The following is a 72,089-nucleotide window of genomic DNA, read 5'->3' on the forward strand; positions in this document are numbered from 1 at the left end:
CTGTAAAAAAAACATCTGCTTTCTTGCTGTAGTCTCTGGGCCTGTGTGGGATTATCCAAGGATAGGTGTGTACTGACTTTTAAAATATTTGTTCCTAGAAATATTTCCTCTAGTTCCCACATTTTTAATGGATGGCCCAATAGGTTATTGATCTCTTTCCTGAGTTTAATTTTGTCTGCATCTTAGTCTGCTCCTGCAGGTGATGAATCCCTTTGTGTTCTTTTGAGAACTGCCAAGAGGCTGACTATAGACAGTTTATCATGAGACAGTGGGGAAGCGCCTAGGCAGAGGTAGCACAATGCCAAGGAGCAAGGATGCTGGGTGATGGAGATTCTGGGGAGATGGTGGCTGCACAGGTTTTCAATCTGACCAAACACCCATATAAAAAGGGAATAATTAAATAGCCAAAACCAAACATATGTGTACATCATTGACAACAAATTCACAGGACAAGTTATCCCCCAGATGCCCAAATTTAAGTGCACAGGGACAAACCACAGGCCCTTTAACCTCAATGAAAACCTTTATTAAAAGAATAAAGCCAACATTTTATTCTTCCAAGATTCATGGTATAAAAGGCAAATGAGCAAAGGGGGATCTCAACTCAGGGGCAAAGGCAGACCCTTTGGAGGGAGAAGAGGGCCTGGAAGCAAGGGCCAACAGCAGGTTAAGTGCTAGGTGGGGGCGTCCTGGGAAGAGGGGGCTTTCAAACTCATGACTTGGTTGGTGGCTCACAGAACTCTTGGAAACCTCACAGACACCCCCGAGCGAGCAGCAGCCCATCCCCCACAGTGGGTGGCTGTGCATTCCTCCTGGGTCTTATGAGGATGCCCATGGAGGGTCACAGATCAGGAGTGGCAGGGCGGGGAGGGGTGCTTTCTGCCTCAGCCTGCTCTCCTGGAGCGGCGGGGCTCCCAGGATCCACCCCCAGCAGCAAGGCCCGTCTCAGGCTAGCAGGGCTAGGAGTGGAGACGGGGCCCAGGCCAGGCAGATTATGGGCAGATGGAGGTGAGCTGAGGCCAGAAGAATCAGTTGGGGAAGAGGAGGGGCCCTGGCCAGGAAACCCAAGAGAGGCAGGGTAGGGGGCCCAGGCTGGGGTGGAGAGGGTGGAGTGAGAGGAGGAAGAAGAGGAGTGGTCATAGGCAGAGGAGGAAGTGGAGGGGGAGGAGGAGGAGGAAGAGGAGTCATAGTAGGAGGGATCCTCAGGAAACACCCATTGGCAAGATAAGGGCCTACGAGTAGGTGAGGGTGAGGAGGCGTGCATACGCATTGCCCGCCAACGTGGCTGGGAAGGACTGCGCGGGGCCTCAGGATCCCCAGAGCTTGAGCTGCTCTGGAAGACAAGCCCTGGGGAAGGAGACCTCTGCCCAGCAGGCCCAGGGAGCGAGAGGCAGCTGGTAGGGGTTGATCTTCTCTGGGTGGGGCGGCCCCTGGGGAGAAAACCTGGAGTGCTGCTGCTTCTTGGGCGGGCCTGGCCATGGATGGCTTGGCTCCGCCTGGATGAGGGGCTTGGGGGGGCACGGCCTGGCTGCCTGGTGTGGGTGCTATGGGCAGGGGCTGGCCCTGATGCAAGGCTCTGGGCAAAAGAGACTGGCTCACAAGCACTGCGTCTGAAAGCAGAGCCTGGCCTTCCAGCGTGGCGGCTGCGAGGACCTGCTGCGGGTCCAGCGCTACCAGGGGCAGCAGATGGTGGCGGCGCTGTTGCAGGGCGGCTGGATGCTGGGCCTGGCACAGATGCAGATGGAGATGCCTGCTGGAGCCGGGCTGAAGGGCCTGGCTCTGATGTAGATGCCCGCTGGCAGCGGCTGGGTGCCTGGCCTGGCACAGATGCAGGCTGGCGGCGGCTGGATGCTGGGCCTGGCACAGATGCAGATGGAGATGCCTGCTGGAGCTGGGCTGCAGGGCCTGGCTCTGATACCGATGCCTGTTGGCGGCGGCTGGGTGCCTGGCCTGGCACAGATGCCGATGCCCGCTGGAGACTGGCTGCAGGGCCTGGCACAGATGCCGATGCCCGCTGGAGACTGGCTGCAGGGCCTGGCACAGATGCCGATGCCCGCTGGCGGCTGTGTGGTGCAGGGCCTGGCACAGATGCCGATGCCGGCTGGTGGCTGTGGGGTGCAGGGCCTGCCGCAGTTGCAGACGGAGAAGCATGCCGCCTGCGGAGGGGTGCAGGGCCTGGTGCAGCTGCGCGGCCCCGGGCAGCAGGGCCTGGTGCAGCTGCGCGGCCCCGGGCAGCAGGGCCTGGTGCAGCTGCGCGGCCCTGGGAAGCAGTGCCTCGCAGGGTGGGGCGGCCTCGCAGGGCAGGGCCTGAGGCCGCTGGCAGGGCCTGGCTTCGCAGGACAGGGCCTGGCTGAGAAGCGGGACTGCCCGGAGAGGCGCGAGGGGCTCCGCGGCTGCTGCGGCGGCTGGGCGGATCCCTTGGAGGGGAGGGCGCCGAAGGCACGGACCTCGGAGGCGCGGGAGCCCCTGCAAAGAGACAGCGCCCTGGAAGCTTCCGGGGCTGGGCCGCCGCCCTCGGCTGCCACCCTTCTGCCCGCGGCCCGGAGCTGGGCCCGGGGTGCGGCCCGGACGCCCGCAGGCCTGGCCGGCGCCCCTCAGGGCCTGCCCCGTGGCGGCCGCGCTGCCCGCGGTTCGGTCTGCAGACCCAGGTGAGCCTCGGCCCGCACACAGCTCGGTTCTGAGTGGGGACTCGGGGCCCTGGCGCTCGGGACGCCGGCTTTCTGCCCACAGGCCTGGAGGGCAGCCCCGGCGCCCCCGGCTATGGAGGTGACGCCTCTGACCCCCGGGCACAGGAGGGGGCACCTGTGGTGCCGCCGCGCCGGGCGCCCCCCTCCCCCACGGAGGCCGGTCTCTCCAGACCAAGGACCCCGAGGCGCCGGGATTCCCCTGGTCTCCAGGGACCGGTCTCCTTCTGTCACTTTGTTCTTCAGCCCTGAGGGCACCTTACCTTCCTCTTCCTTCTGCTCCTTCTCCAAGCACGACTGGGTGGCCATGGCGACAAGTCCTCCGTCAGACAACGAGTTGTCGCTCCGTCAGGGCCCGAGTCCTCCTGTCAGAGACCGAGTCCCCTGAGAGCCCGAGTACTTATTCTCCGAGAGCCGACACTCCCTGCCGAGAGCTGGAGCTGGAGGTGGGCGTGTCCTGGGGAGTCCCTTCTGATTGGTCAGTCGCAGCCACGTGACCATCCACTTCTCAGAGAGCGGCAACCACCGCTAGGGGCAACTGCTGCTGGTGCCAAATTCAAACTCAAGGTGCTTCCCCGCCAGCCCCCGCCCCCCCCCACCCGCCAGCCAGCGGCCCCTCCCCCTCCCGCCTCCCCCTCCGCCCTGCTCCCCGCTCAGGACCGTGAATGCCCCGCCATCCCTGATCCCTAGTGGGTGTGTTTGGGGGTGGGGGCCGGGCGGAGAGGTGGCCACGTAAACAATTGGAGTCACCCCAAGTCAGCTTACCTTCTCGGCACCACCCTGGTGGCTCAACCTGGGGGGGGACGTGGGGGGTGGGGGAGGGCGGCTGGAGAGAAACACCACCCTGGCCGACAGCAGACCCCCCGCCAGCTGTGCCCCTGCAGCCTGGTCCGCACACCCGGTCCTGCCGACCCACAGGGCCGGTCCCAGCCCTCCCTGGCCTCGGGGTGACCCCACCCGGGGTCTGGGGGGACAAGAGCGCTGGGGCCCACGCTGCCTTGGCTGCGGAGGTCCCGCACCGCTGCCGGCACCGGGCCGGGCGGGGTGGGGTCCGCGGGGCTTTCCAGGGAGATGCCTCCCCTGCCTTCGGTCACATTGCCCGCCATTCCGGGCGATGCCGTCCTGCAATGGGCATCGTCATTGTCCGGGCTGCGTAGTAATCCGCTGATGAACGCTCCGCCGCGGATCGGCCTCCTCTCTTATTCCTGTTCACGGAAACATGCCGCCATGACGCTGTCCATGTCATAGGCTTCACGTTCAGTGTAGGCAGCCGACTTTAATCATTAGTCCCAGAGGCCGCCTGTTCAGCGCCCCAAGCAGAAGAGCAAGTGTAAGAGAGCCGGCACCTCAATTCTCACCCGCCCCTAAGCAAGACCTGGGACGCTACCTACATGCCGGTAGAAGAGCCATTCACACACATCTCAGCCTCTTTTATTTTGTGGCAGGGCGGACTTCTCCGTAGATGCTGTCTGGGCACCTGCTTCTGGAGTCCAGAAAAACACCCTTGCCGTATCAGTCAATAAATTCCCACGAGGCCATTTTTAAGTAGAAAACACTCCGGTTACAGAAGAAGCTTACATTTGCCAACCTCCAATATTCACATCGCTTCCACTTTTCACTCTTCTAACACATCACTGTGAGGCACACCCTTCTTAATAAAAATGGTTCATGTCCTCAATCGTGTCCTTGTTATGAATAAATTCCCAGAAAAGGAAATTCTTGATACAGGCCATGCACTCTTGAAATCCTTTCATCAGAATAGTAGCAAGATGTTCTCCCGGAAGTCACTGTCCAAGCCATTGCTCCCGAATGCAATGGCATGCTGACCGGACCGGAGGAGCAACGGGAGTGAAACACAGTGCAAGATGGACTGGGATGGTACTGGGAGCGTTGAATAATAAGCAATGGGAATGGATTTGGAATGAAATGCAGAAAGCGAGCTCATACGGACTCTGCCTGCAGTGGACACAGGCATGAAAGAGGAAAATGGAATCCAGACTTGAACCGGATGTGGAATGGAAAATTGAGTGGGATGGAAATGGAATGGAATAATGGGATTGAAAGGCGAGTGCAAAGAAATATCCACTGGCAGGTGGAATAAAAATGTACGTGCTGTTATGAGAAAGGGAATGGAATGTACAGTGAAGTAAAATAGTAAAGAAAATAAGAGAAAATCAAAATTAAGTAGGAAGGAATCAGAAGGATCAGAATATGTAATGTCATGTGATTTGCTGTCCTTCACTTTTAAAATTTTGAAAATACCCGAATTTCCAGCAGGATCCTGAATGTCTTTAGAATAAACTTATGCAAATTTTATAGGATATTTTTGAATAATGTTTAATGTTGTTGGAAAATGACTATGTTTGCAAGCAAAAACTTACTTACTGAGTATACGGGTGTGTATTTACACCCATCCATCTTTATATACACCTAGCATTCTATGAGTATTGGAATTTCATACACGGTATAGCAAGGATGTTCAGCCAGGGGCATTTTGCCCTCCAGGGGACACTTGGCAATGTCTGCAGACATTTTTCTTTGTCGCAACTGGGGAAAGGGAAGGCACTACTGGTATCGGGTAGATCAAAGCTAGGAATGCTGCCTAAACTCCCTGAATGCGCAAGGCAGCCTCTCACAACAAGAAGTTATCTGGTCCAAAAATGCCAGTAGTGTCCAGGTTGGCAAACCCTGGGGCAGGGCATTGAGACGATTTGGAAAAGTTTAAAACAGAATTTAAATCACAGGCAATCCTGCCAGTGATCAATAGCTATTGTTGACAGTTCGATATGTCTATGTGTTCACTTTCCTATGACTACTTGGTACAATCACCAGAAGGCTATGTGTGAATTAAATTACTTCATTTTGAGAGTTCATTCTTCCTCCGCAATCAGCAAATGGTTTTCACATATTAAACTTATTAGTCTTAAGAGATGATATACCTCAAGAATTGTAAAGTCAGCTCATTTTCATGGACGGATGTTCCAGCAATATCAACCCATCATCATCTTTCCCCCTGATTTTCACCCTTCGGATCAACGGTTTCATTTCCAAATTAAAATAGAGGAAAGCCGTGGCCCGTGATGCAGTGGATTTGATTATACAGGGCAGTGTGGTTGACTAGCCAGGTCAGAGTCATCTCATTCCCTTTCCAGTGACTGGTGTAGGGATGGGCATTCCCCAGTTGCAGTCGATGAGATGTTGATGCATAGCTGCTTGGAGTCTTTAGGCCAAGGTCTCTCGGCTCTTAAAGAAACAAAAGAGACACCAACAGATTGTGTACATTAAAAATCTAAAAAATTAATATATGTCGAATGTTATGATTAATAAATGAGTTAGCATGATTGATGTGTATATGGTTGATACTACAAAATTTGATTGGCTGCCTGTACGCTAGCATTGCAATTGTAAAAAGAAAAAATTTAAATGCCATTTCTCATGGCATCAGAAAACAGCAAACACCTAGGAACGAATCTAACAAAGGAGTGCCAAGAGCTCTTGCACACAAAAACACAACCTTTCTGGGAGACATTAAAGAAGACCTACATAAATCAGAGATATATGTCGTGTTCGTGTAGTAGAAGACAATAATACATAAGTGAGTTGAAGAGAGAATTCTTGTGGAAATGACCTATGGATTCAATGCAACACCAACCAAGTTCCCAGCAGTTGATTGATTGATTGCTTGATTGATTGATCGATTGATTTTTGAAACTGGAAATTGGCAAACTGCTTCTAAATAATATATGCATAATGAAGACCCAGTAACAGACAAGTCCACCTAAAGCAGGACTTTTGCAGCCAGATAGCAAGGCAAACTATGAGGCTATCGTAATGAAGGTAGTGCCCGATGAGCACAAGAACAGACAAGCAGACCAATGGAACAGAGAAGGGTCCGTGAACCCACTCACACAAGTCCAGTCACCTCAATTCTAACAATTGTGCCACTGCTGCACTCCGGGCCGTGTTTTGTTTTTGTTTGTTTTGTTTTGTTTTCTTAAATATATTTTATTGATATTTTACAGAGAGGAAGGGAGAGGGATAGAGAGCTAGAAACATAGATGAGAGAGAAACATCGATCAGCTGCCTCCTACACACCTCCCACTGGGGATGTGCCCGCAACCAAGGTACATGTCCCTGACCAGAATCGAACCCGGGACCCTTCAGTCCGCAGGCCGACGCTCTATGTATTGAGCCAAACCGGTCAGGGCCCGGGTCGTGTTTTAAATGAGACGAGCTGGGCCAATTGGGTCAACTTTTGATCCCTAATTTGTGCTGAAAACGAAACATAATCCCAGAAGTTGAAGCTTATACAAAATGACGAATGAACATAACTTCATGACCTTAGCATAAGCAATGATATTGGAAACAGGACACAGAACACCCCAAATGAGAGAGGAAAACACCTTTGTTTGGACTTTATGAGAATAAGGACTTCCAATCCTCCAAAGACACATGTGGAGAGGGAAGAGATAAACCTCAGAATGGGAAAAAGCTATCTGCAACACGTATATCCCACAAATGTCTTCTACCCAGAACAGGAACCTCAGCCACAAATAGGACATCCAAGTAAGTGACCAGTGAGCAAATAAAAAGCTGCCCAACCTCAGTCACCAGGGATATGCATGGTAAAACCGAAATGAGACATCACGAGACAGCCACCAGAATAGCCAAGACAACTAACAATAAGAAGGGTTGGCCAGGTAAGGGAGGAACCCTTCAACAGTGGCGGGGTGTAAATTGGTACCAGCACTTTGGAAAAGTGTTTGGCACTATCCGCTAAACTGAACATGTGCATTCTCGATAACCCAGCAGTGCTACCCGCAGTGTCTATTCCTGCATAAGAAGCTACCAAAAACTCCGGGACTTCAAACAATGCCTACTTATTAGCTCACAGTTCCGCAGGCCAGAAGTATGTGCGTGACAGGGCTTTGTTTGTTCTCTGCAGAATGTCTCACTGGGTGAAATCAGGCTGTGTTTCTTTGTGGAGACTCTGAGGAGGAATGCACTTCCAAGTTCCCTTGGGCAACCGGGCAAATTCAGTTCCACTCTCAGCTCCTAGAGGCCTCCCGCAGTTTGCTGCCACACGAACTCCTCCATAGGCCGTCTCCCGCTTGAGTGTCTCAGCAGGGGCATAGGCCATTTTAGGGGCTCGTGGGATTAGGCCCACGCAGGTTGGAAGATCCACTGACTTGGAACCTTAACACACCTGCAAAATCTCCTTTTCTTTCTTTTCACATTTCAGAGAGGAAGGGAGAGGGAGAGAGAGCTAGAAACATCAAGGATGAGAGAGAATCACTGATCGGCTGCCTCCTGTCTGCCCCACACCGGGGATCGAGCCCACAACCCGGTTATGTGCCCTGACCAGGAATTGAACTGTGACACCCTGGTTCATAGGTCGACACTCAACCACTGAGCCACACCAGCTGGGCTGCAAAATCTCTCCTCCAGACGATAGAACGTAATCCCAGAAATGATGTGTCATCATACTCACGGTCTCCTCTCACAGTCAACCGGAGGGGATTAACAAGGTCAAGGGTCATCAGGGGTGATCTTAGAATTCTGCCTAGCACAGTCACCCCTCTCACCCCCAGGGATCCAGGCTGCCCCACATCCAGTGCTCATTCGCTCCATTCCACAGTCTGGAAAATGTCATGGCATTATGGCATCAGCTCAGTTCCAGAAGCTCATCGATATTACTTTAGCTCATAGGCCCCAAATCTCACCACCTTGATCATCTAAATCAGGCATGGGTGAGATTCCTGAGTATAACCCACACAACCCAACTGCTGGCCCACAGACCCTCTCCAACCGGGGCCCGGTGACACTAAAGTGACAAGCTATTCTCTCTCACACACGATGGTGGGTCAGGCATAGGACAACAGCTATAGACCTTCTGGTTCAGTATGGGAGGGAAGGGAAGGCAGAAGGGAGTTAGAGTCCCAAGGCGCTTTGGGAATGCAGCCGAGAAGACACCAGCCAGAGTTCTTTGAGAAAATGTCAAAGCCTGGAAAAACCTTCCCCAGCGCTCCATTCTGACCTCCAGGCCCTTGCTTCCCCCCTCTGAGCCATCCTTTCTGTTTCGTGAAAGGTAGCAGGTGTCTGCTGCTGGGATCAGCCCGCCCTTGCCTCTTCCATTTTGCACCATCACTTTCCCTCTTAGTCCAAGCTCACAGTGTTCCTGCAGAGTCATGTTTCTCAAGAACCTTGTGAGACCTGTGTGGGTGTCACTGCATTCCCTCTATTACACAAAAGCACCGCCCATACATTTGTTCCAGGCAATCCCTCCTTCGGGGGTCCTGCTTGGATGGCTGAGGGACAGCTACCTTGAGATTCCCAGAGGCCCTCCAGTATAGTTAAGGAAATCTGTGAGGCCCACGTTCAGTCTCTTGAAAGGGCTTTTTCTGGGACTGAATCCTCTGAACTTTTGGGGTTTTTGAACTTTTAGCTAACAAAAGTTTGTACACCCGCACCCCGGGCTTTTTCCCTCTGCCACACTTTCAGAAGCACGCTCTTAATTTTAGATTTTTATCTCTTTCGGTCACCTGGCTACTTTGAGAGTTTTCCAAATCATCCAATCCCGGTTCCTTTTGTTTTGACACTTTCCTCCCAATTTATCTTTCTCTTCTCACATTTTACTATAAGCAGCAAGAAGAAACCGGGCCACACCCTTAAGGCTTTGCTTGGCAATCTCCTCAGATATATATTCACGTGAGTTTGTTTGTTTATTTATTTTTTAGTTCAACACTCCACCTGACTGCAGAGTGCAATTCTGAGAAGCGTTCTGCCACTCGAGAAACCCCAGGCTCTTCCTAGATTTTGTAGTTACACGTTCTTCGTCGGAGGGAGCCCCACGGTCAGGAACCTCCAAGTCCTGATTGTGGCTAGAAGACTGTTAGCAGTCCTTTTGGCTTTCCCTAGGGCAAATTTTCCCCTGGCTTCAGAGCGCCCACCAGCAGAGCTTCCCGACTCCAGATGTGTCCCAACACTGCCCAAAGCAATCTAGGTTCATTGTATTGTGCTCCCCACACTGGGCCACCTGTGCCCATCGGCCTCGGCCACGTGTCCCAAGTGTCTTTTACACTTCCTTCTGTGCACATGACTGGAGACAACAATCTCGGTAACACTTCTGCCATGACCTAGCGGGCATCCCCTTCTTCCAGGTCGCAAGAACACGCTCCTCGCTTCCTGCTGAGGCCCCGCCAGCCATGTCCACGAAGTGGACCAATCGGACCCGTGCAGCGCCCCTGTCGTGCTCGGCCCAGTCCTTTACCTCATGACAGAAGAGCCTTGAAGGAGCTCTCAGTAGCATTCCATTGCCAGGGTTTGAGTAGGAGAGGAGTGCGGAGGGCAAAAGGGGGAGGGAAGGAGATAGAGACCAAGATCGAGATGAGACAGAGATGGAGATACGGATAGGGGAGAGAGAAGTAGGCTGGATACTTGTTACTCTTCTGGCAACATCAGCACTTCTGATTTGGAAAACACTGCATGCAAAGCCTCCTTTCTTTCTGGGTGAGAACTGTACTTTTTCATAAAGAACTGCATAATAGTGAGGATTGTCAGGCAGTGGATGTGAAACACTTAGCACAGTAGTCTCTGGGAAATCTCAGGTGCTGAAAATCAGAGAGCCCTGGTTTGAATCTTAATGCCTTCCTTTTGAGCTGTGTATTTCTGGGTAAGTTCAGTAGCCCCTGAGTCTGAGGGGCTTTTTATTGACATGTAATTGACCTGTAATAACAGTAACTACCACCTAGTATTGTTCTGAGGATTAACATGGATGTTGGCATACAGTTTGCCCTTAAAAATGCAGCCCTTCACAATGAGTTTCCTGAGGCCAGCCAGACCACTTCCTGGTCAGATCCATATCTAATCTGTTCTCAGGATTGTCCCATCTCTGTGGATCAGGCAACACTGAATTATCCCCACTTCCATTTTCTGACCACAAAACTGTAGATTAATAATAATACCTAAGATATATTGGCAGACCTGAGCTAATCCCTGGTGGTCACACAAGGTCCAAGACGAATGCCACCTGCTTCTGCCATGTACATCAGTGACTTCTGTTCTTTCTGGTAACCCTGGGAGTTGGTGTTATTTCCTCCCATTTATGCATGATGTAAAAAGCTCAGAGGAGCTTAAGGTCCTGTCCACGGTCCCCAACCAATAAGTGTTGATCAAAGGCGTATTTTGGATCTAGACCTCCGTACCGTCACCTTATTCCAAACTGCCGTCAGTTTACCAGTGAAGGGGGTACTATGCACTTTCTTCCCAACTGGGCTATAGGGTCATTAAATGCAGAAAACCCGAGTTAGCATTCCCTTGTGCTGTGGTTCCTAATGTAATGTTAAGGTAGGTATGCACGAAATGCCCGTTGACTAGTTTATGAGAGCTCAGTTCATATTTTAAAATTTAACATAATTGGACAAGACTGAATCTGTAACGATATCACAGTCATATTTCTGAATCTTCCGCACCCACAGGGCTGCCTGGACCTATTCAGTGATTACTAAATCGCTGTTGCATGAGTACTGTGATCCGTCTTGGAACACAAGGTCCATCTGAAACGAAGCTCCTTTCTGAATTCTGAGTGGCGTGTAAGTGGCCAAGAGCAGCTGCAGGGACCCCCAGAGTCTGGTAGAGCCAGTACGAGCAGGACTGCGGGCTTCCTGATGACGGCCGGCCTGGGGTCGGGTTCTGCTTCTCCCACCTGCCGGGGTGTGACACCGGGATTGCTTTGGAATGACTCTTAGCCTGTTACCTCCTCAGCATTGTTGTAGGATACTCACAAAAACTCTCATTCATTCATCAGGGAAGTATTTATTGATGTCCTCTATGCGCCAGGCACTGTCATGGGTGCTGGGAAGAGAAAGAGGAACAAGCACACTTTGTGGGCCTCTGGGAGGTCACAATGGTCAGACAGGCACGTTGCAGCAGCAGGGGGTCAGGGCTCTGACAGGGATAGTGCAGATGTAGCAAGAGAAACTGTTGCCGCGCCCGGTCTTCCAATCTTTCTGGTAAACCCATACACCTCCAAAAGGCCCCCAGTCGCCTGTGTGTAAAATTTAACGTGGCGGAGAGAGTGAGGAAGTATTTCTGGCTCAGCTCTAGCCAGTGTAGCTGAAAACCTCGAGTGACAGAAGAGTCACAATGGAGCAAAATATCTTTCCACTGTGGCCGTCCCCACCAACGCCGGCCTGGGGGCAGTTTCTACAGCCTTCCGGAGTGCAAGAGAGGAGCGCCAAGACATGCCAGAAAGATCTCCAAGATAAGCACCGTGGCCTCGGAGCAGAAGCTGAAACCTGGTTCAGGAAAATGGCACAGGGGTTTGGACGGAGAGCCACTCTGGGCTGGACGTGGTTTGGTCGGGAGTTGTCAGGGCCCAGAGTGGACCCGGACAAGGCCCCTGCCTTCAGGGAGCTGCAGAGTTTAGTAAGGAGGACACACAAACAGATCGTCTCAATGAGCCCGTTTGTTTCTTTCCCAGCCACTCTGCGAGGTAGCCATCTCCTGTACCTGCCCCCTGCTTCTACAGAGGAGGGACGGCTGAGAGGTGTTCAGTAGTGTGGGCAGTGAGCGATGGAGCCGGTCTCACATCCAGGCCTGTCTCCAAAGCCAGACCTTTATCCCCTCGCTCTACAACACTGCACTTACATTCCAGTTTCCTGAGACGTACCTGTCCTTCCAGGTGAGACGTGCCTTACGCTTCCCATGGGGCCCCCACGAGGAAAATCCAGGCTGCCTTCAGGGAAGAGGAGCCCTGCAGTGTTTGGTCATATTTCAAAATTGCTGCTCTGAACACCACCGGCTTTGGGGTCAACTAGGGCAGGTTAGAGTGAGTCAGGAAGGAGGAGGCCGTGTGAAGAGCGATAGCCGCGCCAGGGCCAGTGAACGCTTCAGCTCTGAATGAAAACTGGTGGCGTTGCAGCAGGGGGAGCCTGGGCTAACGCAAGCTGCAGGGAGCACTGGGCTCAGACTGACCCAGCGATGAAAACGGATCACCGTTTAGCTCCATGTCTCACCCAAGGGAAGCCATTCTGCAGCCTGATTACACCTGCCCACGCCTCAGCCTGGAGTTTAGAGGCCGTACTCCAGGTTTCCATGCCTGTTTTTCTTACTCCTGTCAGAGCCCTTGTCACAGTGCTTGGTAATGGCATTTCTGTATACGTGTCGGTCCCCCCACCACCCCAGTGGGTTCCTGTCTGTGAGCAGAAAGCCCCGTGGGGGACCCACACGTGTCCATTGTGCACTTACTGTGTGATCGGTCGGTCTCTCAGTAAAGGACAGCTGTGATCCCACCACTGCACTCAGACTCCTTTCACTCAGAAGGAGATTTGTGATTTTCATCCCCTCTCCGCATTTTGAACCGGGCTGACCTTCCACTCCTGACTCACTTGCTGGGTCTTGGCCAATTTGTCACTATCCTATCCCCTGATCTCGCCTCAGGGTGAGAGCGCTGTGCATGACTCATGGAAACTTTCCCAAATTCCTTCTTGGGGGGAGGAATGGTTGTATTCACACAAGCCCGCCAATTGTGTTGTTGTATTTCGGAGTTTAAACTCACAGACATTGTTTTGACAGAATTAAGTCCTGGCGGAAGAGGATTTCTGAACCCAATGATTAGTGAAGCTGTCAACATAAGTAAAAATGTTTACACCCAGGACGAGGTGCCTCTCGTTTCCTCCTACTGCTTGGCCACTCATTTTCAGTCTATTCGGCTTAATCCTGTGCTTCTCTTTTTAAAATTAAACCTATCAAAGTAACATTGGTGTGCAAGATTATCGTTGAACATCTAGTCTCCTTTCATTACCATATATCGGACCCCCGTTACCCACTTGGCACTCCCCACCTTTCCCTGTTGCGACCACCATTCTACTGCCTGCATCATTAGTTTCTTTTCGTTTGTCTTATTACTTCATTTGTTACTTTTTGCTTTAAATCCCACAAATGAGTGAAATCATACATTTTTTTTGTTCTTTTCCTCCTGGCATTTCACTTGGCTTAATACTCTCAAGATCTACCCATGTTCTCACAAGTAGCAACAGTTCATGTTTTCATGGCTGACTAGTATTCCCCTGTAGTTATGCACGACATCTTCTTATCCAATCATCCATGGATGGACACAGGTTGTTTCTATGTTGTGGCCACTGTGAATAATAGTGCTATGAACATAAGGATATAGCCAGAAGAAGAATTGGCAGTTCGTATGGTAGTTCTATCCTTATGTTTTTGAGGAACCTGCATACCGATTTTCATAGTGGCTGCACTAATTTACGTTCCCACCGACAGTGTATGAAGTTCCCTTTTCTCCACATTCTCTCAGACACTTGGTATTTCTTATAGTAGCCATTCTAACAGGTGGTATCTCATTATGGTTTCGATTTGCATTTTCCTAACAACTAGTGATGCTGAACACCTTTTCCCTATCAGAATCACAATGGCATTTTTCACAGAAATAGAACAGAAAAGTCCTAAAATTTGTACGGAACCACACAAGATCCCAAATCAGCAGGGCAATCTTGAGGGCAAAAAAAGAAGAAAACTAGAGGTTTCACACTCCCCAACTTCAAACTATACTACAAATATACAGAAATCAAAATAGTATGATATTGGTAGAATAACAGAGACACACACACACACACACACCCCAATGGGGCAGGATGGAGAACCCAGAAATAAACCTACACAGACACCGGCAACTAATTTTCCACAACGGATTGAAGAAGATACAATGGAGAAAGGAAAGCCTCTTCAATAAGTGGTGCTGGGGAAGCTGGAAAGCCACAAGCAAAAGAATGAAACTAGACGGCTCTCTGACACCATACACCAAAATGAACTCAAATGGATTAAAGACTTGAGTGTAGGACCTGAAACAAAAAAATGCATAGAAGAAAACACAGGCAGGAAATATATACACCTTGGTCTCAGAGGGGGTTTTTGTGACCTTGACCCCAAAGGCAAGGAAAACAAAAGCAAAAATAAATGAATGGGAGTCTATAAAATGCTGTACAGCAAAAGAAACATCTACAATACAAAAGGCAACCAACAGAAAATGGGACTCATGTCAAAGAACCCATACAACTCAGCAACAGAGAAACACACCAAGCAATCCGATTAAAAACACGGTCAGAGGACCTGCATAGACACTTTTCCAAGGAAGACATACAGATGGCCAATAGACATATAAATCCTAGTGGAGTAGAAACCTCCAGTGGATATTGGAGGAAACTGTACAGCCTGAATAGGTTTCCTGGGAAGCCAGTATTTTGGCTGGCTCCTTTTCAGCATGTCTGGAATAATTTTCTGAAGTAGGCAGAGAATTGATGTCTCTCTTCAAAGGGTCCAATAGATTAGCCATTGACATCAAGAGATATTGCAGTTAGGATGCTATCCTTTGCTATAAGAGTTCAAGGCATCAAATCTGGACAGAACTTCATCCACTGAGTAGGGGGAAAGGCTGTGCTCACCAGTATGTGTCTTTTGAAGACCCCCACCCTCACCCCTTCCCAAATAATCTCACCCTTTTCAAAATTCTCCTGCCCAAAATCTCTTTCCAATTACATTTTTCCGAGTTTGAATAGGATCTTGGTCCATTTGGGATATTAGTGATGAGCTTCCATCATCTTCCAAACACTAGAGATTCAATTCCTTTATTTGTGCCCTTTCAAATAATCTGTGTTAGATGGTGAGGAAATTACAGAGACATAATTTTTGTGGGTTTTTTGAAAATATATTTTGTATTGATTTTGGAAAGGAATGGAGATAGAAACATCAATGATGAGAGAGAATCATCAATTTGCTGCCTCCTGCCTGCCCCACACTGGGGATGGAGCCCACAACCCGAGCATGTGCCCTGACCGGGAGTCAAACCTTAACCTCCTGGCTCATAGGTCGATGCTCAACCACTGAGCCACACAAACTGGGCTGTATTGGTTTTTGAGATCCATGTGAGATGGATTTTTCCCAAGCTTGCCTTTCCAGGCACCGGGTTAGATAGAGTCTGCGATGCTAAAATGAGCAAGCAGATAGGGTTCATGATTTCTGCTAAAAGAGACAGAAAACAAAAAGTTACTATAGCAAAGTGCATAAATGCTCTCTGAGACTCAAAACATTTGAGATACTTTGACACCATATATGATGGAAATCCATCATAATTTAGCATTGCTTCCTGGGACCTGAAGAGACAGTAACAGGTAGACAGAAAGGTGTGGGGATGGCAAGTTTTCCAGTAGCGGGAACAACATATCCAAGGCTCTGGAAGTCAGAGAGAGGCTGGTTTGCACAAGGAAGATATTTCTCTCCTAGCTCTGAAATTTATTACACTGAACTTGTTTGCTTTCTTGGTATCCCTTCCTCCCCATGCACACACTATATCATAAGAACCCTGTTAGTGTTTGATTTTTTGCATCTCAAGAGGCCTAATCTGGGAATGGGATCTGGGGGGCTAGGGAACTGGTGTGGGGTAGGGACTTTAATATATACTTTTTATCTGTTGATTTTAATTATCTGAAAGTATTATAGAATCAGAACTAAAATAATCAAATATGCAATTAATTTACATGTTTGCAAATCTAAAACATAAAATGCACATATTAATGGGGAAACATAGCATTTGCAATGCCATCATTCCTTCAGTGATGGCCACAGTCAACCATTTTTGTGTGCTTTTGTGTCTCTATACTTTTCTCTGTGCATGTGCATGTACACACACACACACACACACACACACACGTCTCTATTTTTAAAAAAGCCCTTTCCCCCATTTGGCCTTAGAGCAGCGGTTCTCAACCTATGGGTCACGAACCCTTTGGCGGTCAAACGACCCTTTCATGGGCTCAGCTAAGACTATCCTGCATATCAGATATTTACATTACAATTCATAACAGTAGCAACATTACAGTTATGAAGAAGCAACAAAAATAATTTTATGGTTGGGTCACAACATGAGGAACTGTATTTAAAGGGCCAGAAGGTTGAGAACCACTGCCTTAGAGGATAAATATATTTTTATGTCAAACATTATATGCCTGCATCATTTTCCTTTTTTTTTTTTTTTTTGGTGCCCTTGACCAGAATCGAACCTGGGACCCTTCAGTCCGCAGGCTGACGCTCTAGCCACTGAGCCAAACCAGTTAGGGCTGCATCATTATTTTTAATGTCTCTATGATATTCAATTTCATGGGTATACCATAATTCATGTAATCACCAGCCACTTCAAAAAGCATTTCCGGTTGTTTTCTGGTTGTTATGGTTACAGCCCTCATTCCAAAGAGCAAGGTACAGAACAGTGTGTACAGTGTGCTACCACTTAGGTAAAAATGGACTAGGTACCTAATGATCAATATACTTAATTCACTTGGAGAGTTACTGAATTCTTTACCAAGAAAATGTTATAAACAGTTTTTTTAATCCATCAAATTTCAAATTAACAGTAATTTATTCCCACATTAGTATACTATCATAAAAATAACCCATAAAACCTGTTACACAGAGAAGCCTACCCCCTTAAACCCTTCCACCTTCCTCCATATCCTGTCCCTGCCTGCCACCCAAAGCATTTTTAAGAACAGGTCTTTTAAAAAATATGTTGTGTTTTTTTGTTTTTTGTTGTTGTTTTTTTTTATTTCAGAATGAAAGGAAGATAGAAACACTGATGAGAGAGAAACATCAATATAAATTGGTGCCTCCCACACATCCTCTACTGGGGATCAATCCTACAACCTGGGCATGTGCTCTGACTTGGATTTGAACCAGTGACCTCTTGGTGTATGGGGTCGACACTCAACCACTGAGCCACACCAGCTGGGCAAAACAGTTTTTTAAAAGACCTATCCTTTCCCTGTAACTCTATGCTCAGTGCCCTGTAACCTATGATTTTTCCTTCATGAATAACCTCTCACCACTGGTTACCACCTTAGCAGTGGCAGCCCTCTACTGTGCAGACACTGTCCGTTGCCAAGGGCCTAGTGTTTTGGAGATGCCATGAAGTAGTGACGTATTTTGTGGGAAGTAGAAATAATTTGGTCACCACACAAAGAAGCCTACCTTCCCTTTTTACCATGTCACCCACTGTATACCTTGCATTAGGGCCCTGGCCAGTTTGGCTCACTGGATAGAGCATCGGCCTGGGGACTGAAGGGTCCCGGGTTCGATTCCGATCAGGGGCATGTACCTTGGTTGCAGGCACATCCCCAGTGGGGCGGGGGGGCGGTGCAGGAGGCAGCTGATCGATGTTTCTAACTATCCCTCTCCCTTCCTCTCTGTAAAAAAATCAATAAAATATATTTTTTAAAAAAGAATGAATTTAGGACCTATTTTTCTCAATAAGCCCCTTCTTAGTAACCTGACAACCAAGGTCTTTTGTTTTCAGGAAGAACTTGCTATAATCAATCACCTCCATTTCCCAGAGAGCCTCCAAGGGCTGCAGCCACTCTAGCATGCCAAGAGGGCTCTTTGTCTCTGTGATTTTAAGCACGTCTCTCTCAGGATGTCCACTTATTTGAGGTTGTGGCCAAAGAATGTCAAAGGAGCACTTGAATCCGCAAGTGGCAATATCACATTGCGTGGATTTGATGCAGCGGTGTAAGGAAGGAGAGGGAAAGAGAATGGCTTAACAGGGGAAAGTGTTGTGTTCCTACCGTGTTTGTATTTCTGTATAAAAACATCTTTCTGTTTCTTCTTTTCACAAATGAGGAGGAATAGTGCACTGCAGTGGGCTACGAAGATCGTGGATACTAGGACCAGACTAATGCTTGGCTTCAAATCTCAGCACCACCATTTACAGACTGTGTAAATTGACTATGGTCCTTCACTTACTCTTGTGTGATATTTTAAATATGACAGTGCCTACATTAAAAGGTTACTATGAGGATCAATTCAGTGCATACTTGTGAAGTATTTAAAACAGTGCTGGGATATCGCAACTGTTTAATAAGGGTATTAATATGTCTGTGTATATCAGTTCAGAGGTAATTGGTTTTTTAAAAAATATATTTTTTATTGATTTCAGAGAGGAAGGGAGAGGGAAAGAGAGATAGAAACACCAATAATGAGAGAGAATTATTGATTAGCTGCCTCCTGCACGCCCCTTACTGGGGATCGAGCCCACAACCCGGGCATGTGGCCTTGACTTGAATCGAACCTGGGATGCTTCAGTCTGCAGGCAGATGCTCTATCCACTGAGCCAATTACCTATGGCTAGGGCCAGAAGTAATTGGTTTAAAATCAGTGTTCAGAGGGTCCAGATATCCCAGTTTGCTTAGCACAGTACCCTCTAGAATGGACACAAACATTGCTAGTGTTGAATTTATATGAGATTATTTCACTGTAATATGTGTGCACACACGTGTGTGTGTGTGTGTGTGTGTGTGTGTGTGTGTATGTGTCTGTGTCCATCCAGGCTGCCTGGAATGAATCAATAGACATTGTGACATTTCAAAAATTATTTCTGAGTTTCCTGCCTGCACCTGTCCTGGAGCTATACATTTTTGTCAATAAAATTTCCATGCTCCAGCATAATATTTATTTAAAAAGTAGTGCAACACTGGATTCCAAGCTTGATGAAGAGGAATCAATAATGGGAAACAGATTTATATTGTTTTTTTAAAGTATATTTTATGCTTACTCCCTAATTTCCATTTGTATGTTGCCTTTGGATATAAGAAATTATTTTTGTTTAAATAGCAAGTTTTCATGAATCTAGCTGTAGCAATGTTCCAGTGAAAGAGGTTATGATTTTATTTTTAATTTTTTTCTCCTTAATCGAGTTTTAGAGGAAGGGAGAGGGAGAGAGAGAAAGATCAATGACTGGGAATCAAGCTGGCAACCCTTCAGTGCACAGGATGATGCCCAGCCAACTGAGCCACACTGGCCAGGGCAAGAAATTAAGATTAAGATTGTAAATTGCAATTTATCAAAATGTAATAATAAATAGTACTATTCTCAAAGAGACTATTGTGGAGAGCAGGGGTGGGAAAGATGTTACAATGTTTAAAGTATTGCTTTTTTTAAAATTTTAGCTCAAGGACTTAGATATTGGGAAAGAAGTTAGGATGTTCCCAAAGAGGAAAGAAAAACAGGAATTGGGGAGCGGGGAGCCATGTGCTCTAGACTCATGTAAGGGGATCTTTTTTTCAAATTAGCTTTTAGTATCGGGAAAGTTATAAGCTGCCTGCAAGTTAAGAGGCAGATAATAGAATAGTCAGACAAATTAAAAAATATATTTTTAATTATTTGAAAATGAAAAATGTTTTTGTTATGCTGCTAATTCTTTTTGTCATGCAGTTAAGAATTGAGTACAAAGGACCATGTTTCATTTCACAGAATGTAGGTAAATACTGAGTTTGGATGATAACAGCAATTCAGTTGTTAGAATTGCTGAGATATCGATGTCTGTACTCCTAAGATAGTCATCCACATCTAATACAATTTTTACTGAAAAAATACAGGTACTTCATAGGGCGTAGCATCCTAGTAAAGTATTCTTGATCAAAACTAAAATGATCTTCTCTGAAACCAACAAGATTTCATTCTAGCTTTCTAAATTTCCATTGGTTAAGGTGGAGCATGCGACCTGAACAACAAAAGTAAAAGACACTACAAGAAGAATGGATACCTGACAAGGTTCAACAGACATGTGAAATCAAGCTTCTTCTGTTCTACCTTTCAAATTGGGCCCATTCTGAGAGAGAGAGGGAGGGAGGGAGGGAGACAGAGAGAGACAGAGACCCAGGAACAGCAGTTACCTGGGAAGAAGAGGTGATGTCCTAACTGAAAGTCCTGTGCCACTCACACCTAGGGAGAATTTTCATCCACAGAGTTCCCCTGTGCTGGCATAGGTGATTAAAACTCCAAGAGAAATTCTTTCTGGACAGAGGATTGGTTCAAGGGGCCCTTGGAAGCCAGAGAATTTGGAAAGGGCAATCTTGGAGAGAAGAGTACATGCAAGGGAATATCCTAATTCTATGAATGAATCTGTATAACACATTTCAAACCAATTTGTAAGTTGCACACACACATGGCAGACCCAAAGGAGCATGGTAAGATACTTTGAACTTCATAAACCACTAGTCAAGTCTCAGACTAAATCCTGAGAGGTGCATGTGTGAGGTAGTCAAACCATATAGCAGTTTCTTTGCAAAGGAAACTGAAAATGGAAAATCATCTAAAGAAGGTGAGATATAATTTTTAGTTTAATCCTAATGAGGTTGATGTCTAGCTAAACCAACCAACCAAATAAAAAAAGTATTTTCTAGGGGATAACATCATAATATTTGAAATACAGTACAATTGCACGCAGGAATAGAATCCAAAATAATGTTATATATCAAGAACCAAGAAAATTTTTGGGGAAAAGGTGACCCAGATAATAGAATAGCCAGACAAAGATTTTAAGGAAGCCATCATAACCGTGCTTCTTTGGAGTAAAGGTGGCATGAAGGTAAATGCTGTTGAAATGAAAGAAAAGATAGACATTCTAAGCAGAGAAATACAAACTATTTTTGTAAAGTAAAGTGTAAATTTTATAAATCAAAATTACAATATTAGACATTAAAAATGTACTAATGGGATCAACAGAAGAATGAAAATGATAAAGACAGATTCAGTAACTTGAAATTAGAATAATAGTAATTATCCAATCACATGAGCAAAGAGAAGATTGGAATAAAATGAGCATAGACTCAGAAATTGTGGTCTTTATTGGATTCCTAAAAGGAGTTTAAAAAGATATTGGCACAGAACATATATTTAGAGAAATAATTGTTGAAACTTCCTAAAATAGGCAGATATCAATTTACAGATCCAGAAAGCTCAGAGACCCCAAAAGATTATAAACTCCAAGGATATTACACCCAGAAATATCATAATCAAACCTCTAAAAACCATAGATTATATAAAAACGCTTGAAAATGGCCAATAGAAAACAGCACAGTGCATATAAGGGGGTAATGATTCAAGTAACAATGCACTAGTCCTGGGAAACCATAGGGCCAGAATATAGCAACAGCTTTTAAATCTGCGAGAAAATAAGTCAACCCTGAATTCGACAACCTGCGAAAATATCCTTAAGGAATGATAATGAAATAATGACATTCTCAAGTAAACAAAAGAGTAAAATAGAGTTTGTTTCTGGAAAACCTAGTCTAAAATAAATGTTAAATAAAGTTTTTCAGACTGAAGGAAAATGATAATCATGGAGAACTTTGAGTACCAAAATGAAGAAAAATAAATAAATGGTAAATGTCTGGATAAATATAGTTGACTATTTTTCTCTACTTAAGTTTTTCAAAATATGTTTGGCTATGGAAAGCAAAACATAATATTAACTGTTGGGGTATCATAATATGTAGATGTAAGACATATGACAACTATAAAGGGGAGGTGATTTTGCTTGAAATGGTAAATCTTTAACTGAAATAGATTTTTAATAGTAAGATATATATGTTTTAATCTCTATAACAACCACTAAAACATTTAATACAGGGAGACACTTAAAAACCAAAAGATAGCCCGGCAGATGTGGCTCAGTGGTTGAGTGTCAACCTATGAACCAGAAGGTCAGGGTTCTATGCCCGGTCAAGGCAAATGTCCAGGCTCAATCCCAGCAGGGGGCATGCAGGAGGCAGTGGATAGATGATTCTCTCTCATCTATGATGTTTCTATCTCTCTCCCTCTCCCTCCCTCTCTCTGAAATCAATAAAAACATATAAATATTTTTTAAATCAAAAGGTAAATAAAAGCTCATAGTAAAAATAGGCTAATAATCCTATATAATAAAGAGGGAATATGCAAATTGATCATCACTCTGACACAAAGATGGCGGCGCCCACAGCGGAGGGGGTTTTCCATACACAAGATGGCTGCACCCACAGCAGAGGCTGAGTTCCCTAACGAGCCTTAATGAGCAATCAGCAGGGACCTGAGGCTGCGCACCCCCTGCCCCCATGGGGCTTGACAGGGGACCTCAGGCTGTGCCTCCAACCTGGCAGGGCTTGACAGGGTACCTCAGGCCATGCCCCCCGCCTTGGCACCAGGCTGGGGGACCTCAGGCTGCGCCTCTGCCCAGCAGGGCTTGACAGGGGACCTCAGGCTACACAACCCCCAGCAGGGCTTGATGGGGGACCTCAGGCCATGCTTCCCTCCCCGTGGGGCTTGATGGGGGACCTGAGGCCATGCTCCCCACCCCGGCACTGGACCGGGGGACCTGAGGCCGCACCCCCTACTAGGCGGGGCTTTATGGGGGACCTCAAGGTGCGCCTCCCAGCCGGGTGCTGGGCCAAGGAACCTCAGGCCATGCCCCCCGCCCAGTGGAGCTTGACGGGGGACCTCAGGCCACACCCCTGCCCCAGTGCCAGGCCGGGAACCTCAGGCCATGCCCCCCACCTGGCGGGGCTTGACGGGGGACCTCAGGCCGCGCCTTCTGCCCCAGCACCAGGCCAGGTGACCTGAGGCCACACCCCGTGCCCTGGTGCTGAGTCAAGGGACCTGAGGCTGTGCCCCCCACCCGGTGGGGCTTGACAAGGGTGAGACTGGCTGGACCTGGATTTAGCCCAATGGGGCGGGGGTGGCCGGGTCTGGGTCTCGTGCGATTTTGAGGTGCACATTGGTGGGCAGGGACTTGACTCTGGGTCCTGTGGTGTGCCCCAGACTCTGACAGGAGGAAGATTTTCATATACATTTTACTAATTTTCTTTCATTTCCAGACTCTGACAGGAGGAAGATTTTCATATACATTTTATCTCTGACACTTCTATTATAGAGAAAGGGCAAATAGCAATATTAAAATATTTCCTTTAATTAATCCCCTTTTTAATGTGCACAAATTTTGTGCACCGGGCCACTAGTAAAAAATAAGGAAGAAGTTGTTGAGGAGAAAACAAACACGAAAGGGAAAACAACAATAAAAAGCATACAATAGTAGAGCTAAATCCAATGTATCAATAATTATTTTGCATATAAATGTTCAAAGAACATTAATTAAAAAATAAATGTCAGATTAGGTAAAGAAAAAAGACTCAACTAATAGCCATTTACAAGAAACTATCTTTAAATAAATGACATGGATAGGTTAAAAGTAAAAGATGGAGAGGAATATACCACCCAAAGTCTAATCAAAAGAAAGCTGAAGTAGTTTCTTTTTTTTTAATCTTCACCCCAGGAAAGTTTTTAGAGAGAGAGAGAGAGAGAGAGAGAGAGAGAGAGAGAGAGAGAGAGAGAAAAGAGGGGAGAGAAGAGAGAAACATCAACCCTGTTGCCTCTCCTGTGTGTCCTGACCAGGGATTGAACCCACAACCTTTTGGTGTACAGGGTGATGCTCCTGGCCAACTCAGCCACCCAGCCAGGGCTGGAGTTGTTTTAATAATATAATACAAAGCAAATTTCAGAACAAGAAAAAGTATCAGACATAATTAGGAATATTGATTAATGATAAAAGGATTCATTCACTAAGAAGGAATAGCAATCTAAATATGTGTGCCCCTGATAACAAAACTTCAAAGTACATAAAGCAAAATCTGACAGAATATGAAGCAGAAATAGACACACTCATAATTATACTTTCAGAATCAGTACTCTTCTCTCAGTCATCAATAGAACAAGTGGTCAGAAAATCAGCAAAACTTAAAAGACCCAAACAACATAAGACACGGGGGGGTAGGGGAGGCTAGGGGACTGTCTAGGGCGGGGGGAAAAAATGGACACATATGTAATACCTTTTGTAATACTTTAAGCAATAAAAAAAAGACCCAAACAACATCATTTACTGCCTTGACTTAATTGATATTTATAGACTGTCTCACCTAATAACAGTAAAGTTAACTATCTTTTTAGGTGTACACTGAACAATAAGGAAGATAGTCCCTCATCTGGGCCATAAAAGAAAAAAAAACTTGAACTTAAAATAACAGAAAGGATCTAAGATATATTCTTCAGCCATAACATATTAATTCAGATTTTAATAACAGAAAGATATCTAAGAAAATCTCTAAATATTTTCAAACAAAACCACCCACTTATAAATTATGCACAATTCAAAGAGGAAATTTTGAGACAATTTTTAAAATACTTGGAACTGAATATAAATGAAAATATAACATTTGAAGTTTGTGGGATATGCAAGATGGAGTAGTGCCATTGCTTTTTAAAATTTTTTTTAAAATATATTTTTATTGATTTCAGAAAGGAAGGGAGAGGGAGAGATAGAAACATCAATGATGAGAGAGAATCATTGATTGGCTGCCTCCTGCACACCCCCTACTGGGGATCAAGCCCGCAACCCAGGCATGTGTCCTTGACCAGAATAGAACCCAGGACCCTTCAGTCCACAGGCTGACACTCTATCCACTGAGCCAAACAAGCCAGGGCAGTGCCATTGCTTTAAGGTCCTCTTTACAACTAAAAATTTCTAGACATAACACTATAAATATGAAAACCTCTGAAACAGGAAAAGAAGTCAGACTGCCTTGGGACCTTGAAACTTAAGGAATAAGACAAGTTTCCGTGTTGCCTCCATTATATTGCAAACAGACAGAGCCCTGCAGAAGCCTCCAACCCAGAACCACCAACAGGCATAGACAAAACACACCAAGATAATCTGTTCCTTCTAGCCAAAGGACAGGAAAAGGATGGTTTAGTAATAGAAAACCTTTTTGGCAATTACCAGCCCAATTCCAATTAGTCTGTCTGTGTCAATTTAATTCTTAAACCAGAATTATCTAAAGAAGAACCTAAAAGGATAGGAGGGACATTTTAATTCTCCCCACAGTAGATTAAGCCAGTTCCTGGAATAAAGTTAATACCCTATAAATCATAGCTTTTTTCAATCTTCTATAGAGAAACACCTATCATGAAAAAACTTTATGCACTCAGTTGGTATGGTATACTAAAACCATCAGGAAGAAGGTATTGTAGAGGAGGAGCATTTGAAGCACTCATTTGCCAAGTAGTTGTCAGAACCATTTTCTTTAATATGCATATTAATGATATGCCATTTGCTAAACTCCTTCCTGAGCTGGTTCAGGTAAGCCAAGGAAGTGGCCTTTTTCATAAATATTAGAATAACTCTAGGGATGTCTGATTGATGGTTGTTGAATAAGAACAAAGCAAAAATCTATCCTTATTTTCTTATAGGGACAATTAATAACTACAGACAAAATATTCCCAAAAGTATAGATCAGTGTTATTTACCATAGCATTATGAGTTATTTTCAGTAGCAGAGTTGGTCTGAGTAATATGACTTGCCATAATCGCAGAAATGTAACTCTGTAGTCTAAATTTTAAATATAATCTTATATACTGCAGGTAGCTTAAAATAGCAAAAATTTTAGAATTTTTAAAAATTTCTCTTATTTTCTATGTCTTTTTTTTATTATTAGTTAAGGTATTACAAATGTGTCCTCATCCCCCCCTTTAACCCCCAACCTCCCCCCCCCACACAAACTCATGCTCCCATCCCCCCGTTGTCCATGTCCATTGGTTTGGCTTATATACATGTATACAAGTCCTTCTGTTGATCTCTTCCCCTTACCCCCGCCCTCCCCTACTTTCCTTCTGGGGATTGATAACCTGATCGCTGTTTCTCAGTCTTTGGGTCTGTCCTTTTTCATCAGTCTATGTTGTTCTCTATAATCCACAAATGATTGAGATCATGTGGTATTTATCTTTCTCTGACTGGCTTATTTCACTTAGCATAAGACTCTCCAGTTCCATCCATGCTGTTGCAAAAGGCAAGAGTTCCTTTTTTTTTTTTACCGCAGCATAGTATTCCATTGTGTATATGTACCACAGTTTTCTAATCCACTCATCTGCTGATGGGCACTTAGGCTGTTTCCAAATCTTAGCTATGGTGAATTGTGCTGCTATGAACATAGGGGTGCATATATCCTTTCTAATTGGCGTTTCTGGTTTCTTGGGATATATTCCTAGGAGTGGGATCACAGGGTCAAATGCGAGTTCCATTTTTAGTCTTCTGAGGTAGCTCCATACTGTTCTCCACAGTGGCTGCACCAGTCTGCATTCCCACCAGCAGTGCAGAAGGGTTCCTTTTTCTCCACATCCTCTCCAACACTTGTTGTTTGTTGATTTGTTGATGATAGCCATTCTGACAGGTGTGAGATGATAACGCATTGTCGTTTTGATTTGCATCTCTCGTATAATTAGTGACTTTGAGCAGGTTTTCATATGTCTTTCTGCCTTCTGTATGTCCTCTTTCGAAAAGTGTCTATCTAGGTCCGTTGCCCATTTTTTTATTGGATTGTTTATCTTCCTTTTGTTAAGTTTCATGAGATCCCTGTATATGTTGGAAATTAAACCCTTATCGGTGGTATCATTGGTAAATATGTTCTCCCATGTAGTGGGTCTTCTTGTTGTTTTCTTGATGGTTTCCTTTGCTGTGCAAAAGCTTTTTATTTTGATGTAGTCCCATTTGTTTATTTTCTCTTTAGTTTCCATTGCCCTAGGAGCATTATCAGAGAAGAAATTTCTTCGGCATATGTTTGCGATTTCGCTGCCTGTGGATTCCTCTAGTATTTTTATGGTTTCCCGTCTTACGTTTAAGTCTTTTATCCATTTTGAGTTTATTTTTGTGTATGGTGTGAGTTGGTGATCTAGTTTCATCCTTTTGCATGTATCTGTCCAATTTTCCCAACACCATTTATTGAAAAGACTGTCTTGACTCCATTGAATGCTCTTGCCTCCTTTGTCGAATATTAATTGGGCATAGTGGTTTGGGTCGATTTCTGGGGTCTCTATTCTATTCCATTGATCTATATGTCTGTTCTTGTGCCAGTACCAAGCTGTTTTAAGAACAGTGGCTTTGTAATACAGTTTGATATCTGGTATTGAGATCCCACCTACTTTGTGTTTTCTCAGGATTGCTGCAGCTATTCAGGGTCTTTTTTTATTCCAGATGAATTTTTGGAACGTTCGTTCTAGATTTGTGAAATATGCCTTTGGTAATTTAATGGGGATTGCATTGAATCTATAAATTGCTTTGGGTAGTATGGACATTTTGATGATGTTGATTCTACCAATCCATGAACACGGTATATTCTTCCATCTGTTTATGTCTTCCTCTATCTCTTTTTTCAGTGTCCTGTAGTTTTCAGCATATAAGTCTTTTACCTCCTTAGTTAAGTTTATTCCTAGGTATTTTAATTTTTTTGGTGCAATGGTAAATGGGATTGCTTCTGTAGTTTCACTTTCTGTAAGTTCACTATTGGTGTAAAGAAATGCCATGGATTTCTTAGCATTAATTTTGTATCCTGCTACATTGCCGAATTCATTTATTAAGTCTAATAATTTTTTGATGGAGTCTTTAGGGTTCTGTATGTACAGTATCATGTCATCTGCAAATAAGGACAGTTTTACTTCTTCTTTTCCAATCTGGATGCCTTTTATTTCTTCTTCGTGTCTGATCACAATGGCTAGTACTTCCAGTACTATGTTGAACAGGAGTGGTGAGAGGGGGCATCCCTGTCTTGTTCCTGTTTTTAGGGGGAATGGTTTTAGTTTTTGCCCATTGATTATGATGTTGGCTGTGGGTTTGTCATATATGGCTTTTATTATGTTGAGGTATGATCCCTCAATTCCTATCTTGCTGAGAGTTTTTATCAAGAAAGGGTGTTGGATTTTGTCAAATGCTTTTTCCGCATCAATTGATATGACTATGTGGTTTTTTTCTCTCAATTTGTTTATGTGATGTATCACGTTTATTGATTTGCGGATATTGTACCATCCTTGCATCCCTGGGATAAATCCTACTTGGTCATGGTGTATGATCTTTTTGATGTACTGCTGGATCCGATTTGCTAGGATTTTGTTGAGGATTTTGGCATCTATGTTCATGAGGGATATTGGCTTATAATTCTCTTTCATTGTATTGTCTTTATCTGGTTTTGGGATTAGGGTGATGTTGGCTTCATAGAATGAGCTGGGAAGTGTTCCTTCCTCTTGGATCTTTCGACATAGTCTGAGGAGGATAGGTTTTAGGTCTTCCTTGAATGTTTGGTTAAACTCCCCTGTGAAGCCATCTGGCCCCGGGCTTTTGTTTGCTGGAAGCTTTTTGATTACTGCTTCGATTTCCTCCATAGTTATTGGCCTATTGAGATTTTTAGAATCTTCCTGGTTAAGTTTTGGAAGGTTGTATTTATCTAGGAATATGTCCATTTCCTCCAGGTTGTCTAGTGTGTTGGAGTAGAGTTGTTCATAGTATTTTCTAACAATCCTTTGTATTTCTATGGGGTCTGTTGTTATTTCTCCTCTTTCATTTCTGATTTTGTTTATTTGGGTCCTCTCTCTTTGTTTCTTGGTGAGCCTGGCTAGAGGTGTATCAATCTTGTTTATCCTTTCAAAGAACCAGCTCTTGGTTTTGTTGATCTTTTGTATTGTTTTTTTGGTCTCTATGTCGTTTATCTCCGCTCTGATCTTTGTTATTTCCTTCCTTCTGCTTACAGTGGGCTTTTTTTGTTGCTCTCTTTCTAATTCCTCGAGTTGTAGAGTTAGGTCATTTATTCTCATTGTTTCTTGTTTCTTGCAGTAGGCTTGTAGAGCTATGAACTTCCCTCTCAAGACTGCTTTTGCTGTGTCCCATAGGTTTTGGATTGTTGTGTTTTCATTGTCATTCGTTGCCATGATGTTTTTTATTTCTTCTTTGATCTCACTGGTGACCCAGTCGTTTAATAGCATGCTATTTAGTCTCCATGTGTTTGATTTTTTTGGATTGTTTTTGTTGTAGTTGATTTCCAGTTTTATGCCTTTGTGGTCTGAGAAGATACTTGATATGATTTCAATTTTCTTGAATTTGAAGAGACTTTGTCTGTGACCCAATATATGGTCTATCTTTGAAGATGACAAATGTGCACCTGAGGAGAATGTATATTCTGTGGCTTTGGGGTGAAATGTTCTGAAGATGTCAATTAATTCCATCTGATCTAGTGAGTCATTTAGGATTGATGTTTCTTTGCTGAGTTTCTGTTTAGAGGATTTGTCCAGTGGCGATAATGGGGTGTTAAGGTCCCCTACTATGATTGTATTGCTGTCAATCTCTCCCTTGATCTTCTCCAGAAGATTTCTTACGTATTTGGGTGCTCCTATATTGGGTGCATATATATTTACCAGAGTTATTTCTTCTTGTTGGACTGCTCCCTTTAGTATTATGAAGTGGCCTTCTTGATCTCTTTTTATGTCCTTCACTTTGAGATCTAATTTGTCAGATATAAGTATTGCTACCCCGGCTTTTTTTTCACTTCCATTGGCCTGAAAAACCTTTTTCCATCCCTTCACCATCAGTCTGTGTGCGTCTTTTTTTCTGAGGTGGGTTTCCTGTAGACAGCAGATATATGGGTCATGTTTTCTTATCCACTCATTTACCCTATGCCTTTTGACTGGGGAATTTAATCCATTTACATTTAAAGTTATTATTGATAGAAACTTGTTAGTCGCCATTTTTGTTCTTTACTGCTGCGTTCCTTCTTTGTTTCCTGTTTTTTCTATTTACAGCAGACCCTTTAGCATTTCTTGCATTGCTGGTTTGGTTGTAATAAACTCCCGTAGACCATTTTTGTCTGTGAAGCTCCTGATTTGACCCTCAATTTTGATTGATAGCCTCGCTGGGTATAGTATTCTTGGATTCAGACCCTTCCTTTGCATGACTTTGTATATTTCATTCCATTCCCTTCTTGCCTGATGTGTTTCTGTTGAGAAATCGGTCGCTAGTCTGATGGGGGATCCTTTGTAGGTAACTTTCTGTCTCTCTCTGGCTGCTTTTAAGATTCTTGCTTTGTCGTTGGTGTTTGCCAATTTAATTATTATGTGCCTCGGTGTCGGTCTTTTCGGGTTCATTTTGTTTGAGACTCTGTGAGCTTCTTGGATTTGTGTGAGTTTTTTCCTCCCTATATCAGGGAAATTTTCTGTTACTATTTTTCAAACAGGTTTTCTATTCCTTGCTCAGTTTCCTCTCCTTCTGGCACCCCTATTATTCGGATGTTGTTTCGTTTAGCATTGTCCCAGAGTTCTCTTAGGCTCTCTTCCTGCTTTTTAATTTTTTTTTCTAGAAGCTGTTCTGTTTGGGTATTTTTTTTCTACCTTGTCTTCTAGCTCGCTGATACGGTCCTCTGCTTCTTCTAGTCTACTGTTGATGCTTTCTATTGAGTTCTTTATGGCAGTGATGTCGTTTTTCATTTCTTCTTGGTTTCTCTTCATTTCCTCTTGGTTCTTCTTCATTTCCTCTTGGTTCCTACACATATTGTTGAATTGGTCTTCCATTCTTTTCATCCACCTTATGACCATTACTCTGAATTCTTTCTCTGACAGGTTGCTTGCCTCCATTGCCTCTATTTCATTTACTTCCTTTTCTGATGATGCCTGTTTTTCTTTCATATTTGGGTTGGTTCTTTGTTTCACCATGATTTCTCTTCTCAAGGTGTTTGGTTATGTAGATCTCTCTCTGTTGCGCTGATTCAAAGGCACAAAATACAACACAACAAGGCACAACGTACAAGGCACCGAACTAAATGCATTCACGATATTAATAACCCCAAATAAAGGTGACCCCCCTGAGCGAAGAGAATTAGGGGATAAAGAAGAAAAAAGAGAAAAATATTAGAGAGAAAAATAAAAAACAAAAAGGAGTGCCGAAATGAGATTGGGAAAAGGGAGAGAAAAAAAAACACAAAAAGACCAAAAAAAAGCAAAAACAAAAAAAACAACAACAAAAACAAAAAAAAAATTAAGAGAATGAAATAGAGGTGGGGAAGAGGCTATTTGTATGGGGAGGGCGAGGGATTGGAAATTAGATATATAAGTAGGGTGAAATTTAGACAGTGGGTAGAAAGAAGGAATAGGTAAAATCCAAAGCAGGAATAGGGTAAGAGAAACAGGACAACAAAAGGGGAAAAGTGAGGAAGAGAGTTTTGGCTTAAGGGTAAATGTGAGATAGAAATGATGCTAAAGGAATGATGAAAATAGAGTGTAGAACATTAATCCCAAAATAAAATAAAGAAAAATAAAAAAAAATAAAAAAAATAAAATGACCCTTGAAAAAATGGTAAAAGGATAGCAATAATACTGGTTAAAAAATGTAGTAATTAAAAAGGTAAAATCAGGTGATGAAAAAAATAAAAAATAAAAAAAAAAATAAAATAGGTTCTTAATGAAATGGTGAAAAAAAGAATTAAAAAATATATATATATATAAATATTCAGAAGTGAAGGTGCTTCAGATCTTCCACTCTTCTTTTTGGCATGCCTCAGTCCTGCCAGGCATTCAGGGGAGTGTTGAACTTCCCTGCGATACACTGTCCCTCCGTGCAGTAAACCACAGACCTGATTTTAACGCAGTTTGTATTTGTTTACCAGACTGCCTTTATTTGTGATCTCAAAAGAGACAGTTCGTGGCTCTGCCTCTGGGTGGCAGTGTGTCTGGATTTACCTCCGAGGCTCTAAGTCCTCTCTATCAGTAGGGTTTTGTCCTCTATGGTATTTGGAACTGATTCGGGAAAGACCACTGCCCAGAGCTGGTTCCTTGCCACTGTCCGCTGTTTCCCAGGCTCCCCAAAAAGAACTTTCCCCTACAGGCTCTGCGAATGACCCCAACTGGGGAATCCCATGCGCTGGGTTTAATAATCAAATGCACGGATCTAAGGGGAACTGTAACAAGAGCCTGATAGTTGTGCGAATTCGCAAGCCTCCACCTTCCAGGTCTGCGCACAGTCTCCTCGCGCAGTCTCCGCGCGCCCACTCGCCCCTGGCACCAAGCAGCCAGCAGATTGGCAAAGTCCAAGGCTGCTCCTTTACATCCAGTCCAGCTATGGGCTCATTTTTCGCGTTCCCTTCTGCCAGCAGCCCTGTGGGGCCCCTTCCCCACTCGCGGGTCACGCTGGTCCCAAGGGCTGCGGACTCTGTGGGGCGCAGATTCCGCCCTGCGCGCGCGAGCTCGGTCCTCCCTCCAACCCGAACTGCAAACCGCACCTTTAGGGGATGTCCAACCTTTCCGTGAGAAGAAGCAGTGCTCGTCTGAGTTCACGCAGTCACGCTGCTGGAGATCCCTTGTTTCCAGGTTAGTAGCTGGTCTCTGGATTCCGGCAACCACCACCCAAGATGGCGCAGTCTCCGCTGCTTAGCTGGCGCACCAGGAGAGGCTTCAGCCGCAGTCTCCAACCGTCCTTTTTTTTTCCCTGGGGGGTTCTCAGTCTTTCCTAGCTGCAGACAATCTCTCAGCTGAAAATCCTCTACCTATTCGGGCTGAATGTTACCCGTTTCAGCTGCTCACCCTTATCTGCTCCAGGACAAGGCACAGGACACGTCCGCTTATACCTCCGCCATTTTCCGATCGCCTATTTTCTATGTCTTATGTATTCATTTTAGGATTGATGAATAAAATTTATTTTAAAATAAATAAATTTATAAGTATTAAGCATTTCTGATATGTCTAGATATGTTCAAATAGAATAACTAGGAGGTACACACACTGACACACATATGCATATACACTGATATATAAAATGATTTCCATTAGATGTTTTGCTAGCCAAAGGAGTTTTATTAAAATCTTTGGAATGAAGGAATTTATTGCAGTGTTCATTATAACAATAAAAATTGAAAACAAAAGCTACTGCCACTATTTGGAGACCTTTATGTTTCTTGGCCTGGGTAAAAATTTTGTATTTGCTTTGTATTGACTTATTGTTTCTATACGTCTCTCTGTGTGTGCTTCTCCCCACAACAAAGGAGCAAGAATAAACAGGAGGACCTACATTAAATTGTTAACATTGCTCATATTTGGAGGTAGAGAGAAGTTTTTAAATGTATTTTTAATGTTTTCTCCAATTCCCTGTTTATTTCACTTAGTAAACATAATTCTCTGTAGGTGAAAAATGAATTGATCCATAACCTAGAAGAAGACAACAGTGTCTTCATTTTACTTTCTAAGAGAAACTTTGGCCATGGCAAGAGCATTTACTGAAAATATAAACTGCACTGAGGAAAGCTGTAAGTACATCTCTGCTTTGTCTCCCAACTTTGTCCAGAGTGAGTGGTGCTATTATGAACTCTGCCCACCACAATCTCTTCCATGAAAATTACGAGTACTTTATTTTAAAGTATTTTAAAATTTTGATTTTATTGTCATAAGAACATGAGATTTAGCCTCTGGCCCAATTTTTTTAAGTGTACAATACATTACTGTTGATTATAGGTACAATGTTGCACAGCATATCTCTCCAGTTTATCTTATTTAACTGACACTTCATGCCTGCTGATTACTAATTCCAAATTTTCCCATCCCCCAGTCCCTGGGAACCAACATTCCAGTCTTTGATTCTGAGTTTGACCATTTTAGAGACCTCATATAAGTGGAATCATGCAGTTTGTGTCTTTCTATGATTAGCTTATTTCACTTAGCATAATGTCCTCATGGTTCATCCATTTTGTTGCAGATGGCAGAATTTCCTTTTCTAGTAAAGCTGGATAGTATTCCACTGTATGTGTATGTGTACTACATTTTCTTTATCCATTTATCTGCCATGGACATTTCGGTTGTTTTCACAGCTTAGCTATTGTGAATAGTGCTACAATGAACATAAGGGTGCTTATGTCTTTTTGAATAAATACCTAGCAGTGGATTGCTGGATCATAGTTCTGTTTTTAATTTTTTGAGGAGGCTCCATACGATTGTTCATAGTGGCCTTTTCTTCTTTTTTTTATTTTTTTATTTATTGCTTAAAGTATTACAAAGGGTATTACATATGTGTCCATTTTTCCCCCCCACCCTAGACAGTCCCCTAGCCTCCCCTATCCCCCAGTGTCTTATGTCCATTGGTTATGCTTATATGCATGCATACAAGTCCTTTGGTTTATTTTCTGTTTCTAAAATGTTGATTTAGCTCTTTAATATTAAGGAACAAACCAAAAACAAAATTTAGGAATAAAACAATGTGTAGTTTCCTATATTCATCTATATTATAGATTACATATAAGATTTTGCCTTAATGGAGGATCTATTTGAACGTAATAGTGAAAATTATTATGTTTAAAGTAGTATAAAAGAATCTTTGATTAAGTTGGTGGTGGTAGGCAATGATCATTTTGTATTCCTCTCAAATCCTATATGCCAAGGAACAAGTTCCCTGATAAGACCTTTTGCCTTTGTATTGTGTGGATTTCAAAGAACAGTGTGGTACCAAGGTAAAAAACCACGTGTGTGTGTGTGTGTGTGTGTGTGTTGGATATATTTAATATGTGCAAATACACACACAGTTGTCTACAAAGTGAACTAGAATTCTTTAAAGTTTCAGAAACCAGAATTACTGATGTCATAGACTTAACCTGATGTGGCAAGCTCTTGACTAATATATTTCCATTTCCCACAAGATCCTGGAAGTACGTAAGAGCATTCACACTTTACAGGACCGAGGCTCAGGGATGTGAACTGACTTGACCTGGATCACATGGTATGACCTCACTGAATCCAAAGACTGTCCTGGCTGCTTTGCACATGTCCTGACCCAAGTCAGCCTTTCCCTAGGACCTTCAGCTTCCCAGAGGTTCTGTGACAGAAGATAATTCTGCAGTGACCATTCACTTGTCTTGTCACCCTCTCTGAGTGTGACTGAAGAATAATTGTAGGGACACGGGTTCTTTCTGCAGCCCACCCGCTCATATACTTTGTTTCAGCTTCCCTGGAATGGGGAGCTGTGGGCTAGACCACGATTATGTGTCTCAAGAACCTGGGCATTTCCTGGGTCAGTCCTGTGGTTGCTCTTGGGTCTGTTCCAGGGAACCACACTGCTCTCTGACAAGGGGGTAGAGAGGCCTTCATCAAACACATATTCCCACTCTAGAATCCAGGAGTCCTCATAAATTTTTTCTTTGAGGCACAAATGACTGGAGGTAAAATCCTGTGGCCTGTCATTTTCAATCTGTGTGAACCTGAGCAAGACATTTAGTTTTTGGGAGAAAAAGTTTTCCTCTATCAACCTAAGCTCAAATGGTCATGGCCTGTGAATTAACTGATGATAGACAGATTAACAGGAGAAAAGATGGGCATATGTGGAAGCACTCAATAATGAGTAACTCCATGAATAGCTAGAGAGAAAGGTTTATAAACCATCTAAGCAAAAGGGAGGGAGGTTAGGGCTCCGATGGGAAAGTTATGGAAAGTTCTGTTGGGCTTTTTCATGCTAATGATAATGGGCAGTCTATCTCCTTCCTTGCTCAACATTTCCCAGGGTGTATGTATGTGTATGTGGAGGTATGGAAGCTGAATTAGTACTTTCCTATGCTAAGCATCAGTCTTCCTTCAATTAGAAAATTCCCTGTTGAGGGCAGGGGTGTAGGTCAATGGAAGTTGCATTTTTGGTAGTTTCTGCTTAAAATTAGATAATGTTTCTATGGTTGCTGTCAGGTGTTTTCAGTTTAAAATCATCTTTATACCACTTTGGGGGGCTGCTAATTTCTTCATAGTCATTTGAAAGCCACTTCCTCATTTGTCATGTGAGGGTAACATATGCCTTGCAAATTAGTCCTGAAAATTTCATGAAATTATATACAGAAATTGCCTGAAACATTGGAGGGTGACAACAAACAATATAGTTGTCTTCTTCTTCCTCTTACTGCATATTGTATCCATTGGTTTCAGTTACCAATTCCAGATCTATTATTCCTTGAATTCTATCTCACATTAAATCATTGCTGCCTCTAGTTTTCTTGATCGGGCTACTAGGCTTCTAAAAACAGAGAAAATATGTTTGTGAACTCAAAGGGAATGTTCCTGGTCACAACTTCAACTTGGAAAGCAATTTCCTCATTATGTGGTTGCCCATAATTTATCACCTCTCTCTCTAGTTAAAACCTAAGAACATTTACTGGGTGCCCACCATGAGCCCTATCCTATGCCCTCCCTTACCTTGTACACTTCCTGAAGATCAGCAGATCACCCTCCGTCACAGCAGCCTTTACTTCCTCGGGACTCCATCTCCTCCTCCACTCCTTTGCACAAGGAGGAAAGTTCCCATCTCTCCCTCAGGTCCCTATCTGTATTCTCACTCCCAGAAACTAGATCACAAAGAGCCCTGCTCATACGCTCATTCCCTAATAGTTCTCAGGAAGGTACAGATAACAATTGTTTTATGTTCTCAAAAAGACTTTAAAATATCTATTTTTCCTCTGTTCTTGAAAGCTGCAATGTTGAACGTACAAGCAGTGGGCCAGAGCATCTGGGGAGTGACCTGTGGGAAGAGAAGCTGCTGAAAGTGTGAAGTGCTGAAAACCAGGGAAGACTGGATCAGTGAGAAAAGGGGAAAGGGATCAGAGGAAGCAACTGGGAAAAATCAACTGGGGGACTGCCTACAGTGCACTTCATGTGGACTTTAGGGTCCAAAAACTTTAAAGTTGGTTCTCCCTTATACTAGCTCTGTGACCCTGGGTAGTTTTTTAAAAGAGCTATTTTGAAGACTGAAGGAGAAAAGTTATATAAAGTAGTTAGTATAAAACACATCACTAGCATACTATTATTTGTATTGAATCTTAATTTCATAACATGACTTAGTGTTCTTAGTTTTTAATCTTAGAACTATGCTTCTTTTTAAAAGATACTCTTATATTTCAAAATCAAAACATACCAAATATATAGAAGTACATTTTGTGCACAAAAAAAGCAAAAATCATGAATGACACTGGAATGATTGAGATCAAGGAAATGCTGCAGTAAATAATTACAATTACAACCTGGCCGGCATGGCTCAGTTGGTTGAACGTCATCCCATGAACCAGGTCACAGTTTGATTCGTGGTCAGGGCACATGCCTGGGTTGCAGACTCGATCCCAGTAGGGGACATGCAGGAGGTAGCCAATCTATGATTCTCTCTCCCTCTCTGAAATCGATAAAAATATATATTATATAAAGAAAAGAAACCCCTATCTGTAAACTCTTTGGGAACCCCGATTGAGTTCAGGAGCCTTGCTTACATCATTGACAATGACCCCTGACGTCACTGCACAACAATCCCTACCTCACGCCCCACCCCGCAGAGTCCACAGGAACCCGTGATCCAACTCTCAACATGAACCTCAGTCTTGAACTTACATGGAAAATCCTTTCCTGAACCTGTGGTGGGGCGCCTGTCCTGACCTTCTGCTTTAAGTCCAGACTTCATCCTATATAGGCACCGACAGCCTCACCTGGCACAGGACCCCCTGCCCAGACACTGTGTAGGGCATGCTGTCCTAACCCTGTGCTGGCTCCATGGCTGTGACCCTCTACAGGAAGCCTTGCCTATAACAGTGCTGGAGCCTATAACCGGATTCTGCAGAAACCTTTCCCTGACTTCCAACAGATATCCGTATCTTGACCCTTTTCAGGAATCTCTGACTTGATCTTTCATAGGAACCCCTAAACTTGCCCTCTGGAAACACCCTTCTGACCCTGTATAGGAAGCCCTGATGTGACTCTCTCTGACAGCCTTGGTCTGGAAACCTTGCCCTCACCTTGTACAGGAGCCATTGTCCTGACTGTGGCTAGTGGCCACCACATGAAACAGCGTAGATCTGGGGAGTCTACAGAATCCTGTAGCAGGCACTGCTATAGGCTTTTCAATCCTGTTCCCCTTTCTTCCTGACTCACTCACTTTCCCAGCCTCCCTTGCAATGACAGGTGGACATGTGACAGTTCTGATCAATAGAGTGAGCACAGTGACTTACACAACTTCCAGGTCTGGCCCATAGGAACCTCTCATGGGCCCTGGCTGGTGGTTCAGTGGTTAGAGCATGGGCCTATGCACTGAAGGGTCTCGGGTTCAATTCCCAGTTAAGGGCATGTACCTGGGTTGCAGGTTGGATCCCCAGACCCAGTTGGGGCCCACGCAGTGCAGCTGCTGCACTGGCCCACTACATGGATGCTGAAGCCTATAGATACTCCCCAGGTAACTCCTTTGGGTGGTTTTTCTGGCATGGGTTCCATGTTGCTGGGGTTGCCATGGAGACCCTTGAATAGGGTAGAACCGCACAAAAGCCATCTTGGAAATGGCCAGAAGCCTTCACGAGGCTCTGTGGACCACGTTCCCCACTTATGTGCAGACCCGGGACTGTCCATCCCTCAACCTGCGACATCGGGAATCAATGTTGTAAGGAGGTGGGGGTGAGCCTAGTTGAGTGGCCCATGGGGTTCCACACAGTTATGCTAAAAGCCCATTGGGAAAAGGCTGCTGGTGACTGCAGCTACCAGAGGGACCAGTGGGGCTCAGACCCAGGAGTCACCCAATGGCCAGCAGCTGCACTGGCAACCTAGGGGAAGGTGGGAAGGCTGGCCACCATGTGGGGCTGTTGGGAATCACTGCACCCTGAAAGCAGGATGGCTTCAGAACTTCTGTTCCCTTCGTCCTTCCTTCCTATACCCACCCCCCAACAGTCTTCCAGGTATACCCATTGCTCAACTGTATGGAGGGAATCCCAGGGGGCTCACCATACACCAGCTGGGCCTATGGCAAGACGGGGCTCTACCCTCCCTCCACTGTGTGCCCCACCCGCGAGGACTCCCCACACCAGGCCTCAGAAGATCCTGATGGAAAAGGCAGTTTCCTAGAAACGTTAAAGACAGAGCGACTGAGCCCAGACCTCTTGACACTGGGACCTGCAGTGCCTTCATCCATCCCTGTCCCCAGCACTGCCTATGGGGGCCCTGACTTTCCCAATAACTTCTTTTTGCCCACCGGAAGCCCCCTCAATCCAGCGGTCTATTCCTCCCCCAAGCTTTGTGGAACACTGCCCCTGGCCACCTGTGGTGAGGTCCCCCCAAAGGGACAGGGAGGTTGAGGAGGGGGATGGGGTCCAAGGCAATGTTGGGCTGAACCTGGTTCCCTCTTGCCCCGTCCACCTCACCAGAGGCCAGGGAGTGTGTGAACTGCGGAGCGACAGCCACTCCACTGTGGCGGCGAGACAGGACAGGCCACTACCTGTGCAATGCCTGTGGCCTCTATCACAAGATGAATGGGCAAAACAGGCCCCTCATCCGGCCCAAAAAGCGCCTGGTAAGACCCCAGGCCCACCTCCCCTCACCCAGGTACTCTGTTCTCACTGCGGGCAGGGATCTCTGCCCTCACACTCTATGAGAACCCACATCCCCCCTCCCTGCCCCATCCACTCAGGGACCCAGCTCTGTACAGGAGTGTCTACCCTCAGCCCACCCTCGGGCTGCAAGCAGGCACGCCGTCCACTCCCTGCACAGCAGTTTTCATCCTTGGCTACACACTGGGATCACCGTGGGGCCCTCCCGAGATGGTTGATTTACTTGGTCTGGGGCGCTGCCTGGGCATCAGGATTGTTTTCGACTCCCCAAGAGAGTCCAATGTCCGCCAACGCTGAGAACCACTGATGAAGCACCCCACGCCATCTGGAAAGCCCCGGGACAGGAGGCTATGCCCTCGCCCCTTAGAGGACCCTCAGTCTATGCCTTGTCCAGGAAGCCCTGCCTGCACCCTGACCCTCACCTCCTGGGTCCTCCACCCCCCAGTGCACTGACCCTCACATTCTTGCTGCCCCCAGATCGTCAGCAAGCGGTCAGGTACCCAGTGCACCAACTGCCAGACAACTACCACGACACTGTGGCGGAGGAATGCCAGTGGGGACCCTGTGTGCAATGCCTGCGGACTCTATTACAAATTACACCAGGTGTGTCCTGTCTCCTGAAACCTGCCCCTCCCCCATCCCACCAACACTCCCTTCCTCCTCCTTTTCCTTTCCTGCACTCTTGCGATCTTCCTTCCCTCTCTTCTTCATTCCCTTTCTCTCTTCTCCCTGTTATTCTCCTCCCTCCTTCCCCCCTCATCCCTCTCTTTTCTGCACCTCCATCTCCTCTCCTACTCCCCTCCTACTCCCTTCTCTCTCCTCCATTTCTCATCTCCTTTCCCCTCCCCTCCAGCCATCAGCTAGTCCTATGACTAGAGGCTCCCCTGGCTCAGGGCTTCATAAGCTCATAACTCCTTAGGGCATTATCTGGGCCACATCTGGGGCCTGCTCCCCTAGTCCTTGACCCAGTTGCCTACTCTTAAGTAAGCGGTTCTCAGCCTCTGGGTTGCGACCCCTTTGGGGGTCGAACGACCCTTTCACAGGGGTCGCCTAAGACCATCAGAAAACACATATATAATTACATATTGTTTTTGTGATTAATCACTATGCTTTAATTATGTTCAATTTGTAACAATGAAAATACATCCTGCATATCAGATATTTACATTACGGTTCATAACAGTAGCAAAATTACAGTTATGAAGTAGCAACGAAAATAATTTTATGGTTGGGGGTCACCACAACATGAGGAACTGTATTCAAGGGTCGCGGCATTAGGAAGTTTGAGAACCACTGTCTTAAAGAGTGGGGTGGAAAGGGTGTCCCTGGTGGAGACACGGAGGCAAAAGTCTGAGTTTGGGGAACACTCATGGCCTCTCTTTCATCAGGTGAACCAACCACTGACTATGCAGAAGGGTGGTATCCAGACTAGAAACCGCAAGGCATCAGGAAAAGGAAAAAAGAAACGAGGGTCGAGACTGGGAGGCACAAGACCAGCTGATGGACCAGCTTCATGGTGGCTTCATGGTGGTGGCTGGGGGCAGAGATGGTGGGAATTTTGGGGAAGTGGCCTCAGGCTTGACATTGGACCCAACTGGTACTGCCCATCTCTACCAAGGCCTGGGCCCCGGGGTGCTGTCAGGGCCTGTCAGTCACCTCATGCCTTTCCCCGGGCCCCTGTTGGGTTCACCCACAGGCTCCTTCCCCACAGGCCCCATGCCTCCCACCACCACCAGCACTGTGGTGGCACCACTCAGCCCATGAGGACACAGAGCATGACTCAGAGCAGGGGTAGGGTCCCTCTCTGCGTGGAGCCAGAAGTTTCTACAACCCAACCTCTGGGCCCCCCACAGCTCTGATCTGGGCCATCAATGATTTGTAAAATAAATCATCAGAGTCCTGAAGTTGGAGGTGTGAGTCTGAGTGGGACTGAATAAAGAGCCGTGGTAGGTGGGGAGTGCAACGGTGCCTGTGGTTCTCTGGTGATGGCGTGAGGCCGTGTGAGACAGCACGTGTCACCCGTCATGATACTGTGTTATGATGTGCAAGTATAAGAGTGTACTAGTATGTGAGACCACCTGTGACAGCAACCAGGGTATATGATATGGTGTGTACCTGCACACGTCATGGGCAGAGACAGTGTAGTGGCTGACTGCTCCGTGAGGTGGTGACCATGGGGGTGAGGTTCTGATAGATGGTGTGCACGACACCAGACAACTGTGAGAAACGGGGCACCAGTGACTGTATGAGAGGACATGGTGCGCTGAGGCAACATGTGAGGTTGTGCTCATGTGGTTGTGATCATGTGATCATGCAGGGTGGATTTGAGATGGTGTGACGGCATGTGTACCGGGCACAGAATTTGCTCAATAAACATTTCCGGGATGCTCACCAAGGACTGTGAGGTACTGCATGTCGGGAGGTCTTTGTGGGTCTGGCAAGGGCAGCACTTGTGTGCAAGCATGTGTATGTGAGCGTATCGCATATCCTGTGCCCTGTCACAGTGCCTCCGAGTGGCTGACAGCGTGAGCAGCTCTGTACACTTGTTTGTGGAGGTATCAATATATACAATTTCAGTCTGTAAGTTAGGGACCCACTTCCAGGGGACAGAAGACATGTTCAGGACAGGAATGGGAGGCACGAGTGGGGCTGGAAAGGCAGCCAGCAAGAAGGGCAGAAGGCCAGTCTGGGACCGTGGGGTTGTCCATGGGCCCTCCTGACACTCATCTCTTATCTCTCTCAGCCCAGCTCAGCCTGCAGCCCTGTGGGAAATGGTAGAGAAGGAAGGGGAGATTAGGAGAACAGAATAACCTCTATGGGGAATATTTAGACCCTGGGGGGCATCTTCCCACAGTGCCCACTCCCTCCCCAACACACCCCGTCACCTGGGTGAACTGCTCCCCCTAAAGTGGAATCTGTTCTTCCATGGAACAAATCCTCACATCGGAGCATGCGTGGAGTCAGGTGACATCCTAACCCAGACAGGTTAAGTGGCTCTCCCAAGGCCACACAGCTGGAGGCACAGGGCTGAGCCAGGCTCTGTGGTGTAGCCTCCACCCTGCCCAGAGGCTCCTAACCGCAACCAGCACCGTTTTCTGAGTGATCACTGTGGTCAACAACAGCTGGAAGGCTCAGGTGCTTTCCTTCATGAACACCTGAAAAAATACTCTAGTCCGGCTGGTGTGACTCAGTGGTTGAGCATCAACCCATGAACCATGAGGACATGGTTGGATTCTTGATCATGGCACATGCCCAGGCTGCAGGCTCTAACCCCAGTGAGGTGCATGTGGGAGGCAGCCGATCCATGAATCTCTCTCATCACTGATGTTTCTATCTCTCTCTCCCTCTCCTTTCCTCTTTGAAATCAATAAAAATATGTGTGTGTTTTTGTTTTGTTTTTTTTAAAGAAAGCCCCATCTTTAAACTCTTTGGGAATCCTGATTAAGTTCAGGAGCCTTGCTTACATTGTTGACAATGGCCTCGGATGTCACTTTGCACAACAATCCCTACCTCACGCGCCACCCCGCAGAGTCCACAGGAACCTGTGATCCAACTCTCAACATGAACCACAGTCTTGAACTTACATGGAAAACCCTTTCCAGAACCTGTGGTGAGGCGCCTGTCCTGACCCCCTGCTTTAAGTCCAGACCTCATCCTATACAGGCATCTACAGCCTCACCTGGCACAGGACCCCCTGCCCAAACACTGTACAGCAAGTATATCAAACTTGTGGCCCACAGGCCGTATGCACCCACAACAAATATTGTTGCAGCCCAGCCAATATAACGGTATGTAAGAAACGTTTTAATAAAAATTTCATAACCTACCAAAGGCATATTTCACAGACCTAGAACGAACTCTCCAAAAATTCATCTGGAATAAAAAAAGACCCCGAATAGGTGCAGCGATCCTGAGAAAGAACAAAGCAGGTGGGATCTCAATACCTGATATCAAGCTGTATTACAAAGCCACTGTTCTCAAAACTGCCTGGTACTGGCACAAGAACAGACATACAGATCAATGGAATAGAATAGAGAGCCCAGAAATCGACCTGAACCCATGTGCTCAATTAATATTTGACAAAGGAGGCGAGAACATACAATGGAGTCAAGACAGTCTCTTCAATAAATGGTGTTGGGACAATTGGACAGATACATGCAAGAAAATGAGACTAGACCACCAACTTACACCATACACAAAAATAAACTCAAAATGGATAAAGGACTTAAATGTAAGACAGGAAACCATAAAAATACTAGAGGAATCCAAAGGCAACAAAATCTCAGACATATGCCAAAGCAATTTCTTCACCGATACAGCGCCTAGGGCACTTGAAACTAAAGAGAAAATGAACAAATGGGACTACATCAAATTAAAAGCTTCTGCACAGCAAAAGAAACCATCAACAAAACAAGAAAGCCCACTGCATGGGAGAACATATTTGCCAATGTTATCACCGATAAGGGTTTAATCTCCAACATTTATAAGGAACTCATACAACTTAACAAAAGGAAGATAAACAATCCAATCAAAAAATGGGCAAAGGACCTAAATGGACACTTTTCAAAAGAGGACATTCAGAAAGCCAAGAGACATATGAAAACATGCTCAAAGTCACTAATCATCCGAGAGATGCAAATCAAAACAACAGTGAGGTACCATCTCACACCTGTCAGACTGGCAATCATCAACAAATCAACAAACGACAAGTGCTGGAGAGGATGTGGAGAAAAAGGAACCCTCGTGCACTGCTGGTGGGAATGCAGACTGGTGCAGCCACTATGGAAGACAGTATGGAGTTTCCTCAAAAAGGTAAAAATGGAATTCCCATTTGACCCCGTGATCCCACTTCTAGGAATATATCCCAAGAAACCAGAAACACCAGTCAGAAAGGATATATGCACCCCTATGTTCATAGCAGCACAATTCACCATAGCTAAGATCTGGAAACAGCTTAAGTGCCCACCAGTAGATGAATGGATTAGAAAACAGTGGTACATCTACATGATGGAATACTATGCTGCTCTAAAAAGGAAGGAACTCTTACCATTTGCAACAGCATGGATGGAATTGGAGAGCATTATGCTAAGTGAAATAAGCCAGTCAATGAAGGAAAAATACCACATGATCTCACTCATTTATGGATAATAAAGACCATTATAAACTTATGAACAAAAATAGATACAAAGGCAGAGCAGCCTCGAACAGACTGGCAAACTACAGCGAGAAGGCCGGGGAGGGTTGGGGGGCAGGAGGCAGGGGGGTAAGAGATCAACCGAAGGACTTGTATGCATGCATATAAGCATAACCAATGGACATAAGACACTGGGGGGTAGGGGAGGCCAGGGGATTGTCAAGGGCGGGGGGAAAAAATGGACACATATGTAATACCCTTTGTAATACTTTAAGCAATAAAACAATTAAGGAAAAAATTTTCATAACTTAATTTTTAGAATATCCTGTTATACATAACTAGAGGCCGGGTGCACAGGATTTGAGCACTGTTGGGGGGTGTGGCCTGTGGGGATCAGCCTGCTCATCCCAGTCTGCAGAGTGGCTGTGGACCCACCCTCTGAGTGGCTGCTCCCTGGTCTGGCATCTTCCGTGGCGCTGGAGCACTAGCTTCTCCAGGGGACCCGGTCAGGGCCAGGCTCAGGGACAATAGCACTGAGGCGGCCGAGTAGGCCTCAGTCCCACGGTGGCCATGAACCTACCTCCCAGCCTCCAGTCAGCCAAGCAGCACTCCCACTGTGGTAGTGCACGGACTCCCCAGGGGGCAGCTCCTGCGTTGAGCGTCTGCCCCCTGGGGGTCAGTGCATGTCATAGCCACTGGTCGATTGGTCGTTCCACCATTCGGTCTCTGGGCTTTTATTATACAGGATTATGAATACCGAACTACAACATTCACTAATGACTGATTACTATAATTGTGTTGCATTCATTTTCCTTACGTACCTTATGTGCAGGTGCACCATTTCTCTCCACTGATACTAGCAGCACATATTTTAGCGGCCGGTTGCCACATCATTAGTCTTGTACTGACTTGTTTGGTGTGCATAACAGGAAATATTTTGCTTTCAGAGAAGAAGAAAAATAGATTTGCATTACGCTTATAAATTTGTGCAGTTATTCAGTGTCTGGTAAGTTAATGTTCAAGAAAAAATATTACTTTTTCTTAAAATGTTCTATTATTTTATGTTAACAATGACTCATTTATTTCAACCCTTTGTAATCAGCATGTCTCTATCGAAATAATCCTATGTTCCTATGAAAATTGAAGGTTTTGTGTGTGTTTTTTGCGGCCCACATAAACTTAAACCTTGTTTATTTGGCCCGTGATAGCCTTTGAGTTTGACATACTTGCTGTACAGGGCTTACTGACCTAATCCTGTCCTTACTCCATGGCCTACAGGAAGCCTAGCCTATAACAGTGCTGGAGCCTATAACCGAATTCTGCAGAAACCTTTCCCTGACTTCCAACAGAAATCCGTAACTTGACCCGTTTCAGGAATCTCGGATCTGATCGTTCATAGGAACCCCTAAACTTGCCCTCTGGAAACACCCTCCTGACCCTGTATAGGAAGCCCTGATGTGACTCCCTCTGACAGCCTTGGTCTGGAAGCCTTGCCCTCACCTTGTACAGGAGCCACTGTCTTGACTGTGGCTAGTGGCCACCACATGAAACAGCGTAGCTCTGGGGAGTCTACAGAATCCTGTAGCAGGCACTGCTATAGGCCTTTCAACCCTGCTCCCCTTTCTTCCTGACTCACTCACTTTCCCAGCCTCCCTTGCAATGACAGGTGGACATGTGACAGTTCTGATCAATCGAGTGAGCAGAGTGGCATATGCAACTTCCAGGCCTGGCCCATAGGAACCTCTCATGGGCCCTCTTATGAGCACTGGCTGGTGTTCTCAGTGGTTAGAGCATGGGCTTGTGCACCGAAGGGTCTCGGGTTTGATTCCCAGACAAGGGCATGCAGCTGGGTTTAGGTTGGATCCCCAGCCCCAGTTGGAGCACATGCAGGCAGCGGCTGCACTGGCTATCCTGGCAGGGTTCCATGTTGCTGGGGTTGCCATGGAGACCCATAGCTAGGGTAGAATCTCACAAAGAAGCCATCTTAGAAATGGCCAGAAGCCTTCACGAGGCTATGTGGGTCACGTTCCCTGTGTATGTGCAGACCTGGGAACGTACATCCCCAGACTGCCTCATTGGGAATGAATACGGTAAGGAGGTGGGGGTGACCCTAGTTGAGTGGCCCATGGGGCTCCACAAAGTTATGCTAAAAGCCCATTGGGAAAAGGCTGCTGGTGACTGCAGCTGCCAGAGTGACCAGTGGGGCTCAGACCCAGGAGTCACCCAATGGCCAGCAGCTGCTCTGGCAACCTATGGGAAGGAAGGTGGGAAGGCTGGCCACCATGTGGGGCTGTTGGGAATCACTGCATCTTGAAAGCAGGATGGCTTCAGACCTTCTGTTCCCTTCTTTCTTCCTTCCCATACCCACCCACACCCCAAACAGTCTTCCAGGTTAATGCATGCCTCTGCTGTCTGGAGGGGACCCCAGGAGGCTCAGCATACACCAGCTGGGCCTATGGCAGCACGGGGCTGTACCCTCCCGCAACTGTGAGCCCCACCTGGGAGTACATCGATCCCCAGGCCTTAGAAGATTCCTATGCAAGAGGCACCTTCCTAGAGAACATCAGGACACAGCGACTGCGTCCGGACCTGTTGGCGCTGGGGCCTGCGGTGCCTTCCTCCATCCCTGTCCCCAGCAGTGCCTATGGGCCCCCCGACTTTCCTAGGAGCTTCTTTCCTCCAACCAGAAGCACCCCCAATCCAGCGGTCTATTCCTCCCCCAACCTCCAAGGAACCCTACCCCTGTCCACCTGTGGTGAGGCTCCCCCAAAGGGACAGGGAGGTTGAGGAGGGGGATGGGGTCCAAGGCAAAGTTGGGCTGAGCCTGGTCCCTCTTGCCCCCTGTCCACCTCACCAGAGCCCTGGGATTGTGCGCCATGCAGGGTGGTTCTGAGAAGGTGTGACAGCATGTGTACCAGGCACAGCGAAAGTCCGGCAGAGCGAAAGTCCGGCAGAGCGAAAGCCGCTCCACAGTGCCACCTGTGCAATGCCGGTGGTCAGACGATGACTAGGCAGAACAAGCCCCAAAGGCGCCGGGTAAGAGCCCAGGCCGGCCTCCCCTCACCCAGGTACCCTGTTCTCACTCCGGGCAGGGATCTCTGCCCTCACACTCTATGAGAACCCACATCCCCCCTCCCTGCCCCATCCACTCAGGGACCCAGCTCTGTACTGGAGTGTCTACCCTCAGCCCACCCTCGGGCTGCAAGCAGGCACGCCGTCCACTCCCTGCACAGCAGTTTTCATCCTTGGCTACACACTGGGATCACCGTGGGGCCCTCCCGAGATGGGTTGATTTACTTGGTCTGGGGCGCTGCCTGGGCATCAGGATTGTTTTCGACTCCCCAAGTGAGTCCAATGTCCGCCAACGCTGAGAACCACTGATGAAGCACCCCACGCCATTTGGAAAGCCCCGGGACAGGAGGCCATGTCCTCGCCCCTCAGAGCACCCTCAGTCTATGCCTTGTCCAGGAAGCCCTGCCTGCACCCTGACCCTCACCTCCTGGGTCCTCCACCCACCAGTGCACTGACCCTCATTTTCTTGCTGCCCCCAGAAGGTCAGCAAGCGGGCAGGTGCCCAGTGCACCAACTGCCAGACAACCATCACGGCAGTGTGGCGGCTGAATGCCAATAGAGACCCCGTGTGCAATGCCTGCGGCCTTTATTACAAGCGACACCAGGTGTGCCCTGCCTCTTGGAGCCTGCCCCCTGCACCCCCATCCCGCTAACCTGGCCTTCCTTCTCCTTTTCCTTTCCTGTATTCTTCCTATCTCCCTTTCTCTCTTCTCCCTGTTATTCTACTCCCTCCTCCTTCCCTATCACCCTTCTCTTCTCTACACCTTCATCTCCTCCCTGCCTGTCTTTTCCCTCCTGCTCCCTTCTCTCTCCTCCATTTCTCATTTCCTTCCCCCTCCCCTCCAGCCATCAGCTAGTCCTATGGCTAGAGGCTCCCTCAGCCTTTCCATTGCTTAGGGCCTCACAAGCTCATGACTCCTTAGGGCATTATCTGGGCCACAGCTGGGGCCTGCTCCCCTAGTCCTTGACCCAGTTCCTGACTCTGAAGGAGTGGGGTGGAAAGGGTGTCCCTGGTGGAGACACAGAGGCAGATGTCTGAGGTCGGGGAACACTCATGGCCTCTCTTTCATCAGGTGAACCGACCACGGACCGTGCAGAAGGGTGGTATAAAGTCTAGAAAACCCAGGCCATCACAGAAAGAAAAGAAGCCAGTGTCAAGCCTGGGAGGCACTGGACCAGGTGATGCTCCGGCTGGTGGCTTCATGGTGGTGGCTGGGGGCAGCGATGGTGGGAATTGTGGGGAAGTGGCCTCAGGCTTGACATTGGGCCCACCTGGTACTGCCCATCTCTACCAAGGCCTGGGCCCCGGGGTGCTGTCAGAACCTGTCAGTCACCTCATGCCTTTCCCCGGGCCCCTGTTGGGTTCACCCACAGGCTCCTTCCCCACAGGCCCCATGCCTCCCACCACCACCAGCGCTGTGGAGGCACCACTCAGCCCATGAGGACACAGAGCATGACTCAGAGCAGAGGAAGGGTCCCTCTCCGCGTGGAGCCAGCAGTCTCTCTACAACCCAACCTCTGGGCCCCCCACAGCTCTTGGTCTGGGCCATCAATGATTTGTAAAATAAATCATCAGAGTCCTGAAGTTGGAGGTGTGAGTCTGAGTGGGACTGAATAAAGAGCCGTGGTAGGAGGGGTGTGCAACGGTGCCTGTGGTTCTCTGGTGATGGCGTGTCACCCTTCATGATAGTGGGTTATGATGTGCAAGTATAAGAGTGTACTAGTATGTGAGACCACGTGTGCCAGCAACCAGGGTGTATGATATGGCGTGTACATGCACACATCATGGGCAGAGACTGTGTAGTGGCCGACTGCTCTGTGAGGTGGTGACCATGGGGGTGAGGTTCTGAGAGATGGTGTGCACGACATGAGGCAACTGTGAGAAACGGGGCACCAGTGACTGTATGAGAGGACGTGGGGGTATGTGTGCAACGGGGTGTGCTGAGGCAACATGTGAGGCTATGCTCATGTGATTGTGCACCATGCAGGGTGGTTCTGAGGCGGTGCGACAGCATGTGTACCAGGCACAGCATTTGCTCAATAAACATTTCCGGGATGCTCACCAAGGGCTGTGTAGGACGGAATGTGGAGACCTAGCAGTGTGACCTGAGGTACTGCGTGTCAGGAGGTCTTTGTGGGTCTGGCAAGGGCAGCACTTGTGTGCAAGCACGTGTATGTGAGCGTATCGCACATCCTGTGCCCTGTCACAGTGCCTCCGAGTGGCTGACAGCGTGAGCAGCTCTGTACACTTGTTTGTGGAGGTATCAATATATACAATTTCAGTCTGTAAGTTAGGGACCCACCTCCAGGGGACAGAAGACATGTTCAGGACAGGAACGGGAGGCCAAGATTGGGGCTGGAAAGACAGCCAGCAAGAAGGGCAGAAGGCCAGTCTGGGACCGTGGGGTTGTCCATGGGCCCTCCTGACACTCATCTCTTATCTCTCTCAGCCCAGCTCGGCCTGCAGCCCTGTGGGAAATGGTAGAGAAGGAGGGGGAGATTAGGAGAACAGAATAACCTCTAGGGGGAATATTTAGACCCCGGGGGGGATCTCCCCACAGTGCCAACTCCCTCCCCAACACACCCCTTCACCTGGGTGAACTGCTCCCCCTAAAGTGGAATCTGTTCTTCCATGGAACAAACCCTCACATCGGAGCATGCGTGGAGTCAGGTGACATCCTAACCCAGACAGGTTAAGCGTCTCTCCCAAGGCCACACAGCTGGTGGCACAGGGCTGAGCCAGGCTCCGTGGTGTAGCCTCCACCCTGCAACCAGCACCGTTTCCTGAGTGCTCACTGTGGTCAACAACAGCTGGAAGGCTCAGGTGCTTTCCTTCATGAACACCTGAAAAAATACTCTAGTCCGGCTGGTGTGGCTCAGTGGTTGAGCATCAACCCATGAACCATGAGGACATGGTTGGATTCTTGATCATGGCACATGCCCAGGTTGCAGGCTCGAACCCCAGTGAGGTGCATGTAGGAGGCAGCCGATCCATGAATCTCTCTCATCACTGATGTTTCTATCTCTCTCTCCCTTTCCTTTCCTCTTTGAAATCAATAAAAATATGTGTGTGTGTTTGTGTTTTTTTTTTTTAAAGAAAGCCCCATCTTTAAACTCTTTGGGAATCCTGATTAAGTTCAGGAGCCTTGCTTACATTGTTGACAATGGCCCCGGATGTCACTTTGCACAACAATCCCTACCTCACGCCCCACCCCGCAGAGTCCACAGGAACCTGTGATCCAACTCTCAACATGAACCACAGTCTTGAACTTACATGGAAAATCCTTTCCTGAACCTGTGGTGAGGCGCCTGTCCTGACCCCCTGCTTTAAGTCCAGACCTCATCCTATACAGGCATCTACAGCCTCACCTGGCACAGGACCCCCTGCCCAAACACTGTACAGCAAGTATGTCAAACTTGTGGCCCGCAGGCCGCATGCACCCACAACAAATATTGTTGCAGCCCAGCCAATATAACGGTATGTAAGAAACGTTTTAATAAAAATTTCATAACCTACCAATGGCATATTTCACAGACCTAGAACGAACTCTCCAAAAATTCATCTGGAATAAAAAAAGACCCCGTCGCCGAAACCGGTTTGGCTCAGTGGATAGAGCGTCAACCTGCGGACTGAGAGGTCCCGGGTTCGATTCCGGTCAAGGGCATGTACCTGGGTTGGGGGCACATCCCCGGTGGGGGATGTGCAGGAGGCAGCTGATTGATGTTTCTCTCTCATCGATGTTTCTAACTCTCTCTATCTCTCTCCCTTCCTCTCTGTGAAAAATCAATAAAATATATTTTTTAACAACAACAACAAAAAAAGACCCCGAATAGCTGCAGCGATCCTGAGAAAGAACAAAGCAGGTGGGATCTCAATACCTGATATCAAGCTGTATTACAAAGCCACTGTTCTCAAAACTGCCTGGTACTGGCACAAGAACAGACATACAGATCAATGGAATAGAATAGAGAGCCCAGAAATCGACCTGAACCAATGTGCTCAATTAATATTTGACAAAGGAGGCGAGAACATACAATGGAGTCAAGACAGTCTCTTCAATAAATGGTGTTGGGACAATTGGACAGATACATGCAAGAAAATGAGACTAGACCACCAACTTACACCATACACAAAAATAAACTCAAAATGGATAAAGGACTTAAATGTAAGACAGGAAACCATAAAAATACTAGAGGAATCCAAAGGCAACAAAATCTCAGACATATGCCAAAGCAATTTCTTCACCGATACAGCGCCTAGGGCACTTGAAACTAAAGAGAAAATGAACAAATGGGACTACATCAAATTAAAAGCTTCTGCACAGCAAAAGAAACCATCAACAAAACAAGAAAGCCCACTGCATGGGAGAACATATTTGCCAATGTTATCACCGATAAGGGTTTAATCTCCAACATTTATAAGGAACTCATACAACTTAACAAAAGGAAGATAAACAATCCAATCAAAAAATGGGCAAAGGACCTAAATGGACACTTTTCAAAAGAGGACATTCAGAAAGCCAAGAGACATATGAAAACATGCTCAAAGTCACTAATCATCCGAGAGATGCAAATCAAAACAACAGTGAGGTACCATCTCACACCTGTCAGACTGGCAATCATCAACAAATCAACAAACGACAAGTGCTGGAGAGGATGTGGAGAAAAAGGAACCCTCGTGCACTGCTGGTGGGAATGCAGACTGGTGCAGCCACTATGGAAGACAGTATGGAGTTTCCTCAAAAAGGTAAAAATGGAATTCCCATTTGACCCCGTGATCCCACTTCTAGGAGTATATCCCAAGAAACCAGAAACACCAGTCAGAAAGGATATATGCACCCCTATGTTCATAGCAGCACAATTCACCATAGCTAAGATCTGGAAACAGCTTAAGTGCCCACCAGTAGATGAATGGATTAGAAAACAGTGGTACATCTACATGATGGAATACTATGCTGCTCTAAAAAGGAAGGAACTCTTACCATTTGCAACAGCATGGATGGAACTGGAGAGCATTATGCTAAGTGAAATAAGCCAGTCAATGAAGGAAAAATACCACATGATCTCACTCATTTATGGATAATAAAGACCATTATAAACTTATGAACAAAAATAGATACAAAGGCAGAGCAGCCTCGAACAGACTGGCAAACTACAGCGAGAAGGCCGGGGAGGGTTGGGGGGCAGGAGGCAGGGGGGTAAGAGATCAACCGAAGGACTTGTATGCATGCATATAAGCATAACCAATGGACATAAGACACTGGGGGGTAGGGGAGGCCAGGGGATTGTCAAGGGCGGGGGGAAAAAATGGACACATATGTAATACCCTTTGTAATACTTTAAGCAATAAAACAATTAAGGAAAAAATTTTCATAACTTAATTTTTAGAATATCCTGTTATACATAACTAGAGGCCGGGTGCACAGGATTTGAGCACTGTTGGGGGGTGTGGCCTGTGGGGATCAGCCTGCTCATCCCAGTCTGCAGAGTGGCTGTGGACCCACCCTCTGAGTGGCTGCTCCCTGGTCTGGCATCTTCCGTGGCGCTGGAGCACTAGCTTCTCCAGGGGACCCGGTCAGGGCCAGGCTCAGGGACAATAGCACTGAGGCGGCCGAGTAGGCCTCAGTCCCACGGTGGCCATGAACCTACCTCCCAGCCTCCAGTCAGCCAAGCAGCACTCCCACTGTGGTAGTGCACGGACTCCCCAGGGGGCAGCTCCTGCGTTGAGCGTCTGCCCCCTGGGGGTCAGTGCATGTCATAGCCACTGGTCGATTGGTCGTTCCACCATTCGGTCTCTGGGCTTTTATTATACAGGATTATGAATACCGAACTACAACATTCACTAATGACTGATTACTATAATTGTGTTGCATTCATTTTCCTTACGTACCTTATGTGCAGGTGCACCATTTCTCTCCACTGATACTAGCAGCACATATTTTAGCGGCCGGTTGCCACATCATTAGTCTTGTACTGACTTGTTTGGTGTGCATAACAGGAAATATTTTGCTTTCAGAGAAGAAGAAAAATAGATTTGCATTACGCTTATAAATTTGTGCAGTTATTCAGTGTCTGGTAAGTTAATGTTCAAGAAAAAATATTACTTTTTCTTAAAATGTTCTATTATTTTATGTTAACAATGACTCATTTATTTCAACCCTTTGTAATCAGCATGTCTCTATCGAAATAATCCTATGTTCCTATGAAAATTGAAGGTTTTGTGTGTTTTTTTTTTGCGGCCCACATAAACTTAAACCTTGTTTATTTGGCCCGTGATAGCCTTTGAGTTTGGCATACTTGCTGTACAGGGCTTACTGACCTAATCCTGTCCTTACTCCATGGCCTACAGGAAGCCTAGCCTATAACAGTGCTGGAGCCTATAACCGAATTCTGCAGAAACCTTTCCCTGACTTCCAACAGAAATCCGTAACTTGACCCGTTTCAGGAATCTCGGATCTGATCGTTCATAGGAACCCCTAAACTTGCCCTCTGGAAACACCCTCCTGACCCTGTATAGGAAGCCCTGATGTGACTCCCTCTGACAGCCTTGGTCTGGAAGCCTTGCCCTCACCTTGTACAGGAGCCACTGTCTTGACTGTGGCTAGTGGCCACCACATGAAACAGCGTAGCTCTGGGGAGTCTACAGAATCCTGTAGCAGGCACTGCTATAGGCCTTTCAACCCTGCTCCCCTTTCTTCCTGACTCACTCACTTTCCCAGCCTCCCTTGCAATGACAGGTGGACATGTGACAGTTCTGATCAATCGAGTGAGCAGAGTGGCATATGCAACTTCCAGGCCTGGCCCATAGGAACCTCTCATGGGCCCTCTTATGAGCACTGGCTGGTGTTCTCAGTGGTTAGAGCATGGGCTTGTGCACCGAAGGGTCTCGGGTTTGATTCCCAGACAAGGGCATGCAGCTGGGTTTAGGTTGGATCCCCAGCCCCAGTTGGAGCACATGCAGGCAGCGGCTGCACTGGCTATCCTGGCAGGGTTCCATGTTGCTGGGGTTGCCATGGAGACCCATAGCTAGGGTAGAATCTCACAAAGAAGCCATCTTAGAAATGGCCAGAAGCCTTCACGAGGCTATGTGGGTCACGTTCCCTGTGTATGTGCAGACCTGGGAACGTACATCCCCAGACTGCCTCATTGGGAATGAATACGGTAAGGAGGTGGGGGTGACCCTAGTTGAGTGGCCCATGGGGCTCCACAAAGTTATGCTAAAAGCCCATTGGGAAAAGGCTGCTGGTGACTGCAGCTGCCAGAGTGACCAGTGGGGCTCAGACCCAGGAGTCACCCAATGGCCAGCAGCTGCTCTGGCAACCTATGGGAAGGAAGGTGGGAAGGCTGGCCACCATGTGGGGCTGTTGGGAATCACTGCATCTTGAAAGCAGGATGGCTTCAGACCTTCTGTTCCCTTCTTTCTTCCTTCCCATACCCACCCACACCCCAAACAGTCTTCCAGGTTAATGCATGCCTCTGCTGTCTGGAGGGGACCCCAGGAGGCTCAGCATACACCAGCTGGGCCTATGGCAGCACGGGGCTGTACCCTCCCGCAACTGTGAGCCCCACCTGGGAGTACATCGATCCCCAGGCCTTAGAAGATTCCTATGCAAGAGGCACCTTCCTAGAGAACATCAGGACACAGCGACTGCGTCCGGACCTGTTGGCGCTGGGGCCTGCGGTGCCTTCCTCCATCCCTGTCCCCAGCAGTGCCTACGGGCCCCCCGACTTTCCTAGGAGCTTCTTTCCTCCAACCAGAAGCACCCCCAATCCAGCGGTCTATTCCTCCCCCAACCTCCAAGGAACCCTACCCCTGTCCACCTGTGGTGAGGCTCCCCCAAAGGGACAGGGAGGTTGAGGAGGGGGATGGGGTCCAAGGCAAAGTTGGGCTGAGCCTGGTCCCTCTTGCCCCCTGTCCACCTCACCAGAGCCCTGGGATTGTGCGCCATGCAGGGTGGTTCTGAGAAGGTGTGACAGCATGTGTACCAGGCACAGCGAAAGTCCGGCAGAGCGAAAGTCCGGCAGAGCGAAAGCCGCTCCACAGTGCCACCTGTGCAATGCCGGTGGTCAGACGATGACTAGGCAGAACAAGCCCCAAAGGCGCCGGGTAAGAGCCCAGGCCGGCCTCCCCTCACCCAGGTACCCTGTTCTCACTCCGGGCAGGGATCTCTGCCCTCACACTCTATGAGAACCCACATGCCCCCTCCCTGCCCCATCCACTCAGGGACCCAGCTCTGTACTGGAGTGTCTACCCTCAGCCCACCCTCGGGCTGCAAGCAGGCACGCCGTCCACTCCCTGCACAGCAGTTTTCATCCTTGGCTACACACTGGGATCACCGTGGGGCCCTCCCGAGATGGGTTGATTTACTTGGTCTGGGGCGCTGCCTGGGCATCAGGATTGTTTTCGACTCCCCAAGTGAGTCCAACGTCCGCCAACGCTGAGAACCACTGATGAAGCACCCCACGCCATTTGGAAAGCCCCGGGACAGGAGGCCATGTCCTCGCCCCTCAGAGCACCCTCAGTCTATGCCTTGTCCAGGAAGCCCTGCCTGCACCCTGACCCTCACCTCCTGGGTCCTCCACCCACCAGTGCACTGACCCTCATTTTCTTGCTGCCCCCAGAAGGTCAGCAAGCAGGCAGGTGCCCAGTCCACCAACTGCCAGACAACCATCGCGGCAGTGTGGCGGCTGAATGCCAATAGAGACCCCGTGTGCAATGCCTGCGGCCTTTATTACAAGCGACACCAGGTGTGCCCTGCCTCTTGGAGCCTGCCCCCTGCACCCCCATCCCGCTAACCTGGCCTTCCTTCTCCTTTTCCTTTCCTGTATTCTTCCTATCTCCCTTTCTCTCTTCTCCCTGTTATTCTACTCCCTCCTCCTTCCCTATCACCCTTCTCTTCTCTACACCTTCATCTCCTCCCTGCCTGTCTTTTCCCTCCTGCTCCCTTCTCTCTCCTCCATTTCTCATTTCCTTCCCCCTCCCCTCCAGCCATCAGCTAGTCCTATGGCTAGAGGCTCCCTCAGCCTTTCCATTGCTTAGGGCCTCACAAGCTCATGACTCCTTAGGGCATTATCTGGGCCACAGCTGGGGCCTGCTCCCCTAGTCCTTGACCCAGTTCCTGACTCTGAAGGAGTGGGGTGGAAAGGGTGTCCCTGGTGGAGACACAGAGGCAGATGTCTGAGGTCGGGGAACACTCATGGCCTCTCTTTCATCAGGTGAACCGACCACGGACCGTGCAGAAGGGTGGTATAAAGTCTAGAAAACCCAGGCCATCACAGAAAGAAAAGAAGCCAGTGTCAAGCCTGGGAGGCACTGGACCAGGTGATGCTCCGGCTGGTGGCTTCATGGTGGTGGCTGGGGGCAGCGATGGTGGGAATTGTGGGGAAGTGGCCTCAGGCTTGACATTGGGCCCACCTGGTACTGCCCATCTCTACCAAGGCCTGGGCCCCGGGGTGCTGTCAGAACCTGTCAGTCACCTCATGCCTTTCCCCGGGCCCCTGTTGGGTTCACCCACAGGCTCCTTCCCCACAGGCCCCATGCCTCCCACCACCACCAGCGCTGTGGAGGCACCACTCAGCCCATGAGGACACAGAGCATGACTCAGAGCAGAGGAAGGGTCCCTCTCCGCGTGGAGCCAGCAGTCTCTCTACAACCCAACCTCTGGGCCCCCCACAGCTCTTGGTCTGGGCCATCAATGATTTGTAAAATAAATCATCAGAGTCCTGAAGTTGGAGGTGTGAGTCTGAGTGGGACTGAATAAAGAGCCGTGGTAGGAGGGGTGTGCAACGGTGCCTGTGGTTCTCTGGTGATGGCGTGTCACCCTTCATGATAGTGGGTTATGATGTGCAAGTATAAGAGTGTACTAGTATGTGAGACCACGTGTGACAGCAACCAGGGTGTATGATATGGCGTGTACATGCACACATCATGGGCAGAGACTGTGTAGTGGCCGACTGCTCTGTGGGGTGGTGACCATGGGGGTGAGGTTCTGAGAGATGGTGTGCACGACATGAGGCAACTGTGAGAAACGGGGCACCAGTGACTGTATGAGAGGACGTGGGGGTATGTGTGCAACGGGGTGTGCTGAGGCAACATGTGAGGCTATGCTCATGTGATTGTGCACCATGCAGGGTGGTTCTGAGGCGGTGCGACAGCATGTGTACCAGGCACAGCATTTGCTCAATAAACATTTCCGGGATGCTCACCAAGGGCTGTGTAGGACGGAATGTGGAGACCTAGCAGTGTGACCTGAGGTACTGCGTGTCAGGAGGTCTTTGTGGGTCTGGCAAGGGCAGCACTTGTGTGCAAGCACGTGTATGTGAGCGTATCGCACATCCTGTGCCCTGTCACAGTGCCTCCGAGTGGCTGACAGCGTGAGCAGCTCTGTACACTTGTTTGTGGAGGTATCAATATATACAATTTCAGTCTGTAAGTTAGGGACCCACCTCCAGGGGACAGAAGACATGTTCAGGACAGGAACGGGAGGCCAAGATTGGGGCTGGAAAGACAGCCAGCAAGAAGGGCAGAAGGCCAGTCTGGGACCGTGGGGTTGTCCATGGGCCCTCCTGACACTCATCTCTTATCTCTCTCAGCCCAGCTCGGCCTGCAGCCCTGTGGGAAATGGTAGAGAAGGAGGGGGAGATTAGGAGAACAGAATAACCTCTAGGGGGAATATTTAGACCCCGGGGGGGATCTCCCCACAGTGCCAACTCCCTCCCCAACACACCCCTTCACCTGGGTGAACTGCTCCCCCTAAAGTGGAATCTGTTCTTCCATGGAACAAACCCTCACATCGGAGCATGCGTGGAGTCAGGTGACATCCTAACCCAGACAGGTTAAGCGTCTCTCCCAAGGCCACACAGCTGGTGGCACAGGGCTGAGCCAGGCTCCGTGGTGTAGCCTCCACCCTGCAACCAGCACCGTTTCCTGAGTGCTCACTGTGGTCAACAACAGCTGGAAGGCTCAGGTGCTTTCCTTCATGAACACCTGAAAAAATACTCTAGTCCGGCTGGTGTGGCTCAGTGGTTGAGCATCAACCCATGAACCATGAGGACATGGTTGGATTCTTGATCATGGCACATGCCCAGGTTGCAGGCTCGAACCCCAGTGAGGTGCATGTAGGAGGCAGCCGATCCATGAATCTCTCTCATCACTGATGTTTCTATCTCTCTCTCCCTTTCCTTTCCTCTTTGAAATCAATAAAAATATGTGTGTGTGTTTGTGTTTTTTTTTTTTAAAGAAAGCCCCATCTTTAAACTCTTTGGGAATCCTGATTAAGTTCAGGAGCCTTGCTTACATTGTTGACAATGGCCCCGGATGTCACTTTGCACAACAATCCCTACCTCACGCCCCACCCCGCAGAGTCCACAGGAACCTGTGATCCAACTCTCAACATGAACCACAGTCTTGAACTTACATGGAAAATCCTTTCCTGAACCTGTGGTGAGGCGCCTGTCCTGACCCCCTGCTTTAAGTCCAGACCTCATCCTATACAGGCATCTACAGCCTCACCTGGCACAGGACCCCCTGCCCAAACACTGTACAGCAAGTATGTCAAACTTGTGGCCCGCAGGCCGCATGCACCCACAACAAATATTGTTGCAGCCCAGCCAATATAACGGTATGTAAGAAACGTTTTAATAAAAATTTCATAACCTACCAATGGCATATTTCACAGACCTAGAACGAACTCTCCAAAAATTCATCTGGAATAAAAAAAGACCCCGTCGCCGAAACCGGTTTGGCTCAGTGGATAGAGCGTCAACCTGCGGACTGAGAGGTCCCGGGTTCGATTCCGGTCAAGGGCATGTACCTGGGTTGGGGGCACATCCCCGGTGGGGGATGTGCAGGAGGCAGCTGATTGATGTTTCTCTCTCATCGATGTTTCTAACTCTCTCTATCTCTCTCCCTTCCTCTCTGTGAAAAATCAATAAAATATATTTTTTAACAACAACAACAAAAAAAGACCCCGAATAGCTGCAGCGATCCTGAGAAAGAACAAAGCAGGTGGGATCTCAATACCTGATATCAAGCTGTATTACAAAGCCACTGTTCTCAAAACTGCCTGGTACTGGCACAAGAACAGACATACAGATCAATGGAATAGAATAGAGAGCCCAGAAATCGACCTGAACCAATGTGCTCAATTAATATTTGACAAAGGAGGCGAGAACATACAATGGAGTCAAGACAGTCTCTTCAATAAATGGTGTTGGGACAATTGGACAGATACATGCAAGAAAATGAGACTAGACCACCAACTTACACCATACACAAAAATAAACTCAAAATGGATAAAGGACTTAAATGTAAGACAGGAAACCATAAAAATACTAGAGGAATCCAAAGGCAACAAAATCTCAGACATATGCCAAAGCAATTTCTTCACCGATACAGCGCCTAGGGCACTTGAAACTAAAGAGAAAATGAACAAATGGGACTACATCAAATTAAAAGCTTCTGCACAGCAAAAGAAACCATCAACAAAACAAGAAAGCCCACTGCATGGGAGAACATATTTGCCAATGTTATCACCGATAAGGGTTTAATCTCCAACATTTATAAGGAACTCATACAACTTAACAAAAGGAAGATAAACAATCCAATCAAAAAATGGGCAAAGGACCTAAATGGACACTTTTCAAAAGAGGACATTCAGAAAGCCAAGAGACATATGAAAACATGCTCAAAGTCACTAATCATCCGAGAGATGCAAATCAAAACAACAGTGAGGTACCATCTCACACCTGTCAGACTGGCAATCATCAACAAATCAACAAACGACAAGTGCTGGAGAGGATGTGGAGAAAAAGGAACCCTCGTGCACTGCTGGTGGGAATGCAGACTGGTGCAGCCACTATGGAAGACAGTATGGAGTTTCCTCAAAAAGGTAAAAATGGAATTCCCATTTGACCCCGTGATCCCACTTCTAGGAGTATATCCCAAGAAACCAGAAACACCAGTCAGAAAGGATATATGCACCCCTATGTTCATAGCAGCACAATTCACCATAGCTAAGATCTGGAAACAGCTTAAGTGCCCACCAGTAGATGAATGGATTAGAAAACAGTGGTACATCTACATGATGGAATACTATGCTGCTCTAAAAAGGAAGGAACTCTTACCATTTGCAACAGCATGGATGGAACTGGAGAGCATTATGCTAAGTGAAATAAGCCAGTCAATGAAGGAAAAATACCACATGATCTCACTCATTTATGGATAATAAAGACCATTATAAACTTATGAACAAAAATAGATACAAAGGCAGAGCAGCCTCGAACAGACTGGCAAACTACAGCGAGAAGGCCGGGGAGGGTTGGGGGGCAGGAGGCAGGGGGGTAAGAGATCAACCGAAGGACTTGTATGCATGCATATAAGCATAACCAATGGACATAAGACACTGGGGGGTAGGGGAGGCCAGGGGATTGTCAAGGGCGGGGGGAAAAAATGGACACATATGTAATACCCTTTGTAATACTTTAAGCAATAAAACAATTAAGGAAAAAATTTTCATAACTTAATTTTTAGAATATCCTGTTATACATAACTAGAGGCCGGGTGCACAGGATTTGAGCACTGTTGGGGGGTGTGGCCTGTGGGGATCAGCCTGCTCATCCCAGTCTGCAGAGTGGCTGTGGACCCACCCTCTGAGTGGCTGCTCCCTGGTCTGGCATCTTCCGTGGCGCTGGAGCACTAGCTTCTCCAGGGGACCCGGTCAGGGCCAGGCTCAGGGACAATAGCACTGAGGCGGCCGAGTAGGCCTCAGTCCCACGGTGGCCATGAACCTACCTCCCAGCCTCCAGTCAGCCAAGCAGCACTCCCACTGTGGTAGTGCACGGACTCCCCAGGGGGCAGCTCCTGCGTTGAGCGTCTGCCCCCTGGGGGTCAGTGCATGTCATAGCCACTGGTCGATTGGTCGTTCCACCATTCGGTCTCTGGGCTTTTATTATACAGGATTATGAATACCGAACTACAACATTCACTAATGACTGATTACTATAATTGTGTTGCATTCATTTTCCTTACGTACCTTATGTGCAGGTGCACCATTTCTCTCCACTGATACTAGCAGCACATATTTTAGCGGCCGGTTGCCACATCATTAGTCTTGTACTGACTTGTTTGGTGTGCATAACAGGAAATATTTTGCTTTCAGAGAAGAAGAAAAATAGATTTGCATTACGCTTATAAATTTGTGCAGTTATTCAGTGTCTGGTAAGTTAATGTTCAAGAAAAAATATTACTTTTTCTTAAAATGTTCTATTATTTTATGTTAACAATGACTCATTTATTTCAACCCTTTGTAATCAGCATGTCTCTATCGAAATAATCCTATGTTCCTATGAAAATTGAAGGTTTTGTGTGTTTTTTTTTTGCGGCCCACATAAACTTAAACCTTGTTTATTTGGCCCGTGATAGCCTTTGAGTTTGGCATACTTGCTGTACAGGGCTTACTGACCTAATCCTGTCCTTACTCCATGGCCTACAGGAAGCCTAGCCTATAACAGTGCTGGAGCCTATAACCGAATTCTGCAGAAACCTTTCCCTGACTTCCAACAGAAATCCGTAACTTGACCCGTTTCAGGAATCTCGGATCTGATCGTTCATAGGAACCCCTAAACTTGCCCTCTGGAAACACCCTCCTGACCCTGTATAGGAAGCCCTGATGTGACTCCCTCTGACAGCCTTGGTCTGGAAGCCTTGCCCTCACCTTGTACAGGAGCCACTGTCTTGACTGTGGCTAGTGGCCACCACATGAAACAGCGTAGCTCTGGGGAGTCTACAGAATCCTGTAGCAGGCACTGCTATAGGCCTTTCAACCCTGCTCCCCTTTCTTCCTGACTCACTCACTTTCCCAGCCTCCCTTGCAATGACAGGTGGACATGTGACAGTTCTGATCAATCGAGTGAGCAGAGTGGCATATGCAACTTCCAGGCCTGGCCCATAGGAACCTCTCATGGGCCCTCTTATGAGCACTGGCTGGTGTTCTCAGTGGTTAGAGCATGGGCTTGTGCACCGAAGGGTCTCGGGTTTGATTCCCAGACAAGGGCATGCAGCTGGGTTTAGGTTGGATCCCCAGCCCCAGTTGGAGCACATGCAGGCAGCGGCTGCACTGGCTATCCTGGCAGGGTTCCATGTTGCTGGGGTTGCCATGGAGACCCATAGCTAGGGTAGAATCTCACAAAGAAGCCATCTTAGAAATGGCCAGAAGCCTTCACGAGGCTATGTGGGTCACGTTCCCTGTGTATGTGCAGACCTGGGAACGTACATCCCCAGACTGCCTCATTGGGAATGAATACGGTAAGGAGGTGGGGGTGACCCTAGTTGAGTGGCCCATGGGGCTCCACAAAGTTATGCTAAAAGCCCATTGGGAAAAGGCTGCTGGTGACTGCAGCTGCCAGAGTGACCAGTGGGGCTCAGACCCAGGAGTCACCCAATGGCCAGCAGCTGCTCTGGCAACCTATGGGAAGGAAGGTGGGAAGGCTGGCCACCATGTGGGGCTGTTGGGAATCACTGCATCTTGAAAGCAGGATGGCTTCAGACCTTCTGTTCCCTTCTTTCTTCCTTCCCATACCCACCCACACCCCAAACAGTCTTCCAGGTTAATGCATGCCTCTGCTGTCTGGAGGGGACCCCAGGAGGCTCAGCATACACCAGCTGGGCCTATGGCAGCACGGGGCTGTACCCTCCCGCAACTGTGAGCCCCACCTGGGAGTACATCGATCCCCAGGCCTTAGAAGATTCCTATGCAAGAGGCACCTTCCTAGAGAACATCAGGACACAGCGACTGCGTCCGGACCTGTTGGCGCTGGGGCCTGCGGTGCCTTCCTCCATCCCTGTCCCCAGCAGTGCCTACGGGCCCCCCGACTTTCCTAGGAGCTTCTTTCCTCCAACCAGAAGCACCCCCAATCCAGCGGTCTATTCCTCCCCCAACCTCCAAGGAACCCTACCCCTGTCCACCTGTGGTGAGGCTCCCCCAAAGGGACAGGGAGGTTGAGGAGGGGGATGGGGTCCAAGGCAAAGTTGGGCTGAGCCTGGTCCCTCTTGCCCCCTGTCCACCTCACCAGAGCCCTGGGATTGTGCGCCATGCAGGGTGGTTCTGAGAAGGTGTGACAGCATGTGTACCAGGCACAGCGAAAGTCCGGCAGAGCGAAAGTCCGGCAGAGCGAAAGCCGCTCCACAGTGCCACCTGTGCAATGCCGGTGGTCAGACGATGACTAGGCAGAACAAGCCCCAAAGGCGCCGGGTAAGAGCCCAGGCCGGCCTCCCCTCACCCAGGTACCCTGTTCTCACTCCGGGCAGGGATCTCTGCCCTCACACTCTATGAGAACCCACATGCCCCCTCCCTGCCCCATCCACTCAGGGACCCAGCTCTGTACTGGAGTGTCTACCCTCAGCCCACCCTCGGGCTGCAAGCAGGCACGCCGTCCACTCCCTGCACAGCAGTTTTCATCCTTGGCTACACACTGGGATCACCGTGGGGCCCTCCCGAGATGGGTTGATTTACTTGGTCTGGGGCGCTGCCTGGGCATCAGGATTGTTTTCGACTCCCCAAGTGAGTCCAACGTCCGCCAACGCTGAGAACCACTGATGAAGCACCCCACGCCATTTGGAAAGCCCCGGGACAGGAGGCCATGTCCTCGCCCCTCAGAGCACCCTCAGTCTATGCCTTGTCCAGGAAGCCCTGCCTGCACCCTGACCCTCACCTCCTGGGTCCTCCACCCACCAGTGCACTGACCCTCATTTTCTTGCTGCCCCCAGAAGGTCAGCAAGCAGGCAGGTGCCCAGTGCACCAACTGCCAGACAACCATCGCGGCAGTGTGGCGGCTGAATGCCAATAGAGACCCCGTGTGCAATGCCTGCGGCCTTTATTACAAGCGACACCAGGTGTGCCCTGCCTCTTGGAGCCTGCCCCCTGCACCCCCATCCCGCTAACCTGGCCTTCCTTCTCCTTTTCCTTTCCTGTATTCTTCCTATCTCCCTTTCTCTCTTCTCCCTGTTATTCTACTCCCTCCTCCTTCCCTATCACCCTTCTCTTCTCTACACCTTCATCTCCTCCCTGCCTGTCTTTTCCCTCCTGCTCCCTTCTCTCTCCTCCATTTCTCATTTCCTTCCCCCTCCCCTCCAGCCATCAGCTAGTCCTATGGCTAGAGGCTCCCTCAGCCTTTCCATTGCTTAGGGCCTCACAAGCTCATGACTCCTTAGGGCATTATCTGGGCCACAGCTGGGGCCTGCTCCCCTAGTCCTTGACCCAGTTCCTGACTCTGAAGGAGTGGGGTGGAAAGGGTGTCCCTGGTGGAGACACAGAGGCAGATGTCTGAGGTCGGGGAACACTCATGGCCTCTCTTTCATCAGGTGAACCGACCACGGACCGTGCAGAAGGGTGGTATAAAGTCTAGAAAACCCAGGCCATCACAGAAAGAAAAGAAGCCAGTGTCAAGCCTGGGAGGCACTGGACCAGGTGATGCTCCGGCTGGTGGCTTCATGGTGGTGGCTGGGGGCAGCGATGGTGGGAATTGTGGGGAAGTGGCCTCAGGCTTGACATTGGGCCCACCTGGTACTGCCCATCTCTACCAAGGCCTGGGCCCCGGGGTGCTGTCAGAACCTGTCAGTCACCTCATGCCTTTCCCCGGGCCCCTGTTGGGTTCACCCACAGGCTCCTTCCCCACAGGCCCCATGCCTCCCACCACCACCAGCGCTGTGGAGGCACCACTCAGCCCATGAGGACACAGAGCATGACTCAGAGCAGAGGAAGGGTCCCTCTCCGCGTGGAGCCAGCAGTCTCTCTACAACCCAACCTCTGGGCCCCCCACAGCTCTTGGTCTGGGCCATCAATGATTTGTAAAATAAATCATCAGAGTCCTGAAGTTGGAGGTGTGAGTCTGAGTGGGACTGAATAAAGAGCCGTGGTAGGAGGGGTGTGCAACGGTGCCTGTGGTTCTCTGGTGATGGCGTGTCACCCTTCATGATAGTGGGTTATGATGTGCAAGTATAAGAGTGTACTAGTATGTGAGACCACGTGTGACAGCAACCAGGGTGTATGATATGGCGTGTACATGCACACATCATGGGCAGAGACTGTGTAGTGGCCGACTGCTCTGTGGGGTGGTGACCATGGGGGTGAGGTTCTGAGAGATGGTGTGCACGACATGAGGCAACTGTGAGAAACGGGGCACCAGTGACTGTATGAGAGGACGTGGGGGTATGTGTGCAACGGGGTGTGCTGAGGCAACATGTGAGGCTATGCTCATGTGATTGTGCACCATGCAGGGTGGTTCTGAGGCGGTGCGACAGCATGTGTACCAGGCACAGCATTTGCTCAATAAACATTTCCGGGATGCTCACCAAGGGCTGTGTAGGACGGAATGTGGAGACCTAGCAGTGTGACCTGAGGTACTGCGTGTCAGGAGGTCTTTGTGGGTCTGGCAAGGGCAGCACTTGTGTGCAAGCACGTGTATGTGAGCGTATCGCACATCCTGTGCCCTGTCACAGTGCCTCCGAGTGGCTGACAGCGTGAGCAGCTCTGTACACTTGTTTGTGGAGGTATCAATATATACAATTTCAGTCTGTAAGTTAGGGACCCACCTCCAGGGGACAGAAGACATGTTCAGGACAGGAACGGGAGGCCAAGATTGGGGCTGGAAAGACAGCCAGCAAGAAGGGCAGAAGGCCAGTCTGGGACCGTGGGGTTGTCCATGGGCCCTCCTGACACTCATCTCTTATCTCTCTCAGCCCAGCTCGGCCTGCAGCCCTGTGGGAAATGGTAGAGAAGGAGGGGGAGATTAGGAGAACAGAATAACCTCTAGGGGGAATATTTAGACCCCGGGGGGGATCTCCCCACAGTGCCAACTCCCTCCCCAACACACCCCTTCACCTGGGTGAACTGCTCCCCCTAAAGTGGAATCTGTTCTTCCATGGAACAAACCCTCACATCGGAGCATGCGTGGAGTCAGGTGACATCCTAACCCAGACAGGTTAAGCGTCTCTCCCAAGGCCACACAGCTGGTGGCACAGGGCTGAGCCAGGCTCCGTGGTGTAGCCTCCACCCTGCAACCAGCACCGTTTCCTGAGTGCTCACTGTGGTCAACAACAGCTGGAAGGCTCAGGTGCTTTCCTTCATGAACACCTGAAAAAATACTCTAGTCCGGCTGGTGTGGCTCAGTGGTTGAGCATCAACCCATGAACCATGAGGACATGGTTGGATTCTTGATCATGGCACATGCCCAGGTTGCAGGCTCGAACCCCAGTGAGGTGCATGTAGGAGGCAGCCGATCCATGAATCTCTCTCATCACTGATGTTTCTATCTCTCTCTCCCTCTCCTTTCCTCTTTGAAATCAATAAAAATATGTGTGTGTGTTTGTTTGTTTTTTTTTTAAAGAAAGCCCCATCTTTAAACTCTTTGGGAATCCTGATTAAGTTCAGGAGCCTTGCTTACATTGTTGACAATGGCCCCGGATGTCACTTTGCACGACAATCCCTACCTCACGCCCCACCCCGCAGAGTCCACAGGAACCTGTGATCCAACTCTCAACATGAACCACAGTCTTGAACTTACATGGAAAATCCTTTCCTGAACCTGTGGTGAGGCGCCTGTCCTGACCCCCTGCTTTAAGTCCAGACCTCATCCTATACAGGCATCTACAGCCTCACCTGGCACAGGACCCCCTGCCCAAACACTGTACAGCAAGTATGTCAAACTTGTGGCCCGCAGGCCGCATGCACCCACAACAAATATTGTTGCAGCCCAGCCAATATAACGGTATGTAAGAAACGTTTTAATAAAAATTTCATAACCTACCAATGGCATATTTCACAGACCTAGAACGAACTCTCCAAAAATTCATCTGGAATAAAAAAAGACCCCGTCGCCGAAACCGGTTTGGCTCAGTGGATAGAGCGTCAACCTGCGGACTGAGAGGTCCCGGGTTCGATTCCGGTCAAGGGCATGTACCTGGGTTGGGGGCACATCCCCGGTGGGGGATGTGCAGGAGGCAGCTGATTGATGTTTCTCTCTCATCGATGTTTCTAACTCTCTCTATCTCTCTCCCTTCCTCTCTGTGAAAAATCAATAAAATATATTTTTTAACAACACCAACAAAAAAAGACCCCGAATAGCTGCAGCGATCCTGAGAAAGAACAAAGCAGGTGGGATCTCAATACCTGATATCAAGCTGTATTACAAAGCCACTGTTCTCAAAACTGCCTGGTACTGGCACAAGAACAGACATACAGATCAATGGAATAGAATAGAGAGCCCAGAAATCGACCTGAACCAATGTGCTCAATTAATATTTGACAAAGGAGGCGAGAACATACAATGGAGTCAAGACAGTCTCTTCAATAAATGGTGTTGGGACAATTGGACAGATACATGCAAGAAAATGAGACTAGACCACCAACTTACACCATACACAAAAATAAACTCAAAATGGATAAAGGACTTAAATGTAAGACAGGAAACCATAAAAATACTAGAGGAATCCAAAGGCAACAAAATCTCAGACATATGCCAAAGCAATTTCTTCACCGATACAGCGCCTAGGGCACTTGAAACTAAAGAGAAAATGAACAAATGGGACTACATCAAATTAAAAGCTTCTGCACAGCAAAAGAAACCATCAACAAAACAAGAAAGCCCACTGCATGGGAGAACATATTTGCCAATGTTATCACCGATAAGGGTTTAATCTCCAACATTTATAAGGAACTCATACAACTTAACAAAAGGAAGATAAACAATCCAATCAAAAAATGGGCAAAGGACCTAAATGGACACTTTTCAAAAGAGGACATTCAGAAAGCCAAGAGACATATGAAAACATGCTCAAAGTCACTAATCATCCGAGAGATGCAAATCAAAACAACAGTGAGGTACCATCTCACACCTGTCAGACTGGCAATCATCAACAAATCAACAAACGACAAGTGCTGGAGAGGATGTGGAGAAAAAGGAACCCTCGTGCACTGCTGGTGGGAATGCAGACTGGTGCAGCCACTATGGAAGACAGTATGGAGTTTCCTCAAAAAGGTAAAAATGGAATTCCCATTTGACCCCGTGATCCCACTTCTAGGAGTATATCCCAAGAAACCAGAAACACCAGTCAGAAAGGATATATGCACCCCTACGTTCATAGCAGCACAATTCACCATAGCTAAGATCTGGAAACAGCTTAAGTGCCCACCAGTAGATGAATGGATTAGAAAACAGTGGTACATCTACATGATGGAATACTATGCTGCTCTAAAAAGGAAGGAACTCTTACCATTTGCAACAGCATGGATGGAACTGGAGAGCATTATGCTAAGTGAAATAAGCCAGTCAATGAAGGAAAAATACCACATGATCTCACTCATTTATGGATAATAAAGACCATTATAAACTTATGAACAAAAATAGATACAAAGGCAGAGCAGCCTCGAACAGACTGGCAAACTACAGCGAGAAGGCCGGGGAGGGTTGGGGGGCAGGAGGCAGGGGGGTAAGAGATCAACCGAAGGACTTGTATGCATGCATATAAGCATAACCAATGGACATAAGACACTGGGGGGTAGGGGAGGCCAGGGGATTGTCAAGGGCGGGGGGAAAAAATGGACACATATGTAATACCCTTTGTAATACTTTAAGCAATAAAACAATTAAGGAAAAAATTTTCATAACTTAATTTTTAGAATATCCTGTTATACATAACTAGAGGCCGGGTGCACAGGATTTGAGCACTGTTGGGGGGTGTGGCCTGTGGGGATCAGCCTGCTCATCCCAGTCTGCAGAGTGGCTGTGGACCCACCCTCTGAGTGGCTGCTCCCTGGTCTGGCATCTTCCGTGGCGCTGGAGCACTAGCTTCTCCAGGGGACCCGGTCAGGGCCAGGCTCAGGGACAATAGCACTGAGGCGGCCGAGTAGGCCTCAGTCCCACGGTGGCCATGAACCTACCTCCCAGCCTCCAGTCAGCCAAGCAGCACTCCCACTGTGGTAGTGCACGGACTCCCCAGGGGGCAGCTCCTGCGTTGAGCGTCTGCCCCCTGGGGGTCAGTGCATGTCATAGCCACTGGTCGATTGGTCGTTCCACCATTCGGTCTCTGGGCTTGTATTATACAGGATTATGAATACCGAACTACAACATTCACTAATGACTGATTACTATAATTGTGTTGCATTCATTTTCCTTACGTACCTTATGTGCAGGTGCACCATTTCTCTCCACTGATACTAGCAGCACATATTTTAGCGGCCGGTTGCCACATCATTAGTCTTGTACTGACTTGTTTGGTGTGCATAACAGGAAATATTTTGCTTTCAGAGAAGAAGAAAAATAGATTTGCATTACGCTTATAAATTTGTGCAGTTATTCAGTGTCTGGTAAGTTAATGTTCAAGAAAAAATATTACTTTTTCTTAAAATGTTCTATTATTTTATGTTAACAATGACTCATTTATTTCAACCCTTTGTAATCAGCATGTCTCTATCGAAATAATCCTATGTTCCTATGAAAATTGAAGGTTTTGTGTGTTTTTTTTTGCGGCCCACATAAACTTAAACCTTGTTTATTTGGCCCGTGATAGCCTTTGAGTTTGACATACTTGCTGTACAGGGCTTACTGACCTAATCCTGTCCTTACTCCATGGCCTACAGGAAGCCTAGCCTATAACAGTGCTGGAGCCTATAACCGAATTCTGCAGAAACCTTTCCCTGACTTCCAACAGAAATCCGTAACTTGACCCGTTTCAGGAATCTCGGATCTGATCGTTCATAGGAACCCCTAAACTTGCCCTCTGGAAACACCCTCCTGACCCTGTATAGGAAGCCCTGATGTGACTCCCTCTGACAGCCTTGGTCTGGAAGCCTTGCCCTCACCTTGTACAGGAGCCACTGTCTTGACTGTGGCTAGTGGCCACCACATGAAACAGCGTAGCTCTGGGGAGTCTACAGAATCCTGTAGCAGGCACTGCTATAGGCCTTTCAACCCTGCTCCCCTTTCTTCCTGACTCGCTCACTTTCCCAGCCTCCCTTGCAATGACAGGTGGACATGTGACAGTTCTGATCAATCGAGTGAGCAGAGTGGCATATGCAACTTCCAGGCCTGGCCCATAGGAACCTCTCATGGGCCCTCTTATGAGCACTGGCTGGTGTTCTCAGTGGTTAGAGCATGGGCTTGTGCACCGAAGGGTCTCGGGTTTGATTCCCAGACAAGGGCATGCAGCTGGGTTTAGGTTGGATCCCCAGCCCCAGTTGGAGCACATGCAGGCAGCGGCTGCACTGGCTATCCTGGCAGGGTTCCATGTTGCTGGGGTTGCCATGGAGACCCATAGCTAGGGTAGAATCTCACAAAGAAGCCATCTTAGAAATGGCCAGAAGCCTTCACGAGGCTATGTGGGTCACGTTCCCTGTGTATGTGCAGACCTGGGAACGTACATCCCCAGACTGCCTCATTGGGAATGAATACGGTAAGGAGGTGGGGGTGACCCTAGTTGAGTGGCCCATGGGGCTCCACAAAGTTATGCTAAAAGCCCATTGGGAAAAGGCTGCTGGTGACTGCAGCTGCCAGAGTGACCAGTGGGGCTCAGACCCAGGAGTCACCCAATGGCCAGCAGCTGCTCTGGCAACCTATGGGAAGGAAGGTGGGAAGGCTGGCCACCATGTGGGGCTGTTGGGAATCACTGCATCTTGAAAGCAGGATGGCTTCAGACCTTCTGTTCCCTTCTTTCTTCCTTCCCATACCCACCCACACCCCAAACAGTCTTCCAGGTTAATGCATGCCTCTGCTGTCTGGAGGGGACCCCAGGAGGCTCAGCATACACCAGCTGGGCCTATGGCAGCACGGGGCTGTACCCTCCCGCAACTGTGAGCCCCACCTGGGAGTACATCGATCCCCAGGCCTTAGAAGATTCCTATGCAAGAGGCACCTTCCTAGAGAACATCAGGACACAGCGACTGCGTCCGGACCTGTTGGCGCTGGGGCCTGCGGTGCCTTCCTCCATCCCTGTCCCCAGCAGTGCCTACGGGCCCCCCGACTTTCCTAGGAGCTTCTTTCCTCCAACCAGAAGCACCCCCAATCCAGCGGTCTATTCCTCCCCCAACCTCCAAGGAACCCTACCCCTGTCCACCTGTGGTGAGGCTCCCCCAAAGGGACAGGGAGGTTGAGGAGGGGGA

General features: G+C 47.6%; 1 protein-coding gene across 1 annotated transcript; it reads left to right on the forward strand.

Annotated features, from left to right (window-relative positions):
- Positions 1–1,788: 1,788 nt before the first annotated feature.
- LOC308512555 (erythroid transcription factor-like) lies at positions 1,789–41,495 on the forward strand (the record flags this gene model as incomplete). The annotated part of the gene is given in 8 exon segments (XM_081115491.1): positions 1,789–2,648; positions 2,931–3,031; positions 38,501–38,590; positions 39,076–39,447; positions 39,549–39,694; positions 40,209–40,334; positions 41,120–41,245; positions 41,247–41,495. Coding segments are annotated over 8 exon segments (2,070 nt in total).
- Between the last annotated feature and the right edge of the window lie 30,594 nt (positions 41,496–72,089).

Source organism: Myotis nattereri (genome assembly GCF_964212035.1).
Source record: "Myotis nattereri genome assembly, contig: HAP1_SCAFFOLD_133, whole genome shotgun sequence".
Taxonomy (NCBI): domain Eukaryota; kingdom Metazoa; phylum Chordata; class Mammalia; order Chiroptera; family Vespertilionidae; genus Myotis; species Myotis nattereri.